This window comes from Aegilops tauschii, chromosome 2, assembly GCF_002575655.3.
Source record: "Aegilops tauschii subsp. strangulata cultivar AL8/78 chromosome 2, Aet v6.0, whole genome shotgun sequence".
NCBI lineage: Eukaryota > Viridiplantae > Streptophyta > Magnoliopsida > Poales > Poaceae > Aegilops > Aegilops tauschii.
In genome coordinates, this window is record NC_053036.3 from 80445885 (window position 1) to 80517973 (window position 72089).

The 72089-nt window shown below is 45.5% G+C and overlaps 2 protein-coding genes across 3 annotated transcripts; one reads left to right on the forward strand and one right to left on the reverse strand.

Annotated features, from left to right (window-relative positions):
* The first annotated feature begins 37731 nt into the window (after positions 1–37731).
* Positions 37732–39183, forward strand: LOC109744531 (protein EARLY RESPONSIVE TO DEHYDRATION 15). Of its 2 annotated transcripts, none has more exons than XM_020303667.4 (3): positions 37732–38185; positions 38335–38645; positions 38734–39183. In XM_020303667.4, exons 2-3 carry the CDS (start codon positions 38345–38347, stop codon positions 38901–38903), a joined length of 471 nt encoding a protein of 156 aa, XP_020159256.1. In that variant the 5' UTR covers positions 37732–38185; positions 38335–38344; the 3' UTR covers positions 38904–39183. The 2 variants fall into 2 exon arrangements, with proteins under 2 accessions (XP_020159256.1, XP_020159255.1); XM_020303666.3 differs by having other exon boundaries at positions 38058–38185; positions 38332–38645.
* Positions 39184–40593: 1410 nt separating this feature from the next.
* On the reverse strand, positions 40594–45851 carry LOC109744530 (uncharacterized). Its single transcript, XM_020303665.4, has 7 exons — positions 45403–45851; positions 43554–44849; positions 43286–43473; positions 42352–42593; positions 41787–41929; positions 41251–41427; positions 40594–41051 (listed from the first exon to the last, which is right to left on the reverse strand). The coding sequence occupies exons 1-7, from the start codon at positions 45418–45420 to the stop codon at positions 40863–40865; spliced, it is 2253 nt and encodes a 750-aa protein (XP_020159254.3). The 5' UTR covers positions 45421–45851; the 3' UTR covers positions 40594–40862.
* Between the last annotated feature and the right edge of the window lie 26238 nt (positions 45852–72089).

Consider the following 72089-nt stretch of genomic DNA (forward strand, 5'->3'; position numbering starts at 1 on the left):
TACTACCACGGGGCCCTGTTCATCCAACCCCCCACCGGGAACTGTTCATCCAAACCCCCTCAACAACGCACTGTTCATCCAGGGAAGGAGGCAGCAGTGTTCAATCGGCTTCAGTTAGTAGCAGTAGCGAAGGAATCACTCGGGTTCAGTTAATAGCAAGGGATCGATTGCTCGGGTTCAGTAACGCGTAGCCTGCAGTGCAATCGCTCGGGTTCAGTTAGAGCCCAACGCCTCACTCGTGTTCAGTTAAAGTCCAACGCCTCGCACACACGCGTGCACATGCGAGAGAAACGCGCATCGCTCGGCCCCTGACCAGCCACCGTAGCCGGGAACTCCCCAATATTTTCCTCGCCCTCGCTTCTACCACGGTTTTTTCCGTCATGGACGGGCCAAAGAATGTCATGCAGCTGCGCCTCCGGCCCGCCCAGGATGAAAAGCCCATTTTCTGTCATGATTTTTGTCATAAAATAGGACCCCACCACATCTATGATGATACCGGGTTTTCTCACAATTATTGTCATAGAAGTGTCATAAGTATGACAGAAAAAAATTTCGTTCGGCCCAAAATGTCGCGGATGTGTCTTTTTTTTGTAGTGTATGTGTTCGATATTTTGATAGTATTTATGTTGTGATTCCCTTAGTGGTGTCATGTGAACGTCGACTACATGACACTTCACCATATATGGGCCTAAGGGAATGCATTGTGGAGTAGCAATTAGATGGTGGGTTGCGAGAGTGACAGAAACTTAAACCCCAGTTTATGCGCTATTCCGTAAGGGACCGATTGGATCCTAAAGTTTAATGCTATGGTTAGAATTTCTTCTTAATACTTTTCTCGTAGTTGCGGATGCTTGCGGGAGGGTTAATCATAAGTAGGAGGTTTGTTCAAGTAAGAACAGCACCTAAGCACTGGTCCACCCACATATCAGATTATAAAATTAGCGAACGCAAATCAAACCAACACGATGAAAGTGACTAGATGAAATTCCCGTGTACCCTCAAGAACACTTTGCTTATTATAAGAAACCATTTTGGCCTGTCCTTTGCCTAAAAAGGATTGAGATACCTTTCCGCATACTTGTTACTATTATCGTTATTTGCTCGTTACAAATTATCTTGCTATCAAACTACTCGCTACTTACAATTTCAGCACTTGTAGACATTACCTTACTGAAAACTACTTGTCATTTCCTTCTGCTCCTCGTTGGGTTCGACACTCTTACTTATCGAAAAGAGCTAAAATTGATCCCCTATACTTGTGGGTCATCAAGGCTATTTTCTGGCGCAGTTGCCGAGGAGTGAAGCGCCTTTGGTAAGTGGAATTTGGTAAGGAAACATTTATATAGTGTGCTGTAATTTATTGTCACTTGTTACTATGGAAAACAATCCTTTGAGGGGTTTGTTCGGGGTATCCTCACCTCATCCGGAACCACAATTAGTTACCCCTCAACCTACTGCACCTACTGAAAATATTGAATATGAAATCCCTTCGGGTATGATAGAACAACTGCTAGCTAATCCTTATGCAGGAGATGGACCTGAACATCCTGATATGCACTTGATACATGTGGAACAAATTTGCGGATTGTTTAAGCTTGCAGGTTTACCCAGGGATGAAGTGATGAAAAAGGTTTTCCCTTTATCTTTGAAGGGAAAAGCATTGGCATGGTATAGGCTATGCGATGATATTGGATCATGGAATTGGAATCATTTGAAATTGGAGTTCCACCAAAAAATTTATCCTATACATCTAGTTCATCGTGATCAGAATTATATATATATATATATATATATAAATTTTGGCCTCGTGAAGGAGAAAGTATTGCTCTAGCTTGAGGGAGACTTAAGTCAATGTTATATTCATGCCCCAATCATGAGCTCTCAAGAGAAATTATTATCTAGAATTTTTATGCTCGGCTTTCTCGTAATGATCAAACCATGCTTGATACTTCTTGTGCTGGTTCTTTTATGAAGAAGACTATTGAATTCCGGTGGGATATTGTGGAAAGAATTAAACGCAACTCTGAAGATTGGGAACTCGACGAAGGTAAAGAGTCAGGTATTAAGCTTAAGTATGATTGTGTCAAATCTTTTATGGATACCGATGCTTTTCAAAATTTTAGCACTAAATATGGACTTGACTCTGAGATAGTAGCCTCCTTTTGTGAATCATTTGCTACTCATGTTGAACTCCCTCAAGAGAAGTGGTTTAAATATCACCCACCTATTAAATAAGAAATTAAAGAACCAGTACCAATTAAAGAAGAAACTATACTTTATAATGTTGATCTAGTTGTTCCTTTTGCTTATATAGAGAAACTACCTTTCCCCGTTAGGATAAAGGAACATGCTAAAGCTTCAACAAAAGCTATGTTAGAACACCTAAACCTAATGAACAAATTAAAGTAGAACCTAGTATTGCTATGGTTAAAGATCTCTTGGAAGAAGATATTGATGGGCATGTTATTTACTTCTGTGAAGAAGCTGCTAGAATTGCTAAGCCTAATAGAAAACATAAACATAGACCTGTTGTTGGCATGCCTGTTATTTCAGTTAAAATAGGAGATCATTGTTATCATGGTTTATGTGACATGGGTGCTAGTGTGAGTGCTATTCCTTACACTTTATATCAAGAAATTATGAAAGACATAGCACCTGGTGAGTTAGAAGAAATAGATGTTACTATTAAACTTGCTAATAGAGACACTATATCACCATTTGGGATTGTTGGAGATGTTGAAGTCTTGTGTGGGAAAATAAAATACCCTACTGATTTTCTTGTTCTTGGTTCCCCACAAGATGACTTTTGTCCCATTATCTTTGGTAGACCTTTCTTGAACACATTCAATGCTATAATAGATTGTAAGAAGCAAAGTGTTGGTGTTAGCTTTGGTGATGAGTCTCATGAGTTTAATTTTTCCAAGTTTAGTAGAAATCTCCATGAAAAAGAATTGCCTGGTAAGGATGAATTAATTGGTCTTGCTTCTATTGTTGTGCCACCTACTGATCCTTTAGAACAATATTTGCTAGACCATGAAAATGATTTACATATGCATGAAAGAAATGAAATAGATAAAATTTTCTTTGAACAACGTCCTCTACTTAAACACAATTTGCCTATTGAAACTCTTGGAGGTCCACCTCCACCTAAAGGTGATCCTGTGTTTGAATTAAAAAATTGCCAAACACTTTGAAATATGCTTACCTCGATGAAAAGAAAATATATCCTGTTATTATCAGTGCTAACCTTTCAGAACATGAAGAAGAAAGATTATTGAAGGTTCTAAGGAAGCACCGAGCTGCTATTGGATATACTCTTGATGATTTAAAGGGCATTATCCCACTCTATGTCAGCACAAAATTAATATGGAACCTGATGCTAAACCAGTTGTTGATCACCAACGTCGGTTAAATCCGAAAATGAAAGAAGTGGTAAGAACGGAAATACTAAAACTTCTGGAAGCAGGTATAATCTATCCCATAGCTGATAGTAGATGGGTAAGTCCTGTTCATTGTGTCCCTAAGAAAGGAGGTATAACTGTTGTTCCTAAAGATAAGAATGAGCTTATTCCACAAAGAATTGTTACAGGCTATAGAATGGTAACTGATTTTAGAAAATTAAACAAAGCAACTAGAAAAGACCATTACCCTCTACCTTTTATTGATCAAATGCTTGAAAGATTATCTAAGCACACACACTTTTGCTTCCTTGATGGATATTCTGGCTTTTCAAAAATACATGTATCTCAATCTGATCAAGAAAAGACTACTTTCACTTGTCCTTTTGGAACCTATGCTTATAGACGTATGCCTTTTGGTTTATGTAATGCACCTGCTACCTTTCAAAGATGCATGATGGCTATATTCTCTGACTTTTGTGAAAAGATTGTTGAGGTTTTCATGGATGATTTTTCTGTTTATGGGAAGTCTTTTGATGATTGTTTAAGCAATCTTGAGCGAGTTTTGCAGAGATGTGAACAAACAAATCTTGTCTTGAATTGGGAGAAGTGCCACTTTATGGTTAATGAAGGCATTGTCTTGGGTCATAAAATTTCTGAAAGAGGTATTGAAGTGGACCAAGCTATGGTTGATGCAATTGAGAAAATGCCATGTCCTAAGGACATCAAAGGTATTCGTAGTTTCTTAGGTCATGCTGGTTTCTATAGGAGATTTATCAAAGACTTTTCTAAAATTTCTAGGCCTCTCACTAGTCTCTTGCAAAAGGATATTCCTTTTGTTTTTGATGATGATTGTCTTGAAGCCTTTGAAAAACTCAAGAAAACTTTAATTTCTGCACCTATTGTTCAACCACCTGATTGGAACTTGCCTTTTGAAATTATGTGTGATGCTAGTGATTATGCTGTTGGTGCTGTTCTAGGACAAAGAGTTGATAATAAATTGAATGTTATTCATTATGCTAGTAAAACTCTAGACAGTGCTCAAAGAAATTATGCTACTACTGAAAAAGAATTCTTAGCAATGGTGTTTGCTTGTGATAAATTTAGACCTTATATTGTTGATAACAAAGTAACTGTTCACACACACCATGCTGCTATTAAATATCTTATGGAAAAGAAGGATGCTAAACCTAGACTTATTCGTTGGGTTCTCTTGTTACAAGAATTTGATTTACATATTATTGATAGAAAAGGAGCTGAGAACCCCGTAGCAGATAACTTGTCTAGGCTTGAAAATGTGTTTGATGACCCACTACCTATTGATGATAGTTTTCATGTTGAGCAGTTAGCTGCAATAAATGTTTCTCATAGTACTCCTTGGTATGCTGACTATGCTAATTACATTGTTGCTAAATATTTACCACCTAGCTTTACATACCAACAAAAGAAAAAATTCTTTTATGATTTAAGACATTACTTTTTGGATGACCCACATCTTTATAAAGGAGTAGATGGTATTATTAGACGTTGTGTACCTAAGCATGAATAGGGACAAATCCTACGGAAATGTCACTCCGAGGCTTATGGAGGGCATCATGCTAGAGGTAGAACTGCTCACAAGGTATTGCAATCTGGATTTTATTGGCCTGCTCTCTTCAAGGATGCCCGTAAGTTTGTCTCATCATGTGATGAATGTCAAATAATAGGTAATATCGGTAAGCATCAAGAAATCCCTATGAATTATTCACTTGCTGTTGAACCATTTAATGTTTGGGGATTTGATTACATGGGACCTTTTCCTTCCTCTAATGGGTATACACATATTTTGGTTGCTGATGATTATGTTACTAAATGGGTAGAAGCTATTCCAACTAGTATTCCTGATCACAACACCTCTATTAAAATGCTTAAGGAAGTTATTTTCCCAAGGTTTGGAGTCCCTAGATATTTAATGACTGATGGTGGTTCACACTTTATTCATGGTGCTTTTCGTAAAATACTTGCCAAGTATGATGTTAACCATAGAATTGCATCACCTTATCATCCTCGGTCTAGTGGTCAAGTTGAACTTAGCAATAGAGAAATAAAACTAATTTTGCAAAAGACTGTTAATAGGTCCAGGAAGAATTGGTCTAAGAAATTAGATGATGCACTTTGGGCTTATAGAACAACATATAAAAATCCTATGGGTATGTCTCCTTATAAAATGGTCTATGGAAAAGCTTGTCATTTGCCTCTTGAGTTAGAACATAAAGCATATTGGGCAGTTAAAGAACTCAATTATGATTTCAAACTTGCTGTTGAAAAGAGGTTATTTGATATTAGCTCATTAGATGAATGGAGAACCCAAGCATATGAAAATGCAAGTTATTCAAAGAAAAAAGTTAAAAGATGGCATGACAAAAGAATTCAAAAGCGTGAGTTCAAAGTTGGAGAATATGTTCTTTTGTACAACTCTCGTTTTAGATTTTTTGCAGGGAAGCTCCTCTCGAAATGGGAAGGCCCATATGTTATCGAGGAGGTTTACCGGTTTGGTGCCATCAAAATAAATAATTCCGAAGGTACTAACCCGAAGGTTGTCAATGGACAACGAATAAAGCATTATATGTTAGGTACGCCTATTAATGTTGAAAGTACTATTATCCAAACTTTGACACCGGAAGAACACATAAAAGAGTCCTTCTAGAACACTCCAGAATCGTGAAAATAAGGAGGTGCGTGATACGGTAAGTAAACGGACTCTGAAAAATCAGCAAAAATATTTTTTGTTAGTTTTGGAATATCCTAAAATTTTGGAAATAAATAAACTTCCAGGAAGTGTCCCCTGGTGGGCACAAGACACCAGGGCGCGCCAGGCTTGCCTGGCGTGCCCAGGTGGGTTGTGCCCACCTGGGACACCTCCTGTACTCAGTTTTTCTTCCATGTACTTGTCCTCCAAGATAAAAAATCTATATATACTTCCCGGAACTGTTAACCACCGTATCGCGAAGAAATCTTCTGTTCTCTTTTCTTGCTGTTTTCCGGTCAAATTTATCAAGCTAGGCATCATGTATTCTTGCTCCTCCAACAACATGGAAGAAGATGCTTGGCTGATGAAGATCGAAGCGAAGCGGGAGGAGCCTACGGATGCCATCAAGGGAGACAAGGGCAAGAAAGCTACCATAGATCCATCCCCGGTGGCAGCACAAGCACTGCTGGCCGAGGAGGAGGAAGAAGATATCCTTAAGCCCTAACTTACTCATCTTACTCCCACTGAGATTGAAGCTTTTAGCGTCATTGAAATAGTTCGCATACAGAATAAGTATCTCACTCGTGAAAATATTCTGCATCAAGAGCATATCATCCATCTCCGGAGCGTCATCTGTCGACTGGAGAATCTCTTGATCCTTAAGGATAGGATCGCCTCATCACCACCACCATCGTCTTCTTCACCACCAAAGGAGAATTGAGTATCGGGTATGGGCACTCCCCTTGGCTTCCGCCAAGCTTGGGGGAGGTGCCCCGGTATCGTATCATCCCACTATCTTTTTGCTTTTACTTATCTTAGTTCGATCTTTTTGCTTTAGATGAAATAAAGTTAGTTCAATCCTTTCTTATTTGAGAGTTTGCTTAGTGATCTATCCTTGTAATCGTGTGCAAGCTATGTAATAAAGTTTAGTCTGAGTTTTTGCTTTCTTTAGTTTCATGTTGCAAATAAACAAAAGAAAAGAAATAAAAAGGAAGGAAATAAATTAATAAGATCATATACTAATCCTATGGTAGCTGATAGCACCACGTAAGGAAAAGTATAAGTAGGAAATTTTATTAGAGATTGACAAACATAGAATTAGGCAAATGCAACTCATGAAAGAATTAATAAGGGAAGAGAAGATTCACATATAAATATACTATCCTAGAAATCTTTTGTGATTGTGAGCCCTCATCAAAATATTATATGCCAAAATTGTTAACGTTGGACAAGGAAGACAACTTAATGATTTATGTATATTTATATTCACATAGAAGTCATATTGTCATAGATCCTTTAACATGTGATGCTTGCCTATCTTTGGTAGCCAAAAATTCCGCACTAAGTAAAGATACTACTTGTGCATCCAAAACCCTTAAACCCAAATCTTCTTCAATTGTCCACCATACCTACCTAGGGATTGAGCAAGATCCCTCAAGTAAGTTGTCATCGGTGCAAAAAGGCAATAAAAATTGCTTCTAAATATGTGAGATCATTTAGTGTAAGAGAAAATTGAACGTTGTACGAACTTGGATGACAAAGAATAAAAGCAATAGACTGCATCATAAAGGTTGTCATCTTAAGGGGCAATACAACGTGACGTTCTCTTGCACTAAGGGATTGAGCATGCAAACAAATAAGCGCATGGCAACCTCTGCTTCCCTCTGCGAAGGGCCTATCTTTTACTTTTATGTATTTACTTTTATGCAAATAGTCAAAGTTTTCCTTCTATTCCTTTTTATTTTCTCTTTTGGCAAGCATCATGTGGTGAGGAAAGATCTAGGCACATATGTCCCGTTGAATATAGATAGCATGAGTTATTATTGTTGACATCACCCTTGAGGTGAGTATGTTGGGAGGCGAAACTATAAGCCCATATCTTTCTATGTGTCTGGTTGAAACGTTTTGCTCATGGGTACGAGGTGAGTGTTAGCTATCATAGAAGACTATATGATGGTTGAGTATGTGGAATTGATTAAAAGGCTCCGACACGTGAATCTTCTTGAAAAGATGATGAATTACAGTTGCAAAGTTGACTGAGAACATAGTTTGTTGGTTTTTAATAGAGTTTTTGCTTTACACTTTGATTATGTGATGAACTGTTACTTATTCATGGGAAGTATATGATGCAAGTTCAATGATAAAATTCCTATGTTTAATTTTGTTGCTGTTATAATAATCAACATGATGCTTCTATGTCCGTATTTTGTTTTTATCGACACCTCTCTCTCAAAGCATGTGGACATGTTTTTCGATTTCGGTTTTCGCTTGAGGACAAGCGAGGTCTAAGCTTGGGGGAGTTGATACGTCCATTTTGCATCATGTTTTCTTACTGTTATTTATAAAGTCTTTATCCATAATAATGTTTTTTGGAGTAATTCTAATGCCTTTTCTCTCATAATTTGCAAGGAACACACCAAGAGGGAGAATTCCGGCAGCTGGAAATCTGGACCTAGAAAAGCTACGTCAGGCCACCTATTCTACACAACTCCAAACAAGCTGAAACTTCACGAAGAATTTTTATGGATTATTTAAGAAATACTGGAGCCAATAAACACTAGAGGGGGCCACCAGGTGGGCACAACCCACCTGGGTGCGCCAGGCCCCCCAGGCGCGCCCAGGTGGGTTGTGGCCTCCTCGGCCCACCTCCGGTGCCCATCTTATGGTATATAAGTGATTTTGACCTAGAAAAAATAAAGAGGAGGCTTTTGGGATGGAACGCCGCCGTCTCGAGGCGGAACTTGGGCAGGAGCACTTTTGCCCTCCGGCGGAGCGATTCCGCCGGGGGAACTTCCCTCCCGGAGGGCGAAATCATCATCATCATCATCACCAACAACTCTCCCATCTTGGGGAGGGCAATCTCCATCAACATCTTCAACAGCACCATCTCCTCTCAAACCCTAGTTCATCTCTTGTATTCAATCATGTTACCGGAACTATAGATTGATTACATCTTGTAGTTGATTACTATATGGTTTATTTGGTGGAAGATTATATGTTCAGATCCATTATGATATTCAATACCCCTCGGATCATGCGCATGTTTATTATTTGTGAGTAGTCACTTTTGTTCTTGAGATCACGGGAGAAATCATGTTGCAAGTAATTATGTGAACTTGATATGTGTTCGATATTTTGATAGTATGTATGTTGTGATTCCCTTAGTGGTGTCATGTGAACGTCGACTACATGACACTTCACCATATTTGGGCCTAAGGGAATGCATTGTGGAGTAGCAATTAGATGGTGGGTTGCGAGAGTGACAGAAACTTAAACCCCAGTTTATGTGTTATTCCGTAACGGACCGATTGGATCCTAAAGTTTAATGCTATGGTTAGAATTTATTCTTAATACTTTTCTCGTAGTTGCGGATGCTTGCGAGAGGGTTAATCATAAGTAGGAGGTTTGTTCAAGTAAGAACAGCACCTAAGCACCGGTCCACCCACATATCAAATTATCAAAGTAGCGAACACAAATCAAACCAACATGATGAAAGTGACTAGATGAAATCCCCGTGTACCCTCAAGAATGCTTTGCTTATTATAAGAAACTGTTTTGGCCTGTCCTTTGCCTCAAAAGGATTGGGCTACCTTGCTGCATACTTGTTACTATTATCGTTATTTGCTCGTTACAAATTATCTTGCTATCAAACTACTCGCTACTTACAATTTCAGCACTTGCAGACATTACCTTATTGAAAACTACTTGTCATTTCCTTCTGCTCCTCGTTGGGTTCGACACTCTTACTTATCAAAAAGAGCTACAATTGATCCCCTATACTTGTGGGTCATCACAGGGATCCGAAGACATGGGTCCTTGAGTGGATGACAGGTGACGTACATCATGAAGCCAAAGCTCAAGACATCATCGAGCTAACTTCCCTTCCCACTCCTGGTGATCTCTATGAGCCAGGTTGTCAGCGCTATGAACAAGAATTGCAGAGCATCTTTCAGAAGCCTGAGCCCAACATGAGCCAGATGGTCGGTATGATGAAGCCTATGCCTGTTGATGCTAAATACCCCAAGGAACTTCTTGTCAATGACCTCGAGTACCTGCCTCGCACTATCTGTCATATACTGAGGCATACTCTATGGCCAATCAAAGGGCATTCTCCTCACGCCAAGCTTGAAGGCACTATGAAGACATTGGTCTTCTACATTCTGAATGGCATTAGGTTCAATACTCAAGACTTCTTCATCCGTCAGTTGGTAGCTACAAGAATTGATCTGTTTGGCCTCAAGTTCTATGCACCATGGATCATGCGGCCGATCAAGCTTCACTCTACCATCAATTATCAAGCTTCAGCATGCAATCACGTTGCCTTTCTGCCTGAAGTGGACATGTCTTATGAAGCTATATATCCTGAGCCTGCAAAAGCACCTGTTCATGAAGACAATGCTGCCTTCCAAAGCTTTACTCAAACCCTTCAAGGTGTTCATGTGCCAAATCCACCTGCTGCTGCTGGTCCTCTTGCTGGTCAGCTCAGGTTGCCGCATTGTGCCAACACGGATGCAATAGCAGCACAGCTTTCCAAAGGCCTCAGAAGCGTGCTCGTGTGCTGAACGGCTGAGAGCTTCTTGTTTCACTTCATCAGAAGCAGGATAGGCATCATGATTGGATGAAGCGTCAGATGCAAAGTCTTCTTGTGGACGTCAATCGCATTCGCAACCTCTCCACCAAGAACTCACTTGTTTCCCATGAAGCCTGTCGGTGTGCCTGGAAGAGCCTCACTCTGCTATGCTCTAAAGATGATCTTCAAGCAGATGGCTTCACTGAAAAGTTCAAGTTTGACTCCAGGCCTCCTCAGTCAGCAAGTTGGCGTCGCACACCCTCTATTGAAGATTCAGAGTACTCATCTTCGGCTCCAACTGTTCCTGCTAGAGTCATCGATGAGGAAGACGATGCCACTTCACCATCTATGGCTTCACTACATCAGGCCCTTCTGTACCGCCCAACTCCAACGTTGACCCTGCTGCCCCAACATCTTCACCAACACCTTCTGGGAATGCTTAGACACTCTATGTCTTCGCTCCTTTTTTGTCCTTCCTGACAAAAGGGGGAGAAGTATTTGAGTTGATAGTCTTCAAGCGAGTCTATATGGGTCGGGTGCTTATTTTTGTTAAGTTTTGCAACTCCCGTTCTTGAACTGTTGGTGTTTGAGTTGTAACACTTAAAACTTGAGGGTCGTCTGCCACTTTTGCTGCTACCGTTTATTGCGATGATAAATTCCGCATGAAGTCATTCTGCAGACGTCCATTTTTCATTGTGCATGTCATTGTCTTCTCTACATTTTTATATGCACAATGAATTGTCTTCATGTATTGAAGGAGATCTCCACAAAGAAAAACCTGCCATGTGCATTTGCATTCAAAGGCAAATTACTTATATGCACATCTTTAGGGGGAGCCCTTTTAACTTCATGAAGACAATGACCACGTTCTTTAACTTACACATATTTTTATCCCCGTTGAAAACTTCAACCAGTTTGTCAATCACCAAAAAGGGGAGAATGTAAGTGCATCTAGTGCGACCCCTAGTTGGTTTTGGAGTATTGATGACAAACATGGTTGAGGGACTAATGTGTTATTGAGAATTGTAGGATAACACAGGTGGAAGTCCCTGATTGATTCGGTTTACCTATCAGAGATGACCCCTAAAATGTGTGAAGACATTGAAGACCATGGCGGTTCGTGAAGACATTCACGTTGGAGATAATGACGTGTGAAGACATTCACTTGAAGACTATGGAGTGCGAAGACATAGTTTCTTTCGTAGTTTCCTTTTCTTCTTTATCGAGTCATAGGAACCACCGAACTGTTAAGTGGGGTCCAAGTGAACAAAGTCAGATGACTGACGTGATGCTCAACCAAAATCCTATGTATTAGAGTGAAGACAATGAGAGCAAATCTTATCCAGAGTTGGATGAGTCAGCTTTGCTTGTAGCCCAAGTCAAGCTGCCGTGTGTGTTTGAAATCCGACCGTTGGACACGTGTCGGTTCCTTAGTGACCAAGGGTCATTTCATATATATCATGCCGGGTTGCCTCCTGGCTATAAATAGCCCACCCCCTACACCATGAATTGGTGGCTGCTCAGAGTTAGTGCACGGCTTTTGTCGTTTGAGAGCAACCCACCTCTGAAGCCTTTGACAGAGAGATCCTTGCGAGGACAAAGCCCAAAACACCCAGAGCCAAACAGTGTTAGGAATCACTGAAGTCTTTCTATCTACGTGACCTGAAGACTTGTTACACTTGAGGACTGTGTATCCTCCAGCCGGTTAGGCGTCACGTTCTGAGGATCCAAGAGTCATTGTGGATCGCCAGTGAACGAAGTCTGTGAAGGTTTGGAAGTCTACCTTGAAGACTTACCAGAGTGATTGGGCGAGGACTAAGTGTCCTTAGCTCAAGGGGAATAAGGTGAAGACGTGGTCTTCTGACATTGGTGCGCATCGGTCCTAAACAAACGGTTTTTTACCCCTTTCCGCGACGGCATTTGGAACCGTCGCCAAGTGAGTGTGTGTGATAGGGTTTCCTTCCCACACGACCCAGAAATCGTCGGGGATAGGCCCTCCTGGGACCCAGGCTGGGGCCATGTGCGATCGTGCGAGGCATCGAAACCCAATCATTTCCGTAGGTATGTACACCCCACACGGTGAATCCCAGAAATCATTTCCGTAGGTATGTACATCCCACACGGTAAATCCCAAAAATCATTTCCGTAGGTATGTACATCCCACACGGTGAATCCCAGAAAATCATTTCCGTTCATATGTATATCACAAACAGTCAATCCAAGGAATACATTTCCGTTCTTATGTACATCCCACACAGTCAATCCAGGGAAAACGTTTCCATTCGGATGTACATCCCACACAGTTTTATGTATACGCTCGTGTGTGAAAGGTGTAACTATCACACACGCTCTGCCTTGGTTAACTGTTTGCTTTCATTAACTACATCACACAGGATTTGATGTAGAAAACTGTGTGGCATTGGGCTATCCATCGCAAGCGCTTTTACTGCTAGAACCGTTTGCAAAGGTCCATGACCGTCTGTTCTATTTTTATTTTTGCCTGTAATTCATTATTCTAATTGGAAATTTTGAAATACGAAACATGCAATTCAAATTCTCAGCACAATGGTTCAACAACGAATCCATAAATAAAATTGCCAGTACAATATGTTCAGTAATTACAGGATTAGGCAGCAATTAACTATGATGAAACGCGGTATTTAAAGGCGGTAAAGGTGAAGAGACGAGTGTAAATCATTTTGACTGCCGACAGTGTTGAAGAAGTGGCATGCCCATAATGTGCCTTCCTGCATGCCATAGGCACGAACCACTTTTGTCCAACCCCTTGTGACGATCGCCCGCCCATCCTTCACCGCCTTCAGGAAGACTTCTAGAGCATTATCATGGTAGCATGAATTATATACTTTAACCTTAGTTGCCTCCACTCCGGTCATGTAGTTTGCAAGGTAATCATCGGTAAATAGCTTCGGAAACCACTGAAAAGAGAAAAATACCAGATACTGAGGTCTAATAGAGTAACTTGTTGTGTGCAGGGGGAAAAGGCAACACATTACTTACCATCCTAAAGTTCACTGTTGTCTTCGACAAAGTGTAAATAAAGAGCTTAATTCTAATCACCCGTTTCTTTCGCCTAACAATCTTTCTTAGTTTCCTCACTTGACGCTTGTTCATGAATATCTCATTGCCCCATACGCAAAAGGGATCAAAGCGTGGATCAGCACCCCTCATATATGTACCTACAAGCAACCAGTAAATGTTAGAAGCTAAACTGAGATTGCACAAATGATGTAAAACACAACTACCTATGTTCCTAAGTACAAGTATTTTTTTTTTGAGATTTCAATATGAACTACATACGGATGTATATAGAATTATAGATATAGTTTAGATTAGAATCTAGATTCACTCATTTTGCTCCTTATGTAGTCTATATTGGAATCTCTAAAAATACTTATATTTAGGAATAGATGGTGTATAAGACATGGGATGCAGCTAACCTCGATGGCAAACAACAACATCGCCCATTGTAGCCCTGTGTAAGTACATGGAAAGCCAATGTTAACTACAACAGGGTTAACATCCACCAAAAATAGCAAATGGTAATAAAACGGCAGCATCTGTAGTGATATCTTCATTTCGAAAGAGTAGCACGGTAGCAAAGGGATGGATTAAAAAATGGATACAAGTGTTAATTGCAACAGGCTTAACAACATCCTAATTCATGTTTTGTAAGTTTGTAGCCATTGAAATACAACTCTTTAAAAATGGATACAACTGTTAATTGCAACAGGCTTAATGGCCATTGAAATCGGTACTGATAAAAATGGAATTGGCAGAGTTAAACATCACAGGGCAGGTGCTGCCAGAGCAGATAATGGCCCAGTTGTCTATAAAAAGGTAGGGCAAATAGCTCAAACGTGTTAGGCATGTTTACTACAACATGCTTAATACATCGGCAGTAGAAAACATAGCCATTAATTGCAACTGGTATTGGTAAGATTGAACTGGTGGGTACATACTTGGTAAGTCCTGAGAGGTAGTTGTTGGGGCACTTCATCTTGGCCAGAGCCCGCCCAAAGTCAGCGGCGGCGGAGGCGAGCTGTTCCTCCGGGTTGAAGCGTGGATCAGTGGCACTGACATGTGTACCTACAGGCAACCAGCAAATGGTAGAAGTTAAACTGCAATTGCACAAATGATGTGAAATACGATAAGACATGGGATGCAGCTAACCTTGACGGAAAACAACAACATCGGCCATTATGACCCTGCGTAAGTACACGGACAAGCATGTTAAGTACATCAGGGTTAGCATCCACCAAAAAAAGCAAAGGGGGCAGCATCTCTAGTATATCTTCATTGCGGAGAGTAGCATGGTAGCAAATGGACAGATTAAAAAATGGATACAACTGTTAATTGCAACAGGCTTAACAACATCCTAAGTCATGTTTTGTAAGGTTGTAGCCATTGAAATACAATTGTTTAAAAATGGATTCAACTGTTAATTGCAACAGGCTTAATAGACATTGAAACCGGTACTGATAAAAATGCAATTGGCATAGTTAAACATCACAAGGCAGGTGCTGCCAGAGCAGAGAATGGCCCAGATGTCTATAAAAATGTAGGGAAAGTAGCAAACACGTGTTAGGCATGTTTACTAGAACATGCTTAATACATCGACCGTACAGAACATAGCCATTAATTGCAACTAGTATTGGTAAGATTGAACTGGTGAGTACATACTTGGTAAGTCCTGAGAGGTAGTTGCCGGGGCACTTCATCTTGGCCAGAGCTCGCCCAAAGTCAGCGACGGCGGAGGCGAGCTGTTCCTCCGGGTCGAAGCGTGGATCAGTGCCACTGACATGTGTACCTACAGGCAACCAGTAAATGGATAGAAGTTAAACTGCAATTGCACAAATTATGTGAAATACACTAAGACATGGGATGCAGCTCACCTCGACGGCTAACAAAAGCATCGGCCGTTATGACCCTGCGTAAGTACATGGACAGGCATGTTAAGTGCAACAGGGTTAGCATCCACTAAAAATAGCAAATGAGCATCATCTCTAGTGATATCCTGAGTCATGTATTGTAAGTTTGTTGCTGGTATTGGTGAAATTCAGGTGGACACGGTAATATTTGAACATCACACAGTGTGTAGTACTGAAATAAACAAGGCACAAACATGCTTAATACATCAACCGTACAAATCATAGCCGTTGCAAGTGGTATTGGTAAGATTTAGCTGGTCAGATCTTACATGTTAAGTCCTGGGGGGTAGTCGCTGGGGGACTTCATCTGGGCCAGAGCCTGCACCATGTCGGCGGCGGCGGTGGAGGCGAGGTGTTACTCTGAGTCAACTCGCACAGCGGCCATCGCGCCATGGACCGCCACCAGCTCCTGGCGGGGGGGATTTGGAGGCATGAGGATGTTTCGCAGGCGCCATTTAAGCAATCAGGCCGGGGACGTGATAGAGATCGGTGGGTTACCTGACTAGATCCGAGCAGAACGTAGATGTGGTTGAAGTTGTGGTTGCGGCGGCGGCGGTTTGAGATGCCGGTAGGGGGAGGCGCGAGGGAGGGGGGATACTGAGGGGAAGGGGATGTGGTTGGAGGAATAAATTCTGAAATCGCGCGCCTAATGAAAATTTCGGTGCGAAATTTGAAACTTGGGCGGGGGAAACACACAACACAGACGAATCGCGTAAAATACTCGTGTGCGAGAAAAAAAAAAGTTGGCAGATCCCGTCTCCAAAAAAATGTACATGTGCTTGATTTTTTTGGTCAATGGTACGCCTGGTTTATTAGGAAATATCGCATAGGTAACTGACTTATGCGTCATTAACATAGAAAATGCAGACGGGTACGGCATAGATACCGTGTGTTTTGTGATCTTCTAATGATTAACGCAAAAAAATGCACACGGGCACATATGCTAATCAACGCTCAAAGCCCTCAAAGGATGCTCTTACCGACATTGTACCTTAATACTACAAACTTAAAGTACTACTGGTAATTTGCTCTAATACTACAAACTTAAACTACTTCTCACATGCTGCCATCAGGTCATGCTGGCCAGACGTCGGCGTTCTCCTTCCTGGCCTTGTAGGCGGCAGCCCACCATGCTTCGATCTCCGCCAAGCTCTCCTCACGACGGCGTGCGGACTCTTTTTTCTGGCGACGGCAGGACTCTCTTTTCTTGACTGCTTTCTGCCTTTTCCGCTCCTTCTGTGCGGCTTTGGCCGCCTCTAGATCCACCACCCATTCGGCCATGGCAGCCTCAAAGTCCGCCCATGTAACTGTCTGGCCGGCGGCGGCGATGAACTCGGCGCGGCGAGATGCCATCGCTTTCTTACCATGTGTGCGGTCGCGGGCAGCGAGGAACGCGGCGCAGCGGGATGCCATCGCTTCCTTACCAGTTACTGTGCGTCGCGGTGCCATGGACGACGCCTGGAGAGAGCTCTGGGACGGAGGGGCCGTGCAGCCGTACAGTGCGGTGGTATTCTAGAGCTCAACCACAAACGACAACAGAAATCAGGCTTCCCTTACAATTTTGCTCGTTCATTATCGCACACGGTTCATCTCCGTCGCTTCCGAAAACAGTGTGCGCTGAGCCTATTGTGTGTTGCGTTATGATTGGCTGGAACCCCAGCCACGCGGATCGCGTGTGTGCACCGTTGGATGCACCGCGATCAAACGGCAATCCACGTCCCTCACATCACACCCGTGCACGTGTAGCTAGATTGGATTTATATGCGCTAAATGCCTAGAAAATGCACATAATCCCCTAAATATGGTACATGAGCCCGGAAAAATGCCAAATTTGAACACGGTGATTTGCAGGGTGTATGTTCGTCGTAGAAAAAAACTCCAGGGCAAATAATGAAGAAAATTTGGATTCCCCTTCAATCTTGGGGATTTCCCTTTCGAAAGCATGGAACTTCCTCGGTGATGGTTTGATTTATGAAGGGCGTGCATGACAACATAAGCCAAACCTTCTCAAATTTTTACCAAGGCATGGTGAGGTCATACCATGGCACCATGCCAAGCGTCATGTTTTTTAAGCATTTATTTCATTTTTTCTATAGTTGAAAACCCAACAAACAGACATTTGTGGTTGACTATTGCCACACATTTCATCAAAATATCTGTCCATTCCTTGTAAAGGCATGAGAATTTACTAAATGCACGAGCATGGTTTTCTAGGCCGATCTTGTGGACCCTTTCATGCATCGATTGTTTGAACTTGAATTATGCGCATTAATGCCTAGGAAATGCACACAATCCCCTAAATATGGCAAATGAACCCGGAAAAGTGCCAAATTTGAACACGGTGATTTGCAGGTTGTATGCTCATCATAGAAAAAACTCATGGACAAAGGACAAAGGACAACGGAAATTTGGATCCCCCTTCAATCTTAGTGATTTCCCCCTCGAAACCATGAAACTTCCTCGGTGATGGTTCGATTTATGAAAGGCGCGCATCACGACATAAGGAAAACATTCTCCAATTTTTACCAGGGCATGGTGAGGCCATACCATGCACCATGCCAGGCGTCATGTTTTCCAACCATGTGTTTCATTTTTTGTATAGTTGTTAACCGAATAAACGACGCGTTTATGGTTGACTATTGCCACACATTTCCTTCAAATATCTGCCCATTCCTTGTAAAAGGCATGAGAATGTGCTAAATGACATGAGCATGGTTTTCCAGACCGTTCTTGTGCACCTTTTCATTCACCGATTGTTCGAATTTGAATTATGTCCATTAATGCCTAGAAAATGCACATAATCCCCTAAATATGGTAAATGAGCCCGGGAAAATGTCAAATTTGAACACGTTGCATTTGAGGCAGTATGTTGATCGTTGGAAAAAAACTGAATGAAAAACTAGGACGGAAATTAGGATTCCCCTTCAATCTTGGGGATTTTCCCTCTCGAAAGCATGGAACTTCCTCGGTGATGGTTCGATTTATGAAGGGCGTGCATGACGACATAAGCCAAACCTTCTGAAATTTTTACCAGGGCATGGTGAGGTCATACCATGGCACCATGCCAGGCGTCATGTTTTTTAAGCATTTATTTTATTTTTTCTATAGTTGAAAACCCAACAAACAGATATTTGTGGTTGACTATTGCCACACATTTCATCGAAATATCTGTCCATTCCTTGTAAAAGGCATGAGAATTTACTAAATGGAACGAGCATGGTTTTCTAGGCCGTTCTTGTGGACCCTTTCATGCATCGATTGTTTGAACTTGAATTATGTGCATTAATGCCTAGGAAATGCACATAATCCCCTAAATATGGCAAATGAACCCGGAAAAGTGCCAAATTTGAACACGGTGATTTGCAGGTCGTATGCTCATCATAGAAAAATCTCGTGGACAAAGGACAAAGGAAATTTGGACCCCCCTTCAATATTGGTGATTTCCCCCTCAAAACCATGAAACTTCCTCGGATGATGGTTCGTTTTATGAAAGGCGCACATCACGACATAAGGAAAACATTCTCCAATTTTTACCAGGGCATGGTGAGGCCATACCATGGCACCACACAAGCGTCATGTTTTCCAACCATGTGTTTCATTTTTTGTATAGCACGAGCATGGTTTTCCAGACCGTTCTTGTGCACCTTTTCATGCACCGATTGTTCGAATTTGAATTATGTGCATAATTATTGCCTAGAAAATGCACACAATCCCATAAATATGGTAAATGAGTTTGGAAAAATGTCAAATTTCAACACGTTTCATTTGAGGCGGTATGTTGATCGTTGAAAAAAAACTGAATGACAAACTAGGACGGAAATTTGGATCCCCCTTCAATCTTGGTGATTTCCCTCTCGAAAGCATTGAACTTCCTCGGTGATGGTTCGATTTATGAAGGGCGTGCATGACGACATAAATCAAACCTTCTCAGCTTTTAACCAGGGCACGGTGAGGCCATACCATGGCACCATGCCAGCCGTCATGTTTTTTGAGCACATATTTCATTGTTCTATAGTTGATAACCCAGTAAATGACGCGTTTGTGGTTGACTATTGCCACGCATTCCATTGAAATCTCTGCCCATTCCTTGTAAAAGGCTTGAGAAATTACTAAATACCACGATTTTGGTTTTTCCAGACCGTTCTTGTGCACCCTTTCATGCACCAATTGTTTGAATTTGAATTATGTGCATTAATGCCTACAAAATGCACATAATCCCCTAAATATTGTAAATGAACCCAGAAAAGTGTCAAATTTGAACACGGTGATTAGCAGGGTTTAAGTTCATCATAGAAAAAAACTCATGGATGAAGGACAAAGGAAATTTGGATTTCCATTCAATCTCGGTGATTTACTATCGCACACGATTCATCTCCGTCGCCTCTGCGAACCGTGTGTGTTCACTCACACATGCAAAAGGAAAAGTAAACCCTCGCCCACTTCGTCCCCACTCACTCACCGCGGACTCCTCCGCAACTCTGCACCCTAAGCTCGACGGCTGTTGGCGGCGGGCGTAGGTCGCGCTCCAAACGGCACCGGATTTCGCCTCCACCGCTTTCCGCCGCCTATCTGCAGCAACATTCTAGACTCTGGTCGAATGGGGTTTTCTGCGGGATTGGGCCGGGGATTTTTCTCATGGAGAAGGTAGTCAACTTAATTAGCGAAATATTCACTCATCTCTTATCGCAATTTGTCCTTCGCTGTTAATCAACCGGCGGAAATCGTCGTGGAATCATTTTTGTTCTAGCTGATTCGTGGGTGTTCATTCATGTGTGCACAGTGCGAGCACAAATCGGGCAACTGTGGTCGTGGACAGTCGGAAACGAAGTTCTATCTCACCATTCCGGATGACTTTAGGGAGCGCCCAGTATTTTCAATATCAACCTACCACGGTCGGCATGGCCTAAATTTGTGAACATATACCGTCTGTTGCTACATTATCTATATATTTGCATCAAATCTTTGTTACATCATCTATTTTTAATTCTAAATTTTTTCACTTTGCTTGCATCTATATATTGATATGTTCTATCAGTTACTCCCACATTTGCATCTTGCTCGGTTATTTCAATATATCTAATTTACGATCTTAATTTTTATTTCAAGCAGTACATCCCTTGCTTTGCAAGAACAGGAGTAGAAGGAAATCTTGGGCTTTACTTTGCTGATGACTCCCAGGATGTCATATTGACAACGCAACATGGATTTACAATGATGGTTAGCATAAAACTTGATAAAGATGGTCACTCCTATTTTAATGCGGACCTTTGGAGAAAAATGTCTAAGTGTTATGAACTGAAAGCTGGCAATAAAATTCTAGTGCGTGCACCACAGCCTAGTCTAATTAACATGGATGTTTACTTCCCCAATGTCATCAGCCGATCAAAGTCTGATCAAGGTTAGTGTCCTTTCAACTTTCTCCATGCTGTCATATTACTATTTAAGCAACCAATTGATCACTATTTAAGCAACCAATTGTGATATCATATTCTGACTTTGTTCCTGGGCAGTAACAAATTCTGTTTACCAATTTATGCGCACTATATATTCTTCTGCCATGTTCTGAATAAATAATATCTTTCCACCTTTTAAGCGGGATATGTTGGATGCATAGTGAACGATCTGTATGTTACTAAGCGTACCAAATTTCACTGGAAGGACTTGAAGCATGTCATAAACTTTGTTGATAATCTGACAGAGATAGCACAGCGTATGAACGCTAGATTTTGGATGGGATTAATTAAACCTATGGTGCACACATTGAACAAGACCAATTGTGTGCACAAAGCACTGGTAAAAAGTCTTATTTTAATGTTGATGCTCATAGACTATATATATCTTCAACGATATGTTACAATTGTTTTTTATTCTACATGCAACAGAAATTGCCCCCTGTAGCCATTCCTGGATCGATTTCCCGGCGTGGTCGAATTACACTTGTGCCTGCTAATAACGCCAAAGTGATTGCAAGGTATTGCATTTCCCGCAAAAATGGAACCATTCAAATTAACAAGTTCTCGATTCTCGTGGCAATGCATCCATATTGGAAAATTGGAGACACTGTTCTACTCCTGCTCTACCAAGGCACAGGAGGGCTCTTCCTTTTCATTGAAGAGATGCCGAGTCGTCGTGATCAAGCTGCTTCCAGTGGATAGTTGTGGTTGCTGGCCCTCAGCCTCTTAAAATGTGCTAGCTGTTACTATATATGTTAAGTATGCAGATATGGAGCATATGGTTGTTGGCCCTTAGCCTCTTAAAATGTGATAGTTGTTACTATGTTAATTATGTAGATATGGACCATATGGTTGTCAAAACCTTGTTACGAAGATCCTCCTTTTGTCGAATAGTGTAACCACTATATATATGTTACTCAAATGTTGTTACCCAAGTTCATAAATTTTCATGGAAAGTATTAGTATCGTACACGGTTCATTGAGTTTAAGCGTGTGCCCGATGTCCAGAAGGCATTTGCATATTAACTGTCCATATTGCAAATTCTCACACATGTTCACATATGGAAACGTATGTGTAACATACGAATCATCGCACGCGAGTACTCGCAGATGCATCATGTGCGATACTCCTAGCCACCGCAAGCAACTAGTTTGCATTTTTCAAAGTTTTTTGTACACACATAATCACACACAAAGTAACTGTATTGACCGTCTGTGTTGTAATTTCTCACCGCAAATAGTTCATCCGAGTCGGCTGTTTGCCACGTATCACACACATCTTGTTTACACGACTCGTTTGTGTTCTTGGCGCATCGCAAATAGTTCATCCATGTGAACTGTATGCTGCATATCACACACATCTTGTTAAGTTGAACCGTTTCTGTTGTGTTCCCTAATTGAAAATAGTTCGTCCGAGTTAACCGTATGTCGTATATCGCACACACATTGATATGGCTGCCCGTTTCTGTTGTTCTACCTCATCGCAAACAGTTCGAATGAATTAACCGTGTGTCTTGCATCGCACACACATTGTTATGGTTGCCCGTTTCTGTTGTTCTGCCTCATCGCAGACAGTTTGAATGGATTAATCGTATGCCCTGCATCGCACACGCAACTAAAATCTTAACCGTGTTTGATGCAGCCATCATCGCAAATGTTTTGCACCTTTTTGACGGGTTTTTTACACCACTATTTGCGATTATTGCATCGCACACAGTTTCGGCAAAGGGTCTCTGATCGTAGTGTCACGTTAGCAGTCTCCTGCAGTAGTGTGAGGTCAATCTCAGCCTCCCTAACCAGACATACAGTTGTCACAGCAACTGGAACTAGTCTACCAAATCCTTGTCTTCACCAAGCTACTGGTTCTATCCCTTACCTCCTTTACATTTCAGTTTGTCTTCGTGAAGTCATTGCTTGTTTGCCTGATCTGTTTGACTTCACTGAGCGAAGACTTTCTCTTCTTTGGCTTCATACTGTCTTCTCATTCCGATCAGCTCTACCTAGCTGCTATTAGTCTTCGTGTTGTCACTGAACTATTTACTTGACTATGGCATGTCTAGCCTAGACTATCTTCGCTACATATCGTATAGGTGTTGTTTGATTGTTTGTCTTCGAAGATCTTGCATCTTTTGAAGACTTTCATAAAAATCGCCTATTCACCCCCTCTAGTCGATAACTAGCACTTTCATGCAGTACTTCTGCTTAGCCTACGGTTGTCTAGTAACCCGCGGTAGTTGAGAGGTAGTTAGCCCTGTAGTACCGCATGAGCTGTACTACCGTGGCGAACTACCGCTCTACTACCGCCCGTTTACAGAACCCATAGGTTAGGCAGAAGTAGTAGCCGTACTACTCAGCGGCAGTACCGCTGGAGCGGTACTACCGCCTAGCCTGTTCTGACAATGTTCAAACACAAAGGAAGGACAAGCTCAAATGCCGAAAAGGAACGAGGGTGCAAAGATAAAGTGTACGTGCTGATTCCACCCAAACCTTTCCAAAGCAGACCCCTCTTAATAGTAAGGTGATCCTACGACTCAAGTGCACTGAAAAAGAAACGCAAGAAAACACCGTCTTCATAAATATCAAGAGTGATTCAAATCGTCTTGTGCCATAAGATAGATTATCTGAAATGCTCAATGCGCACGATTAGTCCGCAAATGCATTGTCATCAATCACCAAAACCACTAAGGGAGAAATATGCCCTAACACCGTGGCCGGCAAAAAAGCGGTGGATCTGCGGCTGCTGCTGTCGCCGCCGGATTTGGCGATTCCGGCCGCTAGCAGCTGCACCTTGCCATGGATTGGCCGAGAAGCGGACCGCAGAGCCCCGACGACCCCTCCGCACCGCATGCGGGTACCGTATCCTACTCTAGCCACTCAAACCTCCCCCGTAGGAGGTTCGCCGACAAATATACGCCCAGGCGTCTCCCAGGCTCGGCCCTGGCGCAGCGGCTCGATGGATCACCGATGTCGGTCATACAGTGTGACGACTGCACGCAGCAGGTGGTGTGTCGAGATTCTACCACGCCGCAACATCTCGGATGGGTGTTCTTCAAATGCACAAACAATGGGGTATGTGCTTGTTTTGATTCAGTTCTTCACCGGATTCGGCGTGATTTCAGTAGCTAATTATTGGTCATCTATGTGTGTAGGATGATGGATGCAAGTTTTCGTATTGGGAAGAAGAATACATCGATCAACTGATAGCACGAAAATTACTAGATGTTCGTGCACTCATTGCTAGAATTGAGGGTAGAATGAGACTAGATATGAGATTAGAGTGAAATTAGATGTGAAGCAACGTCTAATTCTTTAGAATCGAAGAAGAAAGAAGTGTTGAAGATCGAGAATCCGCAGATCAACAATGAAGACATAGACAAGATATTACTCCAACTAGTGGGAGCAGTTAGGGAAGCTGAAAATCTTCTAAAATGTCTAATTGTTTTTCTCTCGTGGTGAAGAATGGGTGAATTATGTACTCCAATGTTGTTGAATGAAATAAAAAAGCAAGGAAATATGTCTCAGTGGCCACATATGTGATGAAAATGAAAAAATATAAACTCCACTAAGTTTAAGGGATCGCCTAGAAACGGCCAAAACTTAGTGGAGTAAATTTACTCCACTAAGGTCTACTCTCTATTTTTAGGTGATCGTCTAGAAACGGCCAAAACTTAGTGGAGTAAATTTACTCCGCTAAAGTTTACTCCGTTGTTTTACTCTATTTTTAGGTGATCGGTTAGAGTTGCCCTAACCTCCAAGTTAACGTCGAGATACATCTCATCTTTGTATCTTCAATTATCTCTAACCCTACCCCCTACTTGTGATTTACTTGGGCCACTTAGCCTTGCATTCAGTATAACTAGTTGAACACGTTGTATTGCATTGGTTATCTCACTGAAACAATCGTTAGGTTGACATTTATATTCTGCATTCCTAGACTTTCTAATAATCAATTAAAATTTATGATTGTACTTATTCACCCACCTCTAGGTCCATCTCGATCCTTTCAGTCGTCTTCCTCCATGGAGGCCCTGTTGTGGTCTTATACTCCCCTCACTCGTCCCTTGTAAGTCTTTCGGCAGAAAATCCTACTTTGTTGGGTGGCGGCACTATCAGCATTGTATCATTCTTGAAGGCGTTGTCTTGGAAGCTTCGAGGGTTGTGGCGTTGTTGTGTTGCGGTTGGTAGTTGGAGGTTGTAGGTTGTAGGATCGAGAAGAGGTGTCTAGAGGGGGGCTGATTAGACCCTCAACAAACAAAAGTGGCAGTTTTTAAGTTCTTCAAGTTGAGGTGGAGTTTTAGCACAATTTTAAGCAAGCACAATACATTTCAAGCAAGCATGGAAAGAGTATAAGCAGCGGAAAGAGTAAAGCATGCTAATTGCAAGAAAGTAAAGGGACGAGATTGGAGTGTGCAAACGCAATGAAGACACGGAGAATTTTGGCGTGGTTCCGATAGGTGGTGCTATCGTACATCCACGTTGATGGAGACTTCAACCCACGAAGGGTAATGGTTGTGCGAGTCCACGGAGGGCTTCACCCACGAAGGGTCCACGAAGAAGCAACCTTGTCTATCCCACCATGGCCATCGCCCACGAAGGACTTGCCTCACTCGGGTAGATCTTCACGAAGTAGGCGATCTCCTTGCCCTTACAAACTCCTTGGTTAAACTCCACAATCTTGTCGGAGGCTTCCAAGTGACACCTAACCAATCTAGGAGACACCACTCTCCAAAAGGTAATAGATGGTGTGTTGATGATGAACTCCTTGCTCTTGTGCTTCAAATGATAGTCTCCCCAACACTCAACTCTCTCTCACTGATTTGCCTATGGTGGAAAGATGATTTGAGTGGAAAGCAACTTGGGGAAGGCTAGAGACCAAGATTCTTATGGTTGGATTGGAATGTCTTGGTCTCAACACATGAGTAGCTGGTTCTCTCTCATAAAATGAGTAGTGGAAGTGGAGGCACATTCTTGTTGGGGAACGTAGCGATAATTCAAAATTTTCTACGCATCACAAAGATCAATCTATGGAATAACTAGCAACGAGAGAGAGGGGAGTGCATCTTCATACCCTTGAAGATCGCGATGCGGAAGCGTTACAAGAACGCAGTCGGTGAAGTCGTACACGAAGCGATTCAGATTGCGGCCGAATCCGATCTAAGCACCGAACAATGGTGCCTCCGCGTTCAACACACATGCAGCCCGGTGACGTCTCCCGTGCCTTGATCCAGCAAGGAGAGAGGGGGAGGTTGGGGAAGACTCCGTCCAGCAGCAGCACAACGACATGGTGGTGATGGAGGAGCGTGGCACTCCAGCAGGGCTTCGCCAAGCACTGCGAGAGACGAGGAGGGAAAGGGGTAGGGCTGCGCCAAGAGAGAGGGAGACTCATGTCTATGGCAGCCCCAAAACCCCCACTATATATAGGGGAAGGGGAGGGGCTGCGCCCCCATCTAGGGTTCCCCCCCTAGGGGTGGCGGCCAGCCCTAGATGCCTCTGAGGGGGCGGCCAGAGGGGGAGAGAGGGGGGCGCACCCTAGGTGGGCCTTAGGCCCATCTGAGCCTAGGGTTTTCCCCCTTCCCCCTTTCCATGCGCCTTGGGCCTCTTGTGGGAGGCGCACCAGCCCACCTAGGGGCTGGTCCCTTCCCACACTTGGCCCACGCAGGCCTCCGGGGTTGGTGGCCCCTCCCGGTGGACCCCCGGAACCCTCCGGTGGTCCCGGTACATTACCGGTGACGCCCGAAACTCTTCCGGTGGCCAAAACCTCACTTCATATATATTATTCTTTACCTCCGGACCATTCCAGAACTCCTCGTGACGTCCGGGATCTCATCCGGGACTCTGAACAACATTCGGTAACCACGTGTATCTATTCCTCATAACCCTAGCGTCATCGAACCTTAAGTGTGTAGACCCTACGGGTTCTGGAACCATGCAGACATGACCGAGACGTTCCCCGACCAATAACCAACAGCGGGATCTGGATACCCATATTGGCTCCCACATGTTCCACGATGATCTCATCAGATGAACCACGATGTCGGGGATTCAATCAATCCAGTATACAATTCCCAATGTCAATCGTATGTTACTTGCCCGAGATTCGATCGTCGGTATCCCTATACCTTGTTCAATCTCGTTACCGGCAAGTCTCTTTACTCGTTCTGTAACGCATGATCCCGTGACTAACTACTTAGTCACATTGAGCTCATAATGATGATGCATTACCGAATGGGCCCAGAGATACCTCTCTGTCATACGGAGTGACAAATCCCAGTCTCGATTCGTGCCAACCCAACAGACACTTTCGGAGATACCTGTAGTGTACCTTTATAGCCACCCAGTTACGTTGTGACGTTTGGTACACCCAAAGCATTCCTACGGTATCCGGGAGTTGCACAATCTCATGGTCTAAGGAAATGATACTTGACATTAGAAAAGCTCTTAACAAACGAACTACACGATCTTGTGCTATGCTTAGGGTTGGGTCTTGTCCATCACATCATTCTCCTAATGATGTGATCCCGTTATCAATGACATCAAATGTCCATGGTCAGGAAACCATAACCATCTATTGATCAACGAGCTAGTCAACTAGAGGCTTACTAGGGACATGTTGTGGTCTATGTATTCACACATGTATTACGGTTTCTAGTTAATACAATTATAGCATGAACGATAGACAATTATCATGAACAAGGAAATACAATAATAACCATTTTATTATTGCCTCTAGGGCATATTTCCAATAGTCTCCCACTTGCACTAGAGTCAATAATCTAGTTCACATCACCATGTGATTAACACTCAAAGTTCACATCGCCATGTGACTAATACCCAAGAGTTTACTAGAGTCAATAATCTAGTTCACATCACCATGTGATTAACACTCAATGAGTTCTAGGGTTTGATCATGTTATGCTTATGAGAGAGGTTTTAGTCGACGGGTCTGCAACATTCAGATCCGTGTGTGCTTTACAAATCTCTATGTCATCTTGTAGATGCAGCTACCACGCTCTATTTGGAGCTATTCCAAATAACTGCTCTACTATACGAATCCGGTTTACTACTTAGGGTCATCCGGATTAGTGTCAAAGTTTGCATCGAGGTAACCCTTTACGACGAACTTCTTTTCCACCTCCATAATCAAGAAAATTCCTTAGTCCACTAGATACTAAGGATAAGTTCGACCGCTGTCATGTGATCCATTCCCGGGTCACTATTGTACCCCTTGACTAACTCATGGCAAGGCACACTTCAGGTGCGGTACACAGCATAGCATACTGTAGAGCCTACATCTAAAGCATAGGGGACGACCTTCGTCCTTTCTCTCTCTTCTGCCGTGGTCAGGTCTTGAGTCTTACTCAATACTCACACCTTGTAACACAGCCAAGAACTCCTTCTTTGCTGATCTATTTTGAACTCCTTCAAAATCTTGTCACGGCATGTATTCATTTGAAAGTACTATTAAGCGTTTTTGATCTATCCTTATAGATCTTGATGCTCAATGTTCAAGTAGCTTAATCCAGGTTTTCCATTGAAAAACACTTTTCAAATAACCCTGTATGCTTTCCAGAAATTCTACATCATTTCTGATCAACAATATGTTAACAACATATACTCATCAAAAATTCTATAGTGGTCCCACTCACTTCTTTGGAAATACAAGTTTCTCATAAACTTTGTATAAACCCAAAATCTTTGATCATCTCATCAAAGCGTATATTCCAACTCCGAGATGCTTACTCCAGTCCTTAGAAGGATTGCTAGAGCTTTGCATACTTGTTAGCATCTTTCAGGATTGACAAAACCTTCTGGTTGTATCACATACAACCTTTCCTCAAGAAAATCGTCGAGGAAACAATGTTTTGACATCCCATCTGCAAGATTTCATAAATAATGCAGTGACTGCTAATATAATTCCAAGAGACTCTTAGCATCGCTATGAGTGAGAAAGTCTCATCGTAGTCAACTCCTTGAACTTGTCGGAAAACATCTTAACGGCAAGTCGAGCTTTCTTAATGGTGACACTTACCATCATTTTCCGTCTTCCTTTTAAAATCCATCTGCACCCAACAGCCTTACGACCATCAAGTAGTTCTTCCAAAGTCTATACTTTGTTTTTATATATGGATCCTCTCTCGAATTTTATGGCCTCGAGCCATTCGTCGGAATCCGGGCCCACCATCGCTTCTGCATAGCTCATAGGTTCATCGTTGTCCAACAACATGACTTCCAAGACAGGATTACCGTACCACTATGAAGTAGTACGCATCCTTGTCGACCTACGAGGTTTGGTAGTGACTTGATCTGAAGTTTCATGATCACTATCATCAGCTTCCACTTCAATTGGTGTAGGCTCCACAGGAACAACTTCTTGTGCCCCGCTACACACTAGTTGAAGTGACGGTTCAATAACCTCATCAAGTCTCCACCATCCTCCCACTCAATTCTTTCAAGAGAAACTTTTCCTCGAGAAAGGACATGTTTCTAGAAACAATCACTTTGCTTCCGGATCTGAAATAGGAGGTATACCCAACTGTTTTGGGTATTCTATGAAGATGAATTTATCCGCTTTGGGTTCGAGCTTATCAGCCTGAAACTTTTTCACATAAGCGTCGCAGTCCCAAACTTTTAAGAAACGACAGCTTAGGTTTCTCTAAACCATAGTTCATACGGTGTCGTCTCAACGGAATTGCGTGGTGCCCTATTTAAAGTGAATGCGGTTGTCTCTAATGCCTAACCCATAAACGATAGTGGTAATTCGATAAGAGACATCATGGTATGCACTATATCCAATAGGGTGCAGTTATGATGTTCGGACACACCATCAGACTATGGTGTTCCAGCCAGTATTAGTCGTGAAACAATTTCCACAATGTCTTAATTGTGTGCCAAACTCGTAACTCACATATTCATCTCTATGATCATATCATAGAAATTTTATCCTCTTGTCACGACGATCTTCAACTTCACTCTAAAATTACTTGAACCTTTCAATAATTCAGACTTGTGTTTCATCAAGTAAATCTACTCAGCATCTACACAAATCATCTGTGAAGTAAGAACATAACGATATCCACTGCATGCCTCAGCACTCATTGGACTGCACACATCAAAATGTATTACTTCCAACAGGTTGCTTTCTTGTTCCATCTTACTGAAAACGAGGCCTTTCAGTCATCTTGCCCATGTGGTATGATTTGCATGTCTCAAGTGATTCAAAATCAAGTGAGTCCAAATGATCCATCTGTATGGAGTTTCTTCATGCATGTATACCAATAGACATGGTTCGCATGTCTCAATCTTTTCAAAAACGAGTGAGTCCAAAGATCCATCAACATGGAGCTTCTTCATGCGTTTTATCCCTATATGACTCAAATAGCAGTGCCACAAGTATGTGGTACTATCATTACTATCTTATATCTTTTGGCATGAACATGTGTATCACTACGATCGAGATTCAATAAACCATTCATTTTAGGTGCAAGACCATTGAAGGTATTATTCAAAGAGTAACCATTATTCTCCTTAAATGAATAACCGTATTGTGATAAACATAATCCAATCATGTCTATGCTCAACGCAAAAACCAAATAAAAATTATTTAGGTTTAACACCAATCTCGATGGTAGAGGGAGCATGCGATGCTTGATCACATCAACCTTGGAAACACTTCCAACACATATCGTCATCTCATCTTTAGCTAGTCTCCGTTTATTCCGCAGCTTTTATTTCGAGTTACCAACACTTAGCAACCGAACCGGTATCTAATACACTGGTGCTACTAGGAGTACTAGTAAAGTACACATTAATATAATGTATATCCAATATACTTCTGTCGACCTTACCAGCCTTCTCATCTACCAAGTATCTAGGGTAGTTCTGCTTCACTGACCGTTCCCCTCATTACAGAAGCACTTAGTCTCGGGTTTGGGTTCTACCTTGGGTTTCTTCACTAGAGCAGCAACTGATTTGCCGTTTCATGAAGTATCCCTTCTTGCCCTTGCCCTTATTGAAACTAGTGGTTTTACCAACCATCAACAATTGATGCTCCTACTTGATTTCTACTTTCGCGGTGTCAAACATCGCGAGTTGCTCAAGGATCATCATGTCTATCCCTGATATGTTATAGTTCATCACGAAGCTCTAATAGCTTGGTGGCAGTGACTATGGAGAACCATCACTATCTCATCTGGAAGACAACTCCCACTCGATTCAAGCGATTGTAGTACTCAGACAATCTGAGCACATGCTCAACGATTGAGCTTTTCTCCCTTAGTTTGCAGGCTTAAGAAACTTGTCAGAGGTCTCATACCTCTTGACGTGGGCACAAGCCTAAAATCCCAATTTCAGCTCTTGGAACATCTCATATGTTCTGCGACGTTTCAAAATGTCTTCGGTGCCTCAATTCTAAACCGTTTAACATTACGCACTGAACTATCACGTAGTCATCAAAACGTGTATGTCAGATGTTCGCAACATCCACAAACGACGCTCGAGGTTCAGCACACCGAGCGGTGCATTAAGGACATAAGCCTTCTGTGCAGCAATGAGGACAATCCTTAGTTTACGGACCCAGTCCGCATAATTGCTACTATCAACTTTCAACTAAATTTTCTCTAGGAACATATCTTAAACAGTAGAACTAAAGCGTAAGCTACGACATAATTTGCAAAGACCTTTTGACTATGTTCATGATAATTAAGTTCATCTATTATTTAATGAACTCCCACTCAGATAGACATCCCTCTAGTCATCTAAGTGATACATGATCCGAGTCAACTAGGCCGTGTCCGATCATCACGTGAGACGGACTAGTCATCATCGGTGAACATCTTCATGTTGATCGTATCTGCTATATGACTCATGTTCGACCTTTCGGTCTCTTGTGTTCCGAGGCCATGTCTGTACATGCTAGGCTCGTCAAGTCAACCTAAGTGTTTTGCATGTGTAAATCTGGCTTACACCCGTTGTATGCGAACGTTAGAATCTATCACACCCGATCATCACGTGGTGCTTCGAAACAACGAACCTTCGCAACGGTGCACAGTTAGGGGGAACACATCTCTTGAAATTTTAGTGAGGGATCATCTTATTTATGCTACCATCGTTCTAAGCAAATAAGATGTAAACATGACAGACATCACATGCAAATCATAAAGTGACATGATATGGCCAGTATCATCTTGCGCCTTTTGATCTCCATCTTCGAGGCGCGGCATGATCACCTTCATCACCGGCATGACACCATGATCTCCATCATCGTGTCTTCATGAAGTTGTCTCGCCAACTATTACTTCTACTACTATGGCTAACGGTTAGCAATAAAGTAAAGTAATTACATGTCGTTTTTCATTGACACGCAGGTCATACAATAAATTAAGACAACTCCTATGGCTCCTGCCGGTTGTCATACTCATCGACATACAAGTCGTGATTCCTATTACAAGAACATGATCAATCTCATACATCACATATATGATTCATCACATCCTTTTGGCCATATCACATCACATAGCATACCCTGCAAAAACAAGTTAGACGTCCTCTAATTGTTGTTGCATGTTTTACGTGGCTGCTATGGGTTTCTAGCAAGAACGTTTCTTACCTACGCAAAAGCCACAATGGTGATATGCCAATTGCTATTTACCCTTCATAAGGACCCTTTTCATCGAATCCGATCCAACTAAAGTGGGAGAGACAGACACCCGCTAGCCACCTTATGCATCAAGTGCATGTCAGTCAGTGGAACCTGTCTCACGTAAGAGTACGTGTAAGGTCGGTCCGGGCCGCTTCATCCCACAATGCCGCCGAATCAAGATAAGACTAGTAACGGCAAGCAAATTGAACAACTCATCGCCCACAACTACTTTGTGTTCTACTCGTGCATAGAATCTACGCATAGACCTAGCTCATGATGCCACTGTTGGGGAAGGTAGCGATAATTCAAAATTTTCTACGCATCACCAAGATCAATCTATGGAATAACTAGCAATGAGAGAGAGGGGAGTGCATCTTCATACCCTTGAAGATCGCGATGCGGAAGCGTTACAAGAACGCGGTCGGTGTAGTCGTACACGAAGCGATTCAGATCGCGGCCGAATCCGATCTAAGCATCGAACAACGGTGCCTCCGCGTTCAACACACATGCAGCCCGGTGACGACTCCCGTGCCTTGATCCAGCAAGGAGAGAGGGAGAGGTTGGGGAAGACTCCGTCCAGCAGTAGCACAACGACATGGTGGTGATGGAGGAGCATGGCACTCCAGCAGGGCTTCGCCAAGCACTGCGAGAGACGAGGAGGGAGAGGGGTAGGGCTGCGCCAAGAGAGAGGGAGACTCATGTCTATGGCAGCCCCAAAACCCCCACTATATATAGGGGAAGGGGAGGGGCTGCGCCCCATCTAGGGTTCCCCCCCTAGGGGTGGCGGTCAGCCCTAGATGCATCTGAGGGGGTGGCCAGAGGGGGAGAGAGGGGGGCGCACCCTAGGTGGGCCTTAGGCCCATCTGAGCCTAGGGTTTTCCCCCTTCCCCCTTTCCATGCGCCTTGGGCCTCTTGTGGGAGGCGCACCAGCCCACCTAGGGGCTGGTCCCTTCCCACACTTGGCCCACGCAGGCCTCCGGGGTTGGTGGCCCCTCCCGGTGGACCCCCGGAACCCTCCGGTGGTCCCGCTACATTATCGGTGACGCCTGAAACTGTTCCGGTGGCCAAAACCTCACTTCCTATATATTATTCTTTACCTCCGGACCATTCCGGAACTCCTCGTGACGTCCGGGATCTCATCCGGGACTCCGAACAACATTCGGTAACCACGTGTATCTATTCCCTATAACCCTAGCGTCATCGAACCTTAAGTGTGTAGACCCTACGGGTTCTGGAACCATGCAGACATGACCGAGACGTTCTCCGGCCAATAACCAACAGCGGGATCTGGATACCCATGTTGGATCCCACATGTTCCACGATGATCTCATCGGATGAACCACGATGTCGGGGATTCAATCAATCCAGTATACAATTCCCTTTGTCAATCGGTATGTTACTTGCCCGAGATTCGATCGTGGGTATCCCTATACCTTGTTCAATCTCGTTACCGGCAAGTCTCTTTACTCATTCCGTAACGCATGATCCCGTGACTAACTACTTAGTCACATTGAGCTCATAATGATGATGCATTACCGAGTGGGCCTAGAGATACCTCTCCGTCATACGGAGTGACAAATCCCAGTCTCGATTCGTGCCAACCCAACAGACACTTTCGGAGATACCTGTAGTGTACCTTTATAGCCACCCAGTTACGTTGTGACGTTTGGTACACCCAAAGCATTCCTACGGTATCCGGGAGTTGCACAATCTCATGGTCTAAGGAAATGATACTTGACATTAGAAAAGCTCTTAGCAAACGAACTACATGATCTTGTGCTACGCTTAGGGTTGGGTCTTGTCCATCACATCATTCTCCTAATGATGCGATCCCGTTATCAATGACATCAAATGTCCATGGTCAGGAAACCATAACCATCTATTGATCAACGAGCTAGTCAACTAGAGGCTTACTAGGGACATGTTGTGGTCTATGTATTCACACATGTATTACGGTTTCTAGTTAATACAATTATAGCATGAACAATAGACAATTATCATGAACAAGGAAATACAATAATAACCATTTTATTATTGCCTCTAGGGCATATTTCCAACAGTTCTGATGGCTCTCTCTCTAATGGAGATGGGGGTGGAGGGGTATATATAGCCTCCACACAAAATCCAACCGTTACACACATTTGACCCAACTCGGTCAGACCGAATAGAAGAACTCGATGAGACCGATTCAGTTCAAAAATGTGAACGTTAGGAATATCGGTGGGACCGACATGATCGACTCGGTGGGACCGATGTGCTAGGGCTAGGGCAAAACCTCATCTCGGTGAGACTGATTGCATGAACTCGGTGAGACCGATTTCAGCAATGAGTAAACAGAGAGTTGGTCAGGCAAACTCGGTGGGACCAATTGCTCATTTCGGTGAGACCGAAGTGTTACGAAGGGAAACAGAGAGTTTGCAATGCCATCTCGGTGAGACCGAGATCCGTATCGGTGAAACCAAATGGTCTAGGGTTTCTGGTAGTGGCTATGTCAACTGAGCTCGGTGGCGCCGGATAGATCAAATCGGTGGGGCCGAGTTTGACTTTGGGTTTTGGACATATTTGGAGTGGGAAAGTGGTTGAGGGTTTTGGAGTAATATCACTAAGCACTTTGAGCAAGTAGACCATTAAGCAACACCTCATCCACTTTTAATAGTATTGGCTTTCCTATGGACTCAATGTGATCTTGGATCACTAAAATGAAAATGAAGAGCCTTGAGCTTTTGCCAATCTTTGTCCTTAGCATTTTGAAGGGGTTCCACATCCTCTTGTCCTTGCCATGCCATTGTTGAACTGATCTGAAATATACTAGATAAAGGTATTAGTCCAACAAGAGATATGTTGTCATTAATTACCAAAATCACCCAGGGAGCACTTGTGCTTTTAGAGGTGGCGGCGACGGGGCTCGTGGGTTCACACCAACATTGAAGGTTCAGCGGAGTCGACTTCGGTTCTGCGCCCTTGGTGCTCGATGTTAAACTAGGCCCTCGGTACATCGTTTGTCTCTTGTGTGGTCGTCCATGGACAACGATGGTGTTTTGATATCTCTACTCTTATAAAAAATCGAGTTGGTGATGATGGTGTGCCTGCGATCTTGCAATATAGACCGTCTGATCTATATCTGACAGATAGAAAGCAAAATATGGCAATTTTGCAAAAATATACCCGCATCTCTCTCCACATTTGCAGATAAGGCCTTTCCTTGTTCATCCTTATCTCCCACAACCTCATTGTTGAGCAATTAAAAAAGGAAGTCTCTGAAACAATCTAGCATGGTGGCCACTGTCGGCGTCGTCCATCCCCATGCCTCCGCTCAGTCCGACCATCAATCACCACCACGCCCCACTCCTCTTTCTCGAGATATCATTAGCTTTTACACATGGGATTACTCCCGTATGGGTTAATCACAACAGGTGTTTTGTAAAAAAATGCATCTTGATGTTCCGTGCAATGCACGGGCATCTTGCTAGTAGCTGTGTCATTTGTGACTCGATGAGCGTGTTCATAATCTTTTTCTTGGGATGCCTGGTTGCGACATTCGTCCATGCTCTAGGGTAAGCAGCTCCATCTATCGACGGTGCCATGCATTTCGAGCCAAGGCGAGGAGGTTGGGACCTCCTTCGGTGATGGAATGAATGATTGTGTCTTGCAACGGCCCCTGTTGTTTCGACGACTGCATGCCCTTATTTTGCTCGTGGGCTTTCGCCTTTCGAGCCGGCATGCTCCTCTTCTCCTGTGCGGTTTTCGTGGAAGAGGGCATTGATGTCTCCAAGTTTCATGTTTTTTGTCCACCTTTTAGCTTGTAGCGTATGTTGCTCTGTGAGATGTTTCTTCATCACCTTTTGTGTTCAGCAGTGTTGTGGTCACTTTTTCTGTTTGTTGTTCATGACTGTAATCCTGGCCGGTTGATGACTTTATTAATTCAAAGTCGGACCCAAATTGTGCCCATTCTCTAAACAAACAAATCAAATTTCACTTACAAGGTCTAAATGTCCTTCCTTCCAACACTGTTGATATCTAAATTTCCCTTTCTGGTTTCGCAAATATCAAATTTGGTCACCCAATAGATGAGACATTGTGTCCACACAATGAAATTTCTATAAAAGCGAGTTTCATGATGTCTAGAATATATGACCGACCAACTAGACTACATGGCTCGTACTTGAAGAACATTTCTCATACTAGTTGCTCCCCCGAATCTTGGCCCCAGCGAAAGCCGGTCGGTCCCCTCGGTGTACCGTGTACGTTCACATAGCACCGGCGCCATGCGTTCACGTTTACTTCCTCCTCCGAGATATTTTTACACCCTTCCTCGAGATATGCATCGGCTCTGGATATTTTTTTAGACGACCACGACAGTGACTTGGATGTTCAGCCAGGACGAAGATGTCAACGTGTCCTCCTTAAGGACGTGTTCAACGGAACCTGATCGTAATTTCGCTCACTGATGCTCATCAGCTCAGCTCACATAGCTGTCCAGATCAGTAACTGCTCCTACTTTTCCCCCGGCACCGGTGAACCGTGAGGCAGTGTGTGTGGTTCATGCGCTCTTCGACCGTGTCCACTACTTTTTCTTAGCTTTCTGTGGACGACGCCACCGCCCGCCCTCAACTGGCAGACGGATAAAAGAACGTTTCACCGGATCAAATCGCAGTCAGTGTAGACGTTCCGGTTTTGGATCGCGACGCATTTGTTCGTACGTGAAAGTGAAGCGCTCGATCTAATGTGACTATTCATCCGTGGTTTTGCTCCTGATGCCGACCCTGATGCTAGCTTAAAAACAATGCTCTTATTGTTAAAGTATGCGTACATACTCCATAGGAGTACATACATAATAACAAAGGTCGTGTTCATGGCGCTTGCCCTTGGACAAATCCGCCGAACTCCTCGTCTGCATGCTTTCACATCAAGCGGTGCGTACTCCACAGGATTATTTGATTATTTCCAAAAGGTTTTGACGCATAAAAAATGGTTCGCAAATTACGACCGACAGGCGGGTCGAGTGCGTTTGACTCGGCCCCAAACCAACCAAACAACCGTCCGCGGGAAGGCAGAAGCTTCCGGCCGTTCCAGCCAAGCCAAACCCATGAGCGCTCCACCGCCGCGGCGCCCACAGAAAATCCACCCCGCGCAGTGTACACCACGGCGCCAGTGGTCTCCCTCCCATTGGCCGCGCCCCACCGCGTCACGGAAGAAGCCAGGCCGACCCGTCGCCGTCCCCCCCACCCACCCACCCCGGAGCCGCCCCCACCCCCGACCCGACCCACCGCACACGTCCCGGCTCGGCGCCAGTGCGCCCCGACCCCCTATAAACACCCCCTCCCCCCCACCCGGCACGGGCACGGCGAAACACCCCAGAAATCCCACCCGTCTCCACCCAGATAATCGCGAGAGATATTTCGTCCCGGACGCGTCCGCCCCGACGACCGACCGACGAACAGCGCAAAAGGTAAGCAAGAACGCCGAGAATTGGCCGTGATGCTCTCTCCACAGATCTATGGCGACCTTGACGTAGTTGTACTGATCCAGTACCACATGGCCGGAGCTGAGTAGCTGATGATCGAGGCTGATTTGCTTTTGCTTTGCGATGATCAGTAGGAGGGAGAGGATGAGCACCATGGCGATGTCGGCGCTGAACCCGGACGCGCCCATGTTCATCCCGGCGGCGTTCAAGAAGGTGGAGGACTACTCGCCCGAGTGGTGGGAGCTCGTCAAGACCACCGCCTGGTTCCGCGACCACTGGTTCCGCCAGCACCAGCTCTACGAGGACCTCGCCGACAACGTGGACGTGGACGACGTCGCCGCCCTCCTCCCCGACGACTCCGTTGACCTGCTCGACGCCGACGACCTCTTCTACTCCCCGCCGTCGCCCCAGCCCCAGCCCGACTTCTACCACTACAAACCAGCAGGTACTGTTCCGGACACCTCTCACCGTCTCCTCCTCCTCGCCAGTATAGCAGCAGCGGGAAGCTCACCGGGATCGCTCTGAATTTGCAGGGTTCGGCGGCGACATGGACGCGGTGTTCAAGACGCTGAGCCTGAACTCGCCGAGGGGCGGCGGCCCCGCAGCAGCCTGGGCGCCGATGAGGCACGCCGAGAAGCCAGCGCAGCACGTCAGCCCCAGGGCCGGCGGTGCCGCCCGCCGCGCCATCCACCAGCCTCGCTAGAGCTAAACGAGTGCTGCTGCCGCCGCCGCTGCTGTGTAGTGTAACCTTGAGTTCAGTTCAGTCGGGTTCAGTCTAGTCTCTCCCTGCATCTGTGTATACAGCTGAAAAATGAAGGGGAAAACAAACTGCAGGCCCCTGCTTGCTAGCTAGTGATTTCCCTTCCCTTGTAGCTTCCCTCCCGTGTTCAGAAATGGGTCAAGAACAAAAGCAAAAAAAACAAAAGATCATGTGTAATCTATGATGAGATGGTAATCAGGTCCAACGCTAGACCTTTTCTCAAGTGCTTCTCTCTTTTGGATTGCTTCCACTGTGTTTTTTCCTGATTTTGTGCACGATTCTTCACTGTCTGTGATTGCCATGAAGGGCTTAAAATAGAAGGTGAGAGAGATCGCTTTGGTTGATTCTGCCATCAAGAGCTTAACATGGAAGTGATTGATCAAGAAGGTTTCCGAGGGAGATCCCTTTGTCCGATTTGGCCATCAAGAGCTTAAATCGGAAGTGAATTGATCAAGAAGGTATCCGGCAGAGATCACTCTGTCCTCTGCGCATAAGAGGAAAACACCTTTATTGAGCAAGATACCTATGTACAACAGGTAGTAGAGGCGAACAAGAAGCTGCTTTTAGATTCATCTCCGATAGAGGCCTAGGTTGTTTGTTTCAGCTTTAGACGAAAGATTCTAGAAGGAAAAATCAATCTAGATTCGGACCATTCTCAATGCAATTGCCTAAAGCACGTCCAAGCTTACTTCAGTCGCGAAGCAAAACCCCATATGATTCGAAGCCAATTGAAGCTGAAACAAACAGGGCCAGAGCCCTGCATTCTCCATGCCTCTCTTTTTGAATGAGCGGTTGCATCACAGGCATGGCAGCTTGGAAATACAGGCATTCTACTTGATCTTCTAACAACATTAGGCCTTGTACAATGTTGGGTGCTTAGAAAAACAAACCGGGTTTTTCTGGCACCAGTGCCTAATTCTACTTGAGAGACCAAATAAGCACCGGTGCTTAAATAAACACTGGTTTATTTCTCTATAAGCACCTTCCTAAACGCCTTGCATTGTACAAGTCCTTAGCTTACAATTTAAGATGCTGCAAGAGTGCATGTGTCAATGTATGGTTGTCTGAAGTGGAAGGAAAGCAATAAGCAGCAGGAAGGAGAACACTGGCCGTCACGAGATATCAACCGTCAGGTAGTACCAAAGTCAAGCCACCCAGCCAAGCACAGCGCAAGTGGATACTAGTTTGAATGGGTTAGTGGTCTGCACGTATGGAGAGAACGAATTCAGCAGGTCGTTGTTCAAAGTCTACTATACATGCCATGGATCAAATAATAAAGCACTGACGTTTGGCTGCTGGAAGAACTGATGACCAGGATTCAACACCTTGAATTGGAAACGCTTTCAAGCTTTGCCAAATTGACCAGTGACTCTTGCAATTGTTCTTTCTCTTTGGTTGCTAAAGGTTTGAGATCAACAAAAACCAGATACCGGCTTTTCGAGAAGAAATGGCTTTCTCTTTGGTTGCTAAAGGTTTGAGATCGGCGAAACCCAGATGCCGGCATTTCCAGAAGAAATGGTGCATGGTCGGTCATCCAATCGTGAGTGAGACAGCCCAAGACTGGCCACTTTCAATTATAGGTCGCCTAAAATGTAAAGAAGTGCACACATCACATCACCATAACACGAGCACAAAGGATGAATAGCAACCTCATGGTTACCAAGATGAGCAGGTGCATTTTACAGGACCTCAAAAATGGGCTGAGCGGGAAAGCCCACCCCCCTCATCACTACGTTACCAGGCATATATATAAATAGGGTCACGCAACCAGGGTAGTACTTGACACACTCGATTCTGCGGTTACACGGCAGCTACCATTTAACACAACCATAGTTAGACAGTATAACTCACTGTTCCAGCAATGAGAGGAAGGGGGCAATCAACCGCATGGCAACACCAGACTTAAACTTGCTTGTAGAACAGGATATACGCTGGGTTATGCAAGACCTTGTTCACGTTGATGGGCATGACATGGCCGTCATCGAACCGAAGCCACTGCCCACCGTCACGCTTCGCATCAGCGGTGTAATGGCCCCTGGACGGGCCGCTCCCGTGATGAGTGATGGTTGCAACAAGCTCGTATCTTCTACCCTGCACTCGACCAAAGGTGGGATGTTAGATGAAGTAATCAATGTGTATCCAAGAAACAGCTGTTACATCTGATTTTACAAAGGGTTGCATAAACGTATAAAGAAGTCTAATCCCACACGCTGTGGGACAAAAGTGATCAAATAGTAGATACACCAACTATATTGGCAATAATAAAATAGAGTATCAAGGAGATTATCACCTCTGATGATGGTGAGCTCAGCAGATCCCGATTAAGGACCAGTTCAAGAGGGAAGTGGAGTGGCTTGTACAGTTTAGTACACCCACGATTTCCATAACTGAACCTCTTCAAGTGCAGTATCATTATCTTTGAAAGTTCGTGTATCTTGAATGATTTCCTAGCTGTCACCACTCCGGCCTGCAAGATCAAGTTTCATCAGTCCATATTATAGCTGATTTCAAAAGGATAATAATTGTGACAAGAAGCATACTGTTGCGCTGAGGAGGTGTATAGTACAGAGGTATAGTTCAACAACCTAGTTTCAGCTTATAGCGGCATCAACAGAATACTAAGATTTACATCAAAGAAGGCAACCAACCAACTAATCAGGAAGTTTATAATATATAATGCATCAGAGGCGAATGGCGCTAATGCAGAATGCATGATGTCCCTTATATGTAATATAATTCTGAAATAATGTAAGCAAATTCTCTGACAAGCTAAGTAATTGCAAAATTCAGGAGTCAAAACTACTGAGCACAGATTTCAGTAAGAACCTTTCCAGCAGTTGTTCTGTATCCTTCCAAAGATTCAGGGGTGGAAAACAGATGAAGTGCATCGTCAAGCGTTTGAACAGCATCTGGAAATATATCAAGATGGAGCAGCAGGAAAGGCTGAACGGTTGCTGACGCTTTGTTACCTATAATAGATCCGAAAAGAAGATACAACATGAGGGTAAGAAACTGCATAACTGAAACTCCCTCAATTTTTGCCAACAACGCTAATGATTTCAATTTACAGTGAGAATTTGCTTCAGATAACCGACACGAATCTAATGCAGGATTTCTGACAACAATGATAACTTAGCACAAATGAACAGTTGACGTGTTTTTATTTAAAGTTCAAGGATAAGCAAAAATGACTTTTCCTTGACAGCACTTCTGCATGTTTAAGAAACATCATTTCTATTATAAGCTAAGGTACTAGTATTTCCACGGAAAACTTTACACAAGCACAAATATAGCTAGAATCAGGAGACAAAACCTTTCCAAAAGGGCATCTAGCTGATAGATCAGAGTTAAAAGGAAATGACTGAAATTTCTCAGCACAAGAAATAGTTACCTGCAGCTTTCACTACACTTTGCAGCTTGCCTCCAAAAATAGCACTTAGATCGGAGGGAACAAAACTCTGCGTTCTCATGATTGCAGATTTGTTCTTCCTACCTACAGTCTCCCAGGCATCGTCATCATCAGAAGAAACAACCATACCTTCCTTTGAATTTGAACCATTGCCATTAAGCCTCAACAGTTCATCATGCATTCTATCCATGGCAAAACTTAGAAACTCTTGGGCATCTTCTTGTCTGCAGAAATGCAAAGCATCATAAACTGAATTATTTTTGTTTTTTAGGGAAGGCCATCATGGCTAGCTTTATCGACTTAAGATAGGCATTACATCGTCCACAAGATGAGAGACCAGACAGCCCAGAGGCTCATCCGTACAACTAAGAGAAGTCTTATTACAATAACAGAAATTAGCTAGCACATGCGCCGCTTGGTTACTAGAACGAAAACAATGCTTAAAGACAACCTTCCCGATCGAAGCCCTGTTACTAGGAAAATAAAAATTTAACGCATGATATTTACACTAACACAAAATCAGAGCAGCATGCATAATGTCCATGCATTCAATGCAGCAAAATATATTGTTTGAACAAATTTCAAGCTAAGATGGCATCTATCTCAGTTTCATGTTCCACAAGTTTCAAGAATAAGATATTACTGGGAAGCTTCTGATTCTAGTGCAAGTCATCATGCTCATAAGCATTAGTTATAGTTTCAATGTCAAATTTGGTTTCCAGTAAAGGACAAACAGGATACATTATGATACTGATGGGATTCATGTCTTGCTATACAAAAAAATGCTAAAAATAAGCACAAACACGAAAAAAGAATGCTATTCTCAAGTAGTACCTATGACAGCCAAACAATTAGCGTCACATTTCATCAATTTCACTTAAAAAAATAATAACCAAGAACAGCGTCAACAACTTACCTTGGCCGAGCAGATGTTCCAGCCGGTACATCTGGAGTAAAATTTCTCAGAACTTGATCGAACATGGTAGGATTGATTACTTTTGCAGCGACCAAAGCAAACCTCTCGTCTTTCTTCATAGTGGACTCGTCAAGTACATCAAACTGAGAGAGGAGCTCAATGAATGCACTCAGAGTAGGGTAGCCAGCCTAAAATTAGCAGTAGTCAGAACAAAAGCCAGTGAAATCAGCAGAGAGGACATTGAATTGATTCATTTACGTAGTAGTACCTTGGGTATACTCTGGTTCCTCAGGTCTTGTACAAGCTGAACAAAAGGGAAGCATGAAAGGAAAGCCTGCAAAGTTGCATTCAGGAAGCATATATTTCCTGTATTCTTCAAACCATGAGGAAGCAACGGCTTATTCTGATAGGCTTCCTTATTTAAACTTGTGACTGACTCATCTGCTGGAGCTGCAATAATAGGTGCATCAGCACCTGTGCTTCCATTCTCAGTTACTAACATAGCTGAACTGCTGCTTTCTGTACATCTGAGACCATCATTGTGCGGCCCTAGCCCTTCAATTGGTGTTGAACTGCTGATGCTCTTGATAGGCGCAACTGAAGTAACCACAGATTCAGTCTTCTTTACAGTGTTAGCAGGGCCGGGTGAAGGAACTGTAGCTTCAGCCTTCTTCACATTGTTGACAGGCCCAGGTGAAGGAACCGTAGCTTCAGCCTTCTTCACATTGTTGACAGGCCTGGGTGAAGGAACCGTAGCTTCAGCCTTCTTCACATTGTTGACAGGCCCTGGTGAAGGAACTGTAGCTTCAGCCTTCTTCACATTGTTGACAGGCACAGGTGATGGAACCGTAGCTTCAGCCTTCTTCACATTGTTGGCAGGCCTAGCTGAAGGAACCGTAGGTTCAGCCTTCTTCACATTGTTGGCAGACACAGCTGAAGGGGCCGTGGCTTCAGTCTTCTTTACATTGTTGGCAGGCCCAGCTGAAGGAGATGTGGCTTTGGTCTTCTTTACATTGTTGACAGGCCCAGCTGAAGGAACCGTAGCTTCCTTCTTTACATTGTTGATCGGCCCAGGTGAAAGAGCCAGAGCTTCATTCTTCTTTACATCGTTGACAGGACGAGCTGAAGGAACTGGAGCTTCAGTCTTCTTTACATTGTTCACAGGGCCAGCTAAAGCAACCGTTGCTTTGGTCTCCTTTAAATTGCTGACAGGCCCAGATGAAGGAACCGAAGCTTCAGACTTCACATTCTTCAGAATCCCATTATTGGGAGAAACTTCGGCAGGAAATCCATTGAACAGCACTGGCCCACCATTTGGTAAGGTAGAGGTTACAGCTTCCTTCTTACTACTGCCAGCGAGATCCTTTGTATGGCCATAAGTTGGTTTTGGAGAATGGGCAGAGCCTTCAGTGATAGCATTCGACACTTTCTCTAAACTAAGCACAGAAAAATTCAGTGATCCAAACTGGATCTCAGGCAGTGCCCATGATTTCTCCTCACTTTTAGCAGGCTGCCCCTGGAACAACTTAGTCTCATCCTCCGTGAAGGACCCAAACAACACAACCTGCGTTATACAGAAGAAACTATGATGAGTACCTGAAAAACTTTGAGCAGTAAAGCAGCTTGTATAGCGTCCAAACAACCATTATAGCAAGATATCAGTGTTAACATTGCTAGAAAAAGTGTATCTTTAACCGCTTCTATACGACTTTCACGCCGGCTGTCTGGCCTAAGGAAACTCAACTCTGGATCCCATCTGATCACACACACTTCCATAATGTGTACTCCGCACACCTCCAAGCAACAACACTTAAAAGCACTGATCGTCTAGGTAACCACCAAATAAGCCTACATCATCAGTGCTACGGCATCTAGTGCCGCAAGCATGCTTCACACACGCGGTAGCATCACATCAGCCAGGCTAGCCAGTGCTCCAAAACGGCAAAACCGCATCAATTCACTCAGGCCACCCAACCAGAAACCGTCCCCGCCGTAATTAATGCGGCGCCAGAGCGCGGCGGCAGCATCGAGGACTAATTAAACCACGCGATTAATCAATGTGAATGCGCACGAACGCCCGGGCGAGCGGATGCATGGATGGATGGGATGTATTATACCTTGTCGGCGCCGCTCATCTCCGCTGCGGCGAGGGGACCGTGCACTGGGCGGGTGTGGGGGTGGAGCTGACCGCGCGGGGAGCCGCCTGGGAGCAGAGGGAGCCGAGGCGGCGGGCGGGAGACATCAAAGGGGGCGGCCGGCCGCGGGGGGTGGCGCCTAGATGCCGGCGGCCGCGCTGCCCTGCCGGCCACAGGAACGGCGCGGCGCGGCGGCGCGGGGGGCTGGGGCGGGGAGGGGGCCGGCGATCAGTTGGTGGCGCGGCCGGGCGGGGGGGGGGGGGGGGGGGGGGGGGGGGGGGGGGGCCGCGGGGTCGGCGGCGGAGGCGAGGGCGTAGGGTTTGGATTCGGTGTGGTTTAGGCGTGGGGAGAGAGAGGGGAGTTGGGAAGGAAGGAAGGGGGCGTGTGGGGGGAGGGCTGGCTGTTGCCTATGTGGGCGGCGACCCCGTGGTGGGCCGTGCTGCTGGGGTTTTATGGCCTCGTCCCGCTGCGCCGCGCGGTCTCATTGGGTGCCTGCGGTGCCGTGCCATCGTTTTTCCGAATACAAAAATTCCTTTCTATCCTATTTTCGTCAAAATTCTCAAAACAAATAGTTTTTCAAACAAAAAAGGCCTCCGGTACATAATAATAATTCTTCTAAAAAAAGTATACGGTGGTAATGGTAATATCTAATACCATGTTGTCACCCTATATTGGCATTTGATTTGAGGTGCCTGTTTCAGCAAGGCGAAAAAAGTGCCTAAAGCACGTAACTGCGAATACAGAATGAACTTAGTTTTTGGTCTTGGCCTCGCATTGAGTACTCCCTCGGTCACTTTTACTCCACATATAAGGTTTTCCTAAAGTCAAGCTTCGTAAAGTTTGATCATATTTATATGAAGAAAATATCAACATCTATGGTACTAAAATTATACAATATGAAATAAATTCATGACGCATCTAATGATACTGGTCTCATATTATGAATGTTGATGTTTTTTTTATAAAGTTGGTCAAAATTTACTAAGTTTGACTTCAGACAAATCTTATATGCAGAGTAAAAAGGACTAGACGGGGTACGTAACAACAGGAAGAGTGCTAAAATGAGCGTGCACGATTTTTAAAAATAAATATCCATCTGCACTAATGCTTTTTATTTATAATAGTTCTTATTGTGCATCCGCAAAAGAAATATCCGGACTCTTCCAAAGTTTGTTTATGAGTGCTTAGGTGGTTTAAATATCGTTGAGTCGTCTAATATTGTCGTGTATAAGAGCAAGCACACGCTTAAGTTACTATTAATATACATTTGCTAGGGGTAAACATAGGAAGGAAAGAAGAGTGGAAGGGCAAATAACATAACAGGCTGCCCACGTTGGTATAGCACTACTGGAATCAGCTAATTTGCCATCTGCCAGCTCTTTGCCGTCTGCTAGCTGACGACAAAAAAGCTCTTTGCCATCAGCTACCCAAAAGCAGACGGCAAAGAAATGGCAGACGACAAAACAGGTCTTTGCCATCTGCGAGCTCTTTGCCGTCCGCTAGCAGACGGCAAAGAATCTTTGCCGTCCGCTGGCAGACGGTAAAGAGAGAGGTGGCCCCCACCCCCCGCCCGTTTGGAAAAAACTTAACGCCCCACCTCTAGCAGACGGCAAAGAGACATAAAGGCGGACGGCAAAGATTGGCGGACGGCAAAGAGGAGAGTACCTAACGGCCCGTACCCCCCTGCGCCCGTTACTCTGTCTTCTCTCCCTCTCTCCTCGCCGACGCGCCCTGCCACCACATCCCACCCCACCGCCGCCGCTGCCGCCCCCGCCCCCCGCCGCCCGCCGCGCCCCGTCGCCCCCTCCGCCCCGTCGCCCCCCCCCCACCCCGCCGCCCCGTCGCCCCCTCCGCCCCGTCGCCCCCCCCCCACCCCTCCGCTCCGTCGCCCCCTCCGCCCCGTCGCCCCCCACCCTTTCGCCCCGTCGCCCCCTCCACCCCGTCGCCCCCTCCGCCCCGTCGCCCCCCACCCCTTCGCCCCGTCGCCCCCTCCGCCCCGTCGCCCCCCCCGCCCCGTCGCCCCCCACCCCTCCGCCCGGCCAGCGCCACCCCCGCCGCCCCAGAGTTGTGGCCCCGTCGCCACCATCGCCCGGCCAGCGCCCCTCCGTCGGCGAGCAACCCCACCCCTGCCGCAGGTGAGCCCCGGTCGCACCCCTCTTCTCCTTTTTTTTCTCTGTTTTTTCTATTTTTTAGTTTAGATTACTTTTAGTTTAGTTTTAGATTTAGTTTAGTTTAGATTACTTTTAGTTTGGTTTTATATTTAGTTTAGTTTAGATTACTTTTAGTTTGGTCTTAGGTTTAGTTTAGTTTTAGGTTTATGTTTAGTAATGAAAAAAACTAAGAATAATTAGAAGAAGAGGAGGAGAAGAAGAATAGCTAGGTTTAGGTGTAGTTTTTTCCTGTTTTGTTTTAGGTTACTTAGTGCTAGGTTTAAGAAGAGGAAAAAGGAGAAGAAGAAGAAGAAGAGGAGGAGGAGGAGGAGGAGAAGAAAGAAGAAGAAGAAGAAGAAGAAGAAGAAGAAGAAGAAGAAAGAGGAGAGGAGGAGGAGGAGGAGAAAGCTAGAGGAGAGGAGGAGAAGAAGAAGATCACCGACACCCCGACACCTGACACCCCGACCACCGACACCCCGACCCCGACGACCGACACCCCCACCCCGACGCGACACCCCGACACGACACCCCGACCCCGACACGACACCCCGGCACGACACCCCGACACGACACGACACGACACCCCGACACGACACGACACCCCGACACGACACGACACCCCGACACGACACGACACCCCGACACCTGACACCCCGACCACCGACACCCCGACCCCGACGACCGACACCCCCACCCCGACGCGACACCCCGACACGACACCCCGGCACGACACCCCGACACGACACGACACCCCGACACGACACGACACCCCGACCCCGACACGACACCCCGACACGACACCCCGGCACGACACCCCGACCCCGACACCCTGACACCATACCCACCCTTACCCCGACCACCGACACCCTGACACCACACCCCGACCCACACCCCGACCCCGACCCCGACACCCTGACAGGGTCATATATTTGTGAATTATTAGTTATGTCATATATTTTTCGATTTTGTTATGAAAACATCATATATAATTGTGTTGATCGGGTAGATTTAAATGTGCAGTTGTTTCATCGCTGCGAGGTTTGGTGGTCGACGACCTCGCCGTGCGTTTGACGAGCTCTGCCCCTTCGTTCGTGGGTGAGCACAAATGACATGTCCTCCTCCACCGTTAATTATTTGCTCTGTTCCGGTGTTCGTGCCGATGAAACTTGATAGCTAGCTATATATGTGTCTTCAATCATCAGTATGCGTAACCAATATGTGTCTCCCGTTCGAAAGCGTCATAGTTATAAATATGCATGCATTTGCATATTTATAACCTTGATTCTTTCGAATTGTCCAACGCTATCCATGGACGGCCCGAGTATGTTTAGATTGGGTTCGTTGTCCCATATGCTTTGCTCCGGATCTGACGCATAAGTTTCGTCAGTGCCTCCCCTGTTGTTCTCCGGGTACACATCCTCTCTGTTTATTGCAGAGACGTGTATCAGGAGAACAGCGGGGAGGTGCTGCCGAAATTTTGCGTAGGATCCGGAGCATAGCATAGGAAAATGAACCCAATCTAAACATACTCGGGTGGGATTAGGACCTATCATTACCTATTAGAGTGTAGGTTGCATGGACGTAATAAAATTGACAAAGTAGATCAACTGATGAATATATACATGGTGAATTATATATATATATATATATATATATATATATTTGTTGTGTGTCTAGTAGCTCTGAAAGTCAAGATGAGTGATTGTGCGTGGATGTACACCGGTCACACTGGTCAGAACAAATGGAGCACTGAATGGTTCACAAAAACCAAGGGGTTTGTGCGAGCCGCATTTGCAAATGGCCAGAGGAAAACCTGGTGCCCCTGTTTACGGTGCGGCAATTGGGAAAAGAGGACAGAGGCTGAAATGGGCAAACACCTGCAGAAGAGTGGTTTTACGCCCGATTATACGGTGTGGACATTTCATGGTGAGTCTGCCCAACGTGACCGAGCTGAGGTGGACCGTCGTCGCACCGACGAGCATGGTACCGGGATGGAAAACATGGTGCAAGACTTCGATGATGCTCGGGATTCGGACGAGGAGATGGAGGAATCTGCAAAGGCCTTCAATGAAATGTTGGAGTCTTCAAAACGTCCGCTCCATGAGCACACTGAGCTTTGTCAGTTGGATGCCATCTCACAAGTAATGGCTCTGAAGGCTCAGTTCAACTTGGGCAGAGAATGCTACGATGCAATGATGACAGTATTTGGACGCTTTCTACCCAAAGGCCATGTAATGCCTGCAAACCTGTACCAGTCGGACAAAATCCTCCGTGCACTGAAGATGCCCTATGATAAGATACATGCCTGTGAGAAAGGATGTGTCTTGTTTAGGCTTGACTATGTGGACTTGAACTATTGTCCCATTTGCAAGTCTTCCAGGTATGTTGTGGTAGACAACGGTATGGGTGAGAAGACACAGACCAAAATCCCCATTAGTGTTCTTCGGTATATGCCAATCGTACCAAGACTTCAACGTCTTTTCATGGTCGAAGAGACGGCCAGACAGATGGCATGGCACAAAACGGGCAAAAGAACCGAACTAGATGCAGATGGGAATCTGATGATTGTACACACATCGGATGGTGTTGCGTGGAAAAAGTTTGATGAATTACATGGTGACAAAGCGGCAGATCCGAGGCATCCTCGAGTCGGCATCAGCACGGATGGGTTCAGTGTGTTTGGTATGACGGCAGCCCAATACAGTTGTTGGCCCGTATTTGTCTTTCCACTCAATCTCCCCCCCCCCCCGGACAGATTATGCAAAGAAAGAACATTTTCCTGACATTGATAATTCCAGGGCCCAACTATCCGGGGAAAAATATGAATGTGTACATGCAGCCGCTTAAGGACGAATTGCAAGAAGCCTGGGATAATGGGTTCAAGACATACGACGCCTATAGCAAACGGAACTTCATAATGCGTGTCTGGTACATGTACTCGACGCATGACTTGCCGGCGTCTGCGCTATTCGTTGGCTGGTGTGTGCATGGAAGGTTCCCGTGCCCCACATGCAAGGGAGCTCTTGAGTTTCGTTGGCTTCAGGCCGGTCGCAAGTTTTCTTGCTTCGACATGCATAGACAGTTCCTGAATCCTCGCCATAAGTTCAGGAAAGACAAGAAGAACTTCATCAGAGGTAGAGTTGTCAAAAACTCTGCACCACCTGCATTGACAGGCCAACAGACCCTGGATCAGTTAAACGCTCTCGAGCCAGATCCAGAGCGTCCAGGGTACTTCAAGGGGTATAATTCTAAGCACGCCTGGACTCACAAAACATGCTTATGGGATCTGCCTTACTTCAAAGACCTCCTTTGCCCACACAACATCGACGTGATGCACACTGAGAAGAATATCGCCGAGGCACTTTTTGGTACATTGTTCGGCATAGATGGGAAGTCAAAGGATAATACTAAGGCTAGAGTCGATCTGGAGGCGCTATGTGATAGGCCGTTACAAAACATGAAAGAACCGAAAGGAAAGCAGAACTGGACGAAGCCAAAGGCATGGTTCAATCTTGGAAGGCCAGCTATGAGGGAAATTATCTTGTGGGTGAAAATGCAGTTGATGTTCCCCGATGGGTATGCAGCGAATCTAAAGAGGGGAGCCAGTCTTGATAAATTGAAGATATTTGGTCTCAAGAGTCATGATTGGCACATATGGATTGAGCGGGTAATGCCGGTGATGTTGCGTGGCTTCATCCCTGAGGATGAATGGCTAGTACTGGCAGAACTCCGCTATTTCTTCCGTGTTCTTTGTGCGAAAGAACTATCGCCTGGCGTGCTAGAAGAAATGGAAGAGTTGGCGCCGGAGTTGATCTGCAAGTTAGAGAAGATCTTTCCACCGGGCTTCTTTAATCCAATGCAACATTTGATTTTGCATCTCCCGACCGAGGCAAGATTGGGGGGGCCGTGCAAAATCGTTGGTGCTACCCAACTGAGAGGATGCAGAAGACGCTTCGACAAAAATGTAAAAATAAACGTAGAATTGAAGCATCGATGGCTGAGGCATTCATCACTGAGGAGGCGGCAAACTTCGTGACAGCACACTACGAAGCCAAAAATCGTCATTTGCATAATCCGAAGCCTCGGTACAATGCTGACGACCCTAAAAAGGGTGGATCCAACCTCAGCCTATTCAAAGGGAATCTCGCACCAGCCAGTGTTTCAAATCCAGTATCTTTGGATAACGAACAATGGCGGACCATTTCGTTGTATATCTTCAACAACCTGATAGAAGTGCGGCCGTACATCGAGTAAGTTCTCGGTACATAGTTTCGCAACTTCTATTTCCTTTGAACTGCTCTTATTCCTGGATATTTCATACAGTCGATACGTCGCCTTATTCTCGTATGGAGCAGTGATCCAAAAGGATTCTGTCGAAGAGTATGAGCTTCTCGCAAAGCAAGGAGGCGGCTATCCCGGTTTCATCTCTTGGTTCAAACAAACGGTAATTTCTATTAGACAATTTCATTTCATTCGCTAATTTGTGCGTAATGCAACAATCCTTTCATATTAAACTTGTAGGCTAATTCAGAGTCTATGGACGCCGAATTGTGACAAGTCGCTAATGGTTTTGACTATAAGGTCCGTTCATTTGACAAATACGACATCAACGGGTATCGCTTTTGTACCTATGGCAAAGAGCTATCTATGGCCGACCGAAAGTCTACAAATTGTTGTGTATCTGCTATCGGCGAAGGAGGTACCGAGTATTATGGGAGAGTTGAAGCAATTTATGAACTTCTATTCTATGGTGAAAACCCACCGAATGTCATAGTCTTCAAATGTTATTGGTTTCAGCCGAAGGAGACTAGAAGGACTCATGAACATATAGGGCTAGTTGAAATCAACCAAAGCACCCATTTAGATGTTCCTGATGTCTATATTACGGCTCAACAGGCGACCCAAGTATTCTATCTACCGTGGGCCTGCCAAACTAATCCAAATCTGAAAGGTTGGGATGTCGTTTATGAAGTGCCGCCACGTGCTAGACTATCTCCCCCAAAGGAAGAGGATTATGAACCTCACATTAACCCAGACACATATGAAGGAGAATTCTTCCAAGAGACACGTCTTTCCAAAAAGCGTTTCAAGAACCGCTATACTTCACCCCAAAACATTGAAGTAGACAACAACAGTGAATCCGACATCACCCCAGAGGAGGAACAAGAAGAGCCGGAACAAGAAGAGGTTACTGCTGCGGATGACCTGTCATTGCTTGACCGATTACGTCAAGGTGGCCTTCCACATGTTGATGCCACTGAACCCTATGAGCCCGTCATTGATTATAGTGATGACGATGATTATGCATTTATTGATGATACTGATCGAGATTATTAGTAGTGTCAGGTATTAAAATTTTTTATGTTGTACTTGATGATGATACACTTAAGTGATACACATATTATTATTCATGTCGGTCTTTTTTTTATGTTGTACTAATTTCGTTTACTGTTTGTCATGGCAGGTGTTGAAAGATGGTGGGCGCTGGTCGGGAGCGCACCAAGGCCCCTTCTTCATCGGCGCGTGGTCTGAGGTCTTCCATTCCAGACGCACCTCTCCGCCGAGCGTTGCTGGACAGTATGGCGACACCGTCGGGCCCTTCTTCGTCGACCGCGGTGCCCAGCAGGGGACGAGGTAGGAAGAGAGGAGGTGGGGCACGTGGTCGCGGGAGAGGAGGTAGGGTGACTGCTACGACGCCTTCCTCGCCGCCACCCCCAGCTGTTTCACCCGAGCACGTGACTGCTAGGGTGGACTCGTCCGAGGAGGAGGCTACACGGACTCCGGTCCACGAGCCTCCGGTCCACGGGTCTTGGGCCCACGAGCCTCGGGTCGACTAGCCTTCGGCCCACGAGACCCCGGAGGAGCACACGTCCGGATGGGGTACCTGGCCGGATCAGCCCGAGGAGCCGAGTGGCCATGCTGATGATGGCGGGGAGCCGACTGATATTGAGGAGGAGGGGGCACCGTCTACCAGCGTGGTGCTACACGGCTCCCGTCCGTGCCGGCGACCCGCGAGCAGAGGTGGTTGATTTTCCCTGATGGGGAGAGGTACGTAAGTGCATTTAATATTTTTGTACCTTCTGCATTCACGTTTCTTCAAATAACTAATGCGTTGGCCTTGTCATGCTGCAGGGGTTGGGACCACCATCATAGTGTCCGCCGACCCAACTCCGTCCTTGGAGTTCTTTGCCGGCAAAACTTCCCGGGGTTTGTCACGTTGCCTGGTGAGGGTCGGCTTCCAGAGCTTGGATTGAGCTGGGAGCACTACTTGGCTGCCCCGGCCCCGCCGGATGAGATTATCGACGGTGTCTTGTGCGACACGAGGGCAGACATGGTGATCAGAAAGTTCTGGGTAATTTCTCCTTTACACATTTAAAAATCTTCAACTAGCTAGTTATTAATTGTACTAATCAATATTGTCTCATTTGATTGCAGACATTCTACAGGTGTGAGGAGGGATACGAGGAGGACGCGGCACATGTTATCGAGAATGTCTGCAAGCGCCTACTACAGAACTTACGGCACGAGGCTCGGGTGCAGGCTGTTCGAGACTACTACGCCTTGCATGGTATCAAGAAGACCAAGCCGGCGTGCCGCGATAAGTTCCTGAGTAAGGAGCAGTACATGAAGGTAATTCTTAAGGCCTTCTACTTAAGTTCCTTCATTTAGTAATTCTTAGCCGTAGCGCTCAAGTTTCTATTTGCTAACTTAGGCGCCTCCGAGATGGTGTGCGGATCGGATGGATTGTTGGGAGGTGTTGGTCAATGAGTGGTGCTCAAAAGAATGGCTAGCCCTCCACAACGCGGCCAAGGACAAACGTGCCCAAATGGAAGGTGTGCCACACCATCAAGGCAGCTCCAACTTATATCAGTTCGGGCGGAACTGGGTATGTGGTTTGCTTCATGATTCATGCAATTCATTCATCATGCTAGCTTGAGCCCTTTAATTACTAATTTACATTGTTTCTCTCTTTCAGGCACGCCACAATAAGGTGGATAAGGTGCCAGAGGTGTACGACCTGTATGCCATGGCCCACACTGCCTCTTTCAAGAAAGTCAAGGCTTTCTCTCAGTCTGACCTCGATGATGCAAACAACTTCACCAACATCTCCTCCCACAACAAGCTCGTGAGATATAGAGATGAGGGGAAGGCAAGGAAAGGGGAGGACTTTAACCCGAGCCAGGGTCCCATTGATCCAGAGCTGGTGATGATATCTGGTGGCGGGAGGTCCCATGGCTCCATAGCCATTGGAGATGGACTTATCCGTTGTCCTAGCACTCTCCCGGAGATCAAGGCGCGCCAGTCGAGCTCCGCTCCTGAGATAAGACCTCGTGAACGGCCAGTGCAACTCGCCATCAAGGTTAGTGATACGTACTCAGCTATCTTTCTCCATTACATTGTGTGCGCTTCCATCAATGATTACAAATGGTCATGTGAGTGGTGTTGCAGGCTACTATACAGAGTGAGAGAGATAGAACGGAGAAACTTCTGGCGGAGGCGGCGGAGAGGCAGCGGGAGTTGGAGGAGAGGACGACAAAGATGATGGAGGAGGAGAGGGCACGGAATGACATGCAGGCAAGGGCCATGTACGAGCTCCTTGTGGTAAGTTTCTTCTGCAGATTAGCCAAAACATTCATGTAGTGTTTGTCTCATTACTAACTAGTATGACTAAGTCGTCAAAATCAAATGTGCAGTCTGTGTGCGAGAAGACCGGTCAGACCGCTCCGCCGATGCCAGTGATTGCTCCTGGGACCACGGTGAGTTTAATTTGAATGGACATTACTTGCTAGTCTTAACATTTGAGTGTCATCATGCTAACAAGACATTGGAAATGATCTTTGGTGTAGCGTAACTCCAGACAAGCATCGCACGATCCTTCTCCAGCTACCGACACGAGCCAGCCCGCTCCTACACCTCCTGGATCATGGTAAGTTTATCTAGTGTTTTGCTTAACACATGCATAAAGACCTAGACTTAGCTTTATTTCCTCCAATGCTTACCATAATGACCTAGACTTAGCTTCTTCTCCTCCAAAATGACTTAATAAGCTTACTGACCTCCAAAACCATCCATTTTACCTAAGTTAGCTCTAAAACGATCTGTACTTAGCTTACTTATGTCAAAAATTGCATAATTAGCTTAGTTAGCTCATAAACGATCCATTTTACCTAAGTTAGCTCTAAAATGACCCATTTTACCTTGGTTAGCTTATAAATGATCCAGTTCATCCAAGTTAGCTAAAAAATGACCCATTTTACCTAGATTAGCTCCTAAATGACACATTTTACCTACGTTAGCTTTAAAATGACCCATTTCACCTAGGTTAACTCCAAAATGACCCATCTTACCTAGGTTATCTCATAAACGATCCATTTCAACTAATTTAGCTCATAAACGATCCATTTCAACTAATTTAGCTCATAAACGATCCATTTCACCAAGTTAGCTAAAAAACGATCCATTTCACCTAAATTAGCTCTTAAATGATCCATTTCACCTAAGTTAGCTCAAAAAGATCCATTTCAACTAAATTAGCTCATAAATGATCCATTTCACCTAAGTTAGCTCAAAAACGATCCATTTCAACTAAGTTGGCTCATAAATGATCCATTTCACCTAAGTTAGCTAAAAAACGATCCATTTCACCTTAGTTACCTCAAAAACGATCCATTTGACCTTAGTTAGCTCATAAACGACCCATTTCAACTAAGTTAGCTCATAAATGATCCATTTCACCTTAGCTAGCTCATAAACGACCCATTTCAACTTAGTTAGCTCATATATGATCCATTTCACGTAAGTTAGCTCATAAATGACATACTCTTCTTGTTCTAGTCTTCTTCTTGTTATACTCTTCTTGTTCTAGTCTTCTTCTTGTTCTACTCTTCTTATTCTAGTCTTCTTATTCTAGTCACCTATTTCTAACTTTCTTATTTTGCCATTTTGCAGATTTCATTCACTTCATGGAAGCTAGCTTGCTATGGAGTGCTTGTTTATGTATGGATGGAACTTGTTTATGTATGAATTGATGGATGGAACTTGCTTATGTAATATGTATGGATGGAACTTTGCTTATGTATGAATGGATTGAACTTGCTTATGTATGAATGTATGGAACTTATGTGCTGGATATATGTGATATGAATGCCTGTGAAATATATCTATATATGTCATATATATTTGCTGTGAAAATTGTTGAATTTAATAAAAAACAGAAAAAGAGCCAATATGCAGGCTCTTTGCCGTCTGCCACCGACGGCAATGGGCTCTTTGCCGTCAGCCGCAGACGGCAAAGAAGCCACGTGGCAGCCAACTGTGCTTCCTGGGAGCTGACCCATTTGGTCAGTTTGCCTACAGTGGCAGACGGCAAAGAGTAAACAATTTTGCCGTCAGCGGCGGACGGCAAATGCGTGCCATGTAGTGACGTGTAGATGACATCATACGGCGGACGGCAAAGACACTAGAAAGTTTGCCGTCTGCCGCGGATAGCAAAGGCCTGCCGTTAGCCACTTAACGGACTGACAGCGCAATTATTGCCGTCCGCTCTCTTTGCTGTCTGCGGTAGACGGCAAAGGGCCTTTGCCGTCAGCCGCCCGGAAGCAGACGGCAAAGTAGCTCTTTACCGTAGCCTACTTTGCCGGAGCCTTTTGCCGTCCGCGGCTGACGGCAAAGGTCTTTGCCGTCCGCCGTTCATGCCTTTGCCGTCCGCCGTGGCAGACGGCAAAATAGCTGATTCCTGTAGTGTAGTATAATAGCATTGGTAAACTCTTTATGATTTTCTAATTAGTAGTTGGACTGCGATTAAGTATTCCTGCGGTTATGGTCGTTCGAAACCTGGATGGCGAGTTATGTTGTGCTATTAATTTATCTAAACTTTGGTAGTGTGTTTCTACTACCTAATTGAACAACACACGTACTATTACTTTGTTTCAAAGGGTTAGAGTGCATAATTAGTTGATGTAGTTATTTTTCATCCCTTCAATCCAATTGCTTAGAAGTATCGTAGTAGATAGATAAACTTTTTTAATGGTAATGCGCATAAAAGGCATGAGTCGTAGCTCGGAAGTACGAGACACGTAATAGGACATATACCATGACTATATAGAGACGCACCCCGAGCAGGGCTACAAAATGTTTTGCACGGAGATAACAGAGCTAATAGAGAAATGTATCAAATTGACAAACTCGGTAGCACCAGAACAAAAAGGTACAACATTTCTAACTCTATAAGAAACTTGGTTTGAATTGAATGAAGACAACAACCCTAAGTGCTTGGTAGCACGGGGAAAAATCAGAGGTATTGGGGCTTGGAGATACTGGTAATTGATGTGGCTAGAGTGGATTTCTAGGACTTTGAGCTTAGTATCTTTCATGAAATTTCATACCAAATTACCTTTGTATGTGCTCCTCTTCATAGATCGATTATCCCACACTCAATTTGAATCTTGTATTCCTGGATTATGGGGTCCTCGGGGAGCCGGCTTGTATTACATGGGCCAGACTGGTGGGCCGTGAAGATACAAGATAGAAGGCTCTCCCCCGTGTCCGGATGGGACTCTCCTTTGCATGGATGGCAAGCTTGGCATTCGGATATGAAGATTACTTCCTCTGTAAACCGACTCTGTAAAACCCTAGGCCCCTCCGGTATCTATATAAACCGGAGGGTTTAGTCCGTAGAGGCAATCATAATCATACAGGCTAGACATTTAGGTTAGCCATTACGATCTCGAGGTGGATCAACTCTTGTAACCCCTATACTCATCAAAGTCAATCAAGCAGGAAGTAGGGTATTACCTCCATTAAGAGGGCCCGAACCTAGGTAAACATCGTGTCCCCTGCCTCCTGTTACCTTCGATCCTTAGACGCACAGTTCGGGACCCCCTACCCGAGATCTGCCGGTTTTGACACCGACATTGGTGCTTTCATTGAGAGTTCCATTGTGCCGTCGCTAGAAGGCTCGATGGCTCCGTCGACCATCTACAACAATACCGCCTTGAGGGAGACTTTTCTCCCCGGCCAAGTTTTCGTATTCGGCGGCTTCGCACTGTGCGCCAACTCGATTGGCCACCTGGATCAGATCGACAGCTACGCCCCTGGGCATCAGATCAGTTTTGGAAATCTGAACTATGTCATTGATATCCGAGGAGACTTGATCTTCCAGGGGTTCGCAGCCCCAACCACCGCTCCGGACCTAGATTCGGAGCGCATCACCACGTCCGAAAACGGGAGTTTAGAGCCCGCCGGACTCTGCAGCTATAGAGCTTGACACCGGAGAACCGGAGGGGATCGCTTCACCGGCAAGCCCGGAGTTATGCCAGGCTACTTCTATTATCATAGAGCCGGACTCGCCTCCGGACACTAGCTCCGAACTCTCGAGGTCCGCGTCATGTGAGCTCGGCCAGGAAACTTCTGTCCCGCCCAACTCCACGGACCCTCGCTTCCCCGTCCAAACCTCGCTCTTAAACGAGGCCCTGGACTTAATGCGATCCCTCGCCATTGCAGAAGAATCACTGCCGAACTACACCCAACCCATACTAGGGGCTGAGAGCGGGGAATTTTACGTCCCACCCACCACCCACTTCATAGCCACTGTCCAGGATTTAACCGAGATGCTCGACTACGCTTCCGAAGACATCGACGGTATGGACGACGATGTCGTAGATGAGCAAAGCCAGAACCCGCCGTTCACTGGAACCAGGACGGCCACTTCCACATATGACGTGTACATGGTGGACACACCCAAAGAGGATGACGGCGATGGTGGTAAGGATCCAGTCGAGGACAAGCCTTCTGAGGCACCACCAAAGCGTCGATGTCAGCGGCACCGCTCGAAATCGCATCGCGAAAAAGACAGCAATACCGGCGCCAGAGACAATAATACTCCAGAGAACACCGAAGAACAAGAAGCCCCTATCGAGCCAACATCCGAACAGGATGATTGGGAGGATGGGAAAGTTAACCCCAACGATCCTGGCGGGAACGAGGGCTCGGACGATAGTAACTACCTACCGATCTCCGAAGAGGATGCGAGCCTCGGCGACGAAGCTTTCATCGTGCCGGAGGAACCCCTCGAATAAGAGCGCTTTAAGCGCCGGCTAATAGCCACTGCAAGAAGCCTGAAAAAGAAGTAGCAGCAGCTCCAAGCTGATCAGGATTTACTCAATGACAGATGGACTAATGTCCTGGCAGCCGAGGAATACGGCCTCGAACGCCCAACTAAGAGTTACCCGAAGCGCAAGCTGCTACCCCAATTCGACGATGAGGCCCTGGAGCCTATATCGCAAACACGCAACGCTACCGACGGACCTGACCGACCACCACGTGGCTAGGACAGAGCGGCAACTCAAGCCGAACACCAGCCCGCACCACCCCGCCGTAAAGACAGAGAGACAGTGGCTGCAGGATACACTTATGACCTACGACAAGACCTGGACAATAGAGCCGGTCAGACCGGATCAATATATGGATCAAGGGGGCGTGCCCCAGCGCGAGAAGACGGCCATCAGGCCTGGCGCGACAAGCACAACCTCACCCGGGCCGAAAACAGCATACAGACTTCATCCGAACTGCGTCGTGACGTTGCCCAATACAGAGGCGCCGCACACCCCCTATGCTTCACCGACGAGGTAATGGAGCACCAGTTCCTAGAAGGGTTTAAACCCGTGAACATTGAATCATACGATGGCGCAACAGACCCCGCAGTATGGATTGAAGACTTTCTTCTCCACATTCACATGGCTCGCGGTGACGATCTACATGCCATCAAATACCTCCCCCTAAAACTTAAGGGACCAGCTCGACACTAGTTAAACAGCCTCCCAGAAAACTCTATTGGAAGCTGGGAAGACTTGGAAGATGCCTTTAGAGACAACTTCCAAGGCACTTATATCCGGCCTCCGGACGCCGATGACCTCAGTCACATAGTCCAGCAGCCCGGAGAGTCAGCCAGAAAATTCTGGACCAGGTTCCTGATTAAAAAGAACCAAATTGTCGATTGTCCGGACGCCGAAGCCTTAGCAGCCTTTAAAAATAGCATCCGCGATGAATGGCTCGCCCGACACCTCGGCCAAGAGAAGTCAAAGTCCATGGCAGCCCTTACAGCACTCATGACCCGCTTTTGCATGGGCGAAGATAGCTGGTTAGCCCGTAGCAGCAACAGTACCAGCGACCCAGGCACTTCTGAAACCAGAAACGGCAGCGGCAGGCCCCGACACAAAAACAAGTGTCGGAGCAACAATGACAATACCGAGGACACGACGATCAACGCCGAATTCAGTGGCTCCAAATCCGGTCAGCAGAAGAAGCCATTTAAAAGAAACAAGGACGGTTCATCTAGCTTGGACCGAATACTCGATCGACCTTGCCAGATTCACGGCACCCCCGACAAGCCTGCCAACCATACCAACAGAAGTTGTTGGGTCTTTAAACAGGCCGGTAAGTTAAATACCGAACACAAGGGGAAAGGGTCGCCCAACGAGGATGAAGATGAAGAGCCTGGCCCACCGAACATGGGGGGGGCAGAAGAAATTTCCCCCCGAGGTCAAAACGGTGAATATGATCTATGTTACTCACATCCCCAAGTGGGAGCGCAAGCGCGTGTTAAGGGACGTCTATGCGATAGAGCCAGTCGCCCCAAAATTCAACCCATGGTCACCCTGTCCGATCACTTTCGATCGCAGAGACCATCCGACCAGTATCCATCATGGAGGTTCGACCGTGTTGGTCCTCGACCCAATTATCGGTGGATTCCACCTCACGCGAGTCCTCATGGACGGCGGCAGCAGTCTTGACCTGCTCTACCAGGACACGGTCCGCAAAATGGGTATTGATTCGTCAAGAATCAAGCCAACCAAAACTACCTTCAAAGGAGTAATACCTGGTATAGAGGCCTGCTGCACGGGCTCAATCACATTGAAAGTCGTCTTTGGTTCGCCGGACAAGTTCCAAAGCGAAGACTTGATCTTCGACATCGTCCCTTTTCGCAGTGGCTATCATGCACTGCTCGGACGAACCGCGTTCGCTCGCTTCAATGCGGTCCCGCACTATGCCTATCTAAAACTCAAGATGCCATGACCACGCGGTGTTATAATAGTCAATGGAAACATGGAGCGCTCCCTCCATACTGAGGAGCACACCGCGGCCCTCCCAGCGGAAGTACAGGGTGGCCTTATCAAGCCAAATACTAAATTGGCAGTAAAGCCCCCGGACACTGTCAAACAAGTCCGTTCTACCCTGCAGAATGACAGTCCGGCTCGTCACGAGCTAGATTAGCAATTCGGCCTCCGTCTCAGCCCCAGCCGGATTGCGGCATATGTACCGCGCGTACATCACTACACACTAAAGATACCATGGGCAACGACGGAGGCATATTACAGACAAAGTTCACAATACGGCTCAACCCTATCTGGACCCTCATATCCTTTTTTTCTTCTTATTTTTATTTTTTAAGGTTCCTTACAACCAGCATCACCTTTTGACGGTAACAAGGGCCCTTTTTCCAGGCCCCTTATGAAAAATAGATCGTTGATCCTCTCAAAGGATCATACACCAAGGCGAAAAGCAGCGTAGACGTACGGCAGAGTATCTAAAGAATCTTCAAAGATCACCTCTTCCTTTTTTATGACCTATACACGGCTTCCCCTTGGGCTCGGCATGTAAAATAGCCTCGATGCCTATCGCATTATCTATACAAATGCGTTTTGACGCGTCAATCAGACTATAATGGAAACAGATTTTCGCCCAACCTATTCGGTATTGGCTTATTTCCTAATCTGTATTCCCTCTTTCTCGTCCGATTGTCATGTACACCTTGGTACGACTTAAATTGCCAGGGGCTCCATTCAACCACGTACATTTCTTAAAAATAAAATAACTCTGGACACTTTTATAGTACAATTCGGTGTCCCGAATATAGCATTATATGCATCGGCTCCGAATCATGTCTTTGGTCAATAGTTGGGTTGCCCGACTCCTGTGGTTACTGCCTTACGTTCCGCTTGTTCGACTAAGGTAGTAAAGGGAGGACTACTGCTATTGTGTTTTTGGTTCATCCGGATAAACACCTCAGTAGAGAAAGCCGAAAACTAACTGTCATGATGCGGGAGAGCTGGTCAGCTATTCGGTGCCATCGAGTCCAACCATCGCCAAATCGCAAGAGATTTATACTTAGTCACCAAATAGCTGACCAACTCTCGCCGCATCATGATAGTCAGTTTTCGGCTTTCTCTACTGAGGTGTTTATCCGGATGAACCAGAAACACAATACAGTAGTTCTCCCTTTACTACCTTAGCCGAACAAGCGGAACGTAAGGCAGTAACCACAGGAGCCGGGCAACCCAACTATTGACCAAAGACATGATTCGGAGCCGATGCATATAATGCTATATTCGGGACGCCGAATTGTACTATAAAGTGTCCGAACTTATTTTATTTTTAAGAAATGTACGTGGCTGAATGGAGCCCCTAGCGATTTAAGTCGTAACGAGGTGTACATGACAATCGGACGAGAAAGAGGGAATACAGATTAGGAAAGAAGCCAATACCGAATAGGTTGGGCGAAAATCTGTTTTCATTATAGTCTGATTGATACGTCAAAACGCATTTGTATAGATAATGCGATAGGCATCGAGGCTATTTTACATGCCGAGCCCAAGGGAAAGCCGTGTATAGGTCATAAAAAAGGAAGAGATGATCTTTGAAGATTCTTTAGATACTCTGACGTACGTCTACGCTGCTTTTCGCCTTGGTGTATGATCCTTTGAGAGGATCAACGATCTATTTCTCATAAGGGGCCTGGAAAAAGGGCCCTTGTTACCGTCAAAAGGTGATGCTGGTTGTAAGGAACCTGAAAAAATAAAAATAAGAAGAAAAAAAGGATATGAGGGTCCAGATAGGGTCGAGCCGTATTGTGAACTTTGTCTGTAATATGCCTCCGTCGTTGCCCATGGTATCTTTAGTGCGTAGTGATGTACGCGCGGTACATATGCCGCAATCCGGCTGGGGCTGAGACGGAGGCCGAATTGCTAATCTAGCTCGTGACGAGCCGGACTGTCATTCTGCAGGGTAGAACGGACTTGTTTGACAGTGTCCGGGGGCTTTACTGCCAATTTAGTATTTGGCTTGATAAGGCCACCCTGTACTTCCGCTGCGAGGGCCGCGGTGTGCTCCTCAGTACGGAGGGAGCGCTCCATGTTTCCATTGACTATTATAACACCGCGTGGTCCTGGCATCTTGAGTTTTAGATAGGCATAGTGCGGGACCGCATTGAAGCGAGCGAACGCGGTTCGTCCGAGCAGTGCATGATAGCCACTGCGAAAAGGGACGATGTCGAAGATCAAGTCTTCGCTTCGGAACTTGTCCGGCGAACCAAAGACGACTTTCAATGTGATTGAGCCCGTGCAGCAGGCCTCTATACCAGGTATTACTCCTTTGAAGGTAGTTTTGGTTGGCTTGATTCTTGACGAATCAATACCCATTTTGCGGACCGTGTCCTGGTAGAGCAGGTCAAGACTGCTGCCGCCGTCCATGAGGACTCGCGTGAGGTGGAATCCACCGATAATTGGGTCGAGGACCAACACGGTCGAACCTCCATGACGGATACTGGTCGGATGGTCTCTGCGATCGAAAGTGATCGGACAGGGTGACCATGGGTTGAATTTTGGGGCGACTGGCTCTATCGCATAGACGTCCCTTAACACGCGCTTGCGCTCCCACTTGGGGATGTGAGTAACATAGATCATATTCACCGTTTTGACCTCAGGGGCAAATTTCTTCTGCCCCCCCATGTTCGGTGGGCCAGGCTCTTCATCGTCATCCTCGCTGGGCGACCCTTTCCCCTTGTGTTCGGTATTTAACTTACCGGCCTGTTTAAAGACCAAACAACTTCTGTTGGTATGGTTGGCAGGCTTGTCGGGGGTGCCGTGAATCTGGCAAGGTCGATCGAGTATTCGGTCCAAGCTAGATGAACCGTCCTTGTTTCTTTTAAATGGCTTCTTCTGCTGACCGGATTTGGAGCCACTGAATCTGGCATTGACCGCCGTGTCCTCGGTATTGTCATTGTTGCTCCGACGCTTGTTTTTGCGTCGGGGCCTGCCGCTGCCGTTTCTGGCTTCAGAAGTGCTAGGGTCGCTGGTACTGTTGCTGCTACGGGCTAGCCAGCTATCTTCGCCCGCGCAAAAGCGGGTCATGAGTGTTGTAAGGGCTGCCATGGACTTCGGCTTCTCTTGGCCGAGGTGTCGGGCGATCCATTCATCGTGGATGCTGTGTTTAAAGGCTGCTAAGGCTTCGGCATCCGGATAGTCGACAATTTGGTTTTTTTTATTAGGAACCTGGTCCAGAATTTTCTGGCTGACTCTCCGGGCTGCTGGACTATGTGACTGAGGTCATCGGCGTCCAGAGGCTGGATATAAGTGCCTTGGAAGTTGTCTGTAAAGGCATCTTCCAAGTCTTCCCAGCTTCCAATAGAGTTTTCTGGGAGGCTGTTTAACCAGTGTCGAGCTGGTCCTTAAGTTTTAGCGAGAGGTATTTGATGGCATGTAGATCATCACCGCGAGCCATGTGAATGTGGAGAAGAAAGTCTTCAATCCATATTGCGGGTCTGCTGTGCCATCGTATGATTCAATGTTCACAGGTTTAAACCCTTCTAGGAACTGGTGCTCCATTACCTCATCGGTGAAGCATAGGGGGTGTGCGGCGCCTCTGTATCGGGCAACGCCACGACGCAATTCGTATGAAGTCCGTATGCAGTTTTTGGCCCGAGTGCGGTTGTGCTTGACGTGCCAGGCCTGATGGGCGTCTTCTCGCACTGGGGCACGCCCCCTTGATCCATAAATTGATCTGGTCTGACCGGCCCTATTGTCCAGGTCTTGTCATAGGTCATAAGTGTATCCTACAGTCGCTGTCTCTCTGTCTTTACGGCGGGGTGGTGCGGGCTGGTGTTCGGCTTGAGTTGCCGCTTTGTCCCAGCCACATGGTGGTCGGCCAGGTCCATCGGCAGCGTTACGTGTTGGCGATATAGGCTCGAGGGCCTCATCGTCGAATTGGGGTAGCAGCTTGCGCTTCGGGTAACTCTTAGTTGGGCGTTCGAGGCCATATTCCTCGGCTGCCAGGACATTAGTCTATCTATCATTGAGTAAATCCTGATCAGCTTGGAGCTGCTGCTGCTTCTTTTTCAGGCTTCTTGCAGTGGCTATTAGCCGGCGCTTAAAGCGCTCTTGTTCGAGGGGTTCCTCCGGCATGATGAAATCTTCATCGTCGAGGCTCGCATGCTCTTTGGAGATCGGTAGGTAGTTACTATCGTCCGAGCCCTCGTTCCTGACAGGATTGTTGGGGTTAACTTGCCCATCCTCCCAATCGTCCTGTTCGGATGTTGGCTCGATAGGGGCTTCTTGGACTTCGGCATTCTCCGGAGTATTATTGTCTCCGGCGCCGGTATTGCTGTCTTTCCGCGACGCGATTTCGAGCGGCGCCGCTGACGTCGATGCTTTGGTGGTGCCTCAGTAGGCTTGTCCACCATGTACACGTCATATTTGGAAGTGGCCGTCCAACATCCGGTGAACGGCGGGTTCTGGCTTTGCTCATCTCCGGCATAGTCGTCCATACCGTCGATGTCTTCGGAAGCGTAGTCGAGCATGTCGGTTAAATCCTGGACAGTGGCTACGAAGTGGGTGGTGGGTGGGATGTAAAATTCCCTGCTCTCAGCCCCTAGTATGGGCTGGGCATAGTTCAGCAGTGATTCTTCTGCAATGGCGAGGGATCGCATTAAGTCGAGGGCCTCGTTTAAGAGCGAGGTTTGGACGGGGAAGCGAGGGTCCGTGGAGTTGGGCGGGACAGAAGTTTCCTGGCCGAGCTCACATGACGAGGAACTCGAGAGTTCGGAGCTAGTGTTCGGAGGCTAGTCCGGCTCTATGATAATAGAGGGAGCCTGGCGTAACTCCGGGCCTGCCGGTGAAGCAATCCCCTCTGGTACTCCGGTGTCAAGCTCTATAGCTGCAGACAGTCCGGCAAGCTCTAAACTCCCGTTTTCGGACCTGGTGATGCGCTCCGGATCTAGGGCCGGAGTGGTGGTTGGGGCCGCGAACCCTTGGAAGATCAAGTCTCCTCGTATATCAGCGACATAGTTCAGATTTCCAAAACTGATCTGATGCTCGGGGGCGTAGCTGTCGATCTGCTCCAGGTGGCCAATCGAGCTGGCGCGTAGTGCGAAGCCGCCGAATATGAAAACTTGGCCGGGGATAAAAGTCTCCCTCAAGGCGGTATTGTTGTAGATTGTCGACGAGCCATCGAGCCTTCTAGCAATGGCATAGTGGAACTCTCAATGAAAGCATCAATGTCGGTGTCAAAACCGGCAGATCTTGGGTAGGGGGTCCCGAACTGTGCGTCTAAGGATCGAAGGTAACAGGAGGCAGGGGACACGATGTTTACCCAGGTTCGGGACCTCTTAATGGAGGTAATACCCTACTTCCCGCTTGATTGACTTTGATGAGTATAGGGGTTACAAGAGTTGATCCACCTCGAGACCGTAATGGCTAAACCCTAGATGTCTAGCCTATATGATTATGATTGCCTCTACGGACTAAACCCTCCGGTTTATATAGATACCGGAGGGACCTAGGGTTGTACAGAGTCGGTTTACAGATGAAGGAATCTTCATATTCCGAACGCCAAGCTTGCTATCCACACAAAGGAGAGTCCCATCCGACACGGGGGAGAGCCTTCTATCTTGTATCGTCACGGCCCACCATTCCGGCCCATGTAACATAAGCCGGCTCCCCGAGGACCCCATAATCCATGACTCCCTCACACACCGAGTTGAGGTTTTGCCCTAACCCTAGCGCATCGGTCTCACCGAGTTGATCATGTCGGTCCCACCGAGAATCCTAACGTTCATAATTTGAACTGAATCGGTCTCACCGAGTTCACCTATTCGGTCTGACCGAGTTGGGTCAAATGTGTGTAACGGTTATATTTTGTGTGGAGGCTATATATACCCCTCCACCCCCCTTCTCCATTTGTGAGAGTGCCATCGGAACATGCCTACACTTCCAATACTCATTTTCTGAGAGAGAGCCACCTACTCATGTGTTGAGACCAAGACATTCGAATCCAACCACAAGAATCTTGATCTCTAGCCTTCCCCAAGTTGCTTTCCACTCAAATTGTCTTTCCACCATAGCCAAATCTGTGAGAGAGAGTTGAGTGTTGGGGAGACTATCATTTGAAGCACAAGAGCAAGGAGTTCATCATCAACACACCATCGATTACCTTTTGGAGAGTGGTGTCTCCTTGATTGGTTAGGTGTCACTTGGGAGCCTCCATCAAGATTGTGGAGTTGAACCAAGGAGTTTGTAAGGGCAAGGAGATCGCCTACTTCGTGAAGATCTGCCCAAGTGAGGCAAGTCCTTCGTGGGCGACGGCCATGGTGGGATAGACAAGGTTGCTTATTTGTGGACCCTTCGTGGGTGGAGCCCTCCGTTGTCTCGCGCAACCGTTACCCTTCGTGGGTTGAAGTCTCCATCAACGTGGATGTACGATAGCACCACCTATCAGAACCAAGCCAAAAATCTCTGTGTCTACATTGTGTTTGCCTTCTCCAAACCCTTCCCTTTACCTTCATATGCAATGATTTACATTCTGCTGCTATACTTTTAGAATTGCATGTGTAGGTTGATTGCTTGACTTGTGCCAAGACTTAAAATTGGGAAAAGGCTAGATTTTTATTTGGTCAAGTAGTCTAATCACCCCCCCTCTAGACCTACTTTCGATCCTACAAGTGGTATCAAAGCTTTGGTCTCCATTTGCCTTGATTTCCATAGCTTTGGTGATCATAGCCTTGGTTTCACAACCTAGGAGAGTATGGCGTCTAGTGAGGGAAATTACCACCGTAGAGGTCCTTACTTTGATGGTACTAATTTTGCTAGTTGAAAGCATAAGATGAAAATGCATATTCTTGGACATAACCCCGCCGTTTGGGCTATTGTGTGTATTGGCTTGCAAGGTGAATTCTTTGAAGATGGAAGAGAACCGAATCGTGAAGCAACTACGGAAAATATGAAGATGTTGCAATACAACGCTCAAGCTTGTGATATCCTCTTCTACGGATTGTGCCCCAAATAATTCAACAAAATCAGCCGCCTTGAGAATGCAAAGGAAATTTGGGATACTTTGGTTGATATAGACGAAGGTACCGAGTCCGTCAAGGAATCCAAATTGGATGTGCTTCAAAGTCAACTTGACAAGTTCAAAATGAAGGATGGTGAAGGTGTCGCTGAAATGTACTCTAGGCTTGCTCTCATCACAAATGAGATTGCCGGCTTAGGAAGCGAAGAGATGACCGACAGATTCATCATCAAGAAGATCATAAGAGCCCTGGATGGAAAATATGATACCGTGTGCACCTTAATCCAAATGATGCCCAATTACAAAGATCTCAAGCCAACGGAAGTCATTGGTAGAATTGTTGCTCATGAGATGTCACTCAAGGATAAGGAAGAGCTTCACAACAAGTCTAGTGGCGCTCACAAAGCTTCATGTGATGCTCCTACAACATCAAGTGAGAAACAAGCCTTCAATGAAGAGTTGAGCCTAATGGTGAAGAACTTCAACAAGTTCTACAAGAGTAGAAGCAAAGAAAAAAGTCACAAGTCAAGGTCCTACAATGACAAAAGATCTTCTAGTCATGATCGCAATTTCTATAATTGTAGAAGACCCGAACACTAATCTAGTGAGTGTACGACTCCCTACAAGAGAAGAGAAGACTCACCTAAAAAGAGAAGTAAAAGAGAGGAATCACCACCAAGAGAGAGAAGGAGTAGAGATGATCGTTACGAATGAAGACCCTCTCGCAGAAGCTAGGATTCAGAAAGGAAGGACAAGTCATCAAAGAGCTACACAAGACGAAGACATCAAGCTCATGTTGGTGAATGGGTATCCGGTTCCGACTCCGACAACTACTCCGAGAGAAGTTATCACTCCGACTCCGAATATAGTCAAGATGAAGGTGTTGCAGGTCTTGCACTTGTGTCATCCAACTCCTACGACATATTTGATTCACCAAATGAAGGGATTGGAAGATGCTTCATGGCTAAAGGCCCCAAGGTATCACACCCCGAGTATGTTGATTTCAATAGTGATGAAGATGATTTGCTAGGTGATGGTGATTTACTTGTTGACAACTCTAGTGATGAAAACTATGTTGAAATTGCTTTTAATCATGGTTAAATGAATGACGATGATAAGAAGGAGATTGAGCGTCTAACTAAAGAACTAAACACTCTTAAGTTAGCTCATGAAACTACCTTAGAGGATCATCGAGAGCTTTTAAAAACTCATGAAAAGCTATGCTTTGAAATGCTCAATCTAGAGCAAGAGCATGGGTTCTTAAAAGCGATCAATGATGATCTTCGTAAGAAAAGTTCTTCTTACATTGCCAAGTGTTTACTCTTGTCTACTTACATGCCATAAGTAAAATCTAGCAATAAGAGTAAGAAAGATTCTTCTTCTAGTAGCAAAAATAATCATGTTAAATCCAATACTGTTGCTTCTAGTAGTTCTCTTGATTCCACTAATGATTCTCTTAGCCAAGTTACACTTGAGCAAGAAAATAGCTTATTGAAGGGAATTATAGAGAAAGGTGTTTACAAGAGCCTTGCCGGAAGTAAGCAATTTGAGGAAATTGTACACAAGCAAGGAAGGCACCGGAAGAATCAAGATGTTGGTTTTGAACGCAAGTTCAATGCCAATGGTGTTGAGTGGGAAGAAGATCAATACCCCAAGATGAAGTTTGTTCCTCGACAAGAGAAGTATGATCCCACTTCTTTCAAGGGAACACAAGCTCAAGATGACCTTCCACCACAAGACCACAAGCTAAAAGGCAAGGACAAGCTTCAAGAGGAGATTGATGCATTTGAAGAAGCTCCTAAGGCCTTGGTCAAGTGGGTTCCCAAGACTACATCAAGTTCTACTTCATCAAGTTGACTACAACTCCAAGGATTCCCATCAAGATGATGTGGACCCCAAAGAAGAAGAACTAGAAAGTTCTTGAGGATGACTCCGCCAACTTACTTCACTCATATTCATTTTGGCAAGGACAAGTGCAAACAACCTCCACATCTTGCACTAGTTCAAGGAGTCACAAACCCTCTTGTTGGTAAGACAAGGGACAAGGTAACCTAATGCTTTCATGGACAACATCATGTGTGTATTTCACTCTATGTCTATGGATATCCTTGTGTGTTCCTTGTGGGACTAACCCATGTACGTATTGAAAGTGCAACTCACTCCAAAGGATTGCTCCAAATGATCTACATCAACATTGAGCATCTACATCTTCAACACCTGCATGAAGTCATCATCGACAAAACCCAAGGTTAGTTCATCCCTCTTAGGGGGGATATCACATCTAGGGGAGCTTTGATCTAAGAATTGAGCTAAAGCAACTCTAATGGTGTGAACACAACAATACTTTATGTAAAAAGTGGTAACCCCACTTGTGCTTAAACGATGAGTATGACCTATGATCAAATGTTCTCATTTGACTCCTAAGTCAATATACTCATATATAGATGACCTAGTCATCGCCAATTGCTTGATAGATGCTAGAGTGTTTGTGCATGCGTCGTCACATATTTCATTTGCTATCTTATTGTGTGAGCATGTTGGATGCATATTTTTCCATTCGAGGACATTCATTTGTTGCTTTGATTGTTTGGCTTTTCTTTTTGCCAAATGGATGGGCAAGAATGCCTAAGTACTCCATCTAGCTATCTACGCTTTTCTCGTCTCAAATTCTATTCATGCTACATCACAAAGTTTGATCAAGTTGAATTCAGACCCTCCGGGTGAGGAGCACTCGGAGCCACCGATCCGTCAAGGGCTTAACTTCCAAACCTCTCAATGACATCTCGGTCTGACCGATTCACTCCCTTCGGTCTCACCGAACTCATTGAGTTGATCTAGGTTTTCACCTTGGTGCAACCGATTAGAACAGTTCGGTCTCATCGAGTTGCAGCAACCGCTTGCGATTCTGCATCTCGGTGCCATCGAGTCGTTCCACTCGGTCACACCGACAGTGACTGGGTATATATATATATCCGTGGGTTGAAATTTTGGAAATTACTACAAACTCTTTGTCCGCGCCTCCTAGCTCTTGTTGGGGAACGTAGTAATTTCAAAAAATTTCCTACGCACACGCAAGATCATGGTGATGCATAGCAACGAGAGGGGAGAGTGTTGTCCACGTACCCTCGTAGACCGACAGCGGAAGCGTTATCACAACGCGGTTGATGTAGTCTCACGTCTTCATGATCCGACCGATCAAGTACCGAACGCACGGCACCTCCGAGTTCTACACACGTTCAGCTCGATGGCGTCCCTCGAACTCCGGTCCAGCCGAGTGTTGAGGGAGAGTTTCGTCAGCACGACGGCGTGGTGACGATGATGATGTTCCACCGATGCAGGGCTTCGCCTAAGCTCCGCAACGGTATTATCGAGGTGTAATATGGTGGAGGGGGGCACCGCACA

What these genes read in the sequence shown, in the direction of transcription:
- LOC109744530 (XM_020303665.4), bottom strand. An exon ending in AAGTGTAGTGAAAGCTGCAG is followed by an intron (nt 41,930 to 42,351) that starts GTAACTATTTCT and finishes GATCTATTATAG; the next exon opens with GTAACAAAGCGTCAGCAACC. An exon ending in ACAGAACAACTGCTGGAAAG is followed by an intron (nt 41,428 to 41,786) that starts GTTCTTACTGAA and finishes TTGATCTTGCAG; the next exon opens with GCCGGAGTGGTGACAGCTAG.
- LOC109744531 (XM_020303667.4), top strand. Translation starts at nt 38,345, where the DNA reads ATGAGCACCATGGCGATGTCGGCGCTGAACCCGGACGCGCCCATGTTC. An exon ending in CTACCACTACAAACCAGCAG is followed by an intron (nt 38,646 to 38,733) that starts GTACTGTTCCGG and finishes CTGAATTTGCAG; the next exon opens with GGTTCGGCGGCGACATGGAC.